At 40.2% G+C, this 67,467-nt stretch overlaps 3 protein-coding genes across 7 annotated transcripts; 2 read left to right on the top strand and 1 right to left on the bottom strand.

Annotated features, from left to right (window-relative positions):
* Nucleotides 1-29,892: 29,892 nt before the first annotated feature.
* On the bottom strand, nt 29,893-45,720 carry LOC144521099 (transcription initiation factor TFIID subunit 4-like). The gene is made up of 16 exons (XM_078255399.1): nt 45,429-45,720; nt 44,486-45,265; nt 42,229-42,383; nt 41,046-41,165; nt 38,901-39,032; nt 38,608-38,730; nt 38,201-38,290; nt 35,920-36,135; nt 35,648-35,780; nt 34,788-34,896; nt 33,481-33,650; nt 33,193-33,323; nt 32,953-33,078; nt 32,683-32,739; nt 32,458-32,577; nt 29,893-32,351 (listed from the first exon to the last, which is right to left on the bottom strand). The coding sequence occupies exons 1-16, from the start codon at nt 45,703-45,705 to the stop codon at nt 32,184-32,186; spliced, it is 2,907 nt and encodes a 968-aa protein (XP_078111525.1). The 5' UTR covers nt 45,706-45,720; the 3' UTR covers nt 29,893-32,183.
* A 54-nt stretch (nt 45,721-45,774) lies between these two features.
* lsm14b (LSM family member 14B) lies at nt 45,775-63,530 on the top strand. Of its 5 annotated transcripts, none has more exons than XM_078255404.1 (11): nt 49,084-49,175; nt 49,275-49,427; nt 55,326-55,402; nt 55,502-55,586; nt 55,942-56,074; nt 56,521-56,775; nt 57,854-58,018; nt 60,031-60,123; nt 60,267-60,392; nt 60,490-60,617; nt 61,437-63,530. In XM_078255404.1, the coding sequence occupies exons 2-11, from the start codon at nt 49,281-49,283 to the stop codon at nt 61,461-61,463; spliced, it is 1,236 nt and encodes a 411-aa protein (XP_078111530.1). In that variant the 5' UTR covers nt 49,084-49,175; nt 49,275-49,280; the 3' UTR covers nt 61,464-63,530. The 5 variants fall into 5 exon arrangements, with proteins under 5 accessions (XP_078111527.1, XP_078111528.1, XP_078111526.1 ...); XM_078255403.1 differs by lacking the exons at nt 49,084-49,175; nt 49,275-49,427 and adding exons at nt 54,460-54,566; nt 59,405-59,506; XM_078255401.1 differs by lacking the exons at nt 55,502-55,586; nt 55,942-56,074; nt 56,521-56,775; ... (3 more) ...; nt 60,490-60,617; nt 61,437-63,530 and adding exons at nt 45,775-46,669; nt 46,786-46,949; nt 47,056-47,185; ... (1 more) ...; nt 47,712-47,795; nt 47,909-48,064 and having other exon boundaries at nt 49,055-49,175; nt 55,326-55,405.
* A 388-nt stretch (nt 63,531-63,918) lies between these two features.
* mtg2 (mitochondrial ribosome-associated GTPase 2) lies at nt 63,919-67,258 on the top strand. Its single transcript, XM_078255398.1, has 6 exons — nt 63,919-64,460; nt 65,054-65,201; nt 65,899-66,014; nt 66,139-66,357; nt 66,453-66,591; nt 66,750-67,258. The coding sequence occupies exons 1-6, from the start codon at nt 64,218-64,220 to the stop codon at nt 67,142-67,144; spliced, it is 1,260 nt and encodes a 419-aa protein (XP_078111524.1). The 5' UTR covers nt 63,919-64,217; the 3' UTR covers nt 67,145-67,258.
* Nucleotides 67,259-67,467: the final 209 nt, after the last annotated feature.

Here is a 67,467-nt window from a genome sequence, read left to right as displayed (position 1 = left end):
ATGTCATACTACCCAATCACTTACACATGACTCTCGAGACTGGCCATGATAGCTTAGCTTAATTCTTCATCATCAGAAGACAAATCTGAGATAGAACCCATGGTCGAAAGGTAGGTTGTATAGTCATCGTTGCTGGCTGATTGAATCTGGTTAACTGTGGCAACATTTTCCACGTGCTGGTCTGGTCATGGTGTCACCGGACCCTTGCTGTGATGCAGAGGGCTGGTTTGGTCTGGTCATGTTGCCACTGGACCCTTGCTGTGATGCAGAGGGCTGGTTCGGTCTGGTCATGGTGTCACTGGACCCTTGCTGTGATGCAGAGGACTGGTTTGCTCTGGCTCTCCTTGTGAAAGATACCTAGAAACCTGCTGTGTTGATGCAAGTTGGGCTCCCCTAGCCCTCGTAGTCATAAAGTTGTTGGTCTGATTGGCAGTGGTAGCTGTGTGGTCATTCGCTGATGACGTGTCAACTTCTACACAATTGTCCTCTGAATCTGAACTGTTAAACTAAAACAAAACAAACTAAAAAGGGAAAAGTAAATGACAAAAATGTTATCAAAAAATAAAGGGGCTAAACAAATTGACCAAACCATGAAAACTGTGTTCTCCAAACCAAGCAAAAAGCTCTGCTTTACAATTATTATTTGTTTAAAGCTTACAGGAACTGGAAGGATGGTCGATGGTCTAATGTACACAGCCTTTGATCTTAATACTTTGTGAATCATAAAGCCATTCAGTTCCTGTCCTTCGCGCAACTTCGGTGAAACCAATTTGTTTCCACATCAAAAGTTCAATACTGGGAAGAAAAAAAATGGAAAAACAAGAAAAAATTAAATTTCAAAACAATTATGTGTCAATTAACCCATGTATATTCAGAATATTTCAACAATACCTGACATCCTCAGGAATTCCGTCCTTGAATGCGTCCCTAACTAACTAACTAACTGGTGAGGGTGCTGATTTGCAACCAACTGGTAGGCTACCCACATAGGGTGGCAGGTAACAAGGTGGTTTAAAGAGGTGGGAAAAAGCGATCACGGACACAGATTTAAACTGCTGGACTGTTTCACTTTGAAACGCTCTTTTATACAGATGCAGTTCATTTCTGATCATAAATCTCTAGAGCCTTTTCCAGTGTTCTGCCCTGTAATCACAGACTATCCACTTGCCTCTGCAGACACTGATATCGCGCCACATCCAGCGTCTTCCTCCCAAAGGCGAGAGAAGTGAGCAGAGGAGACAGTCCCTAACATGGCATGCATTTATAGATCCACAGCAGGAAATGCAATTCCTGTCAGTGAGCTACTGTTGGGCAATTAGACCAAGTTAATGTCACTTTACTAGCTAAAGTATTAATAGCATGGCATATTATACAGGATTTTTTATATTTTGAGTCCACCACGATAGTTTTAGAATGTGTGAGTCCAGCGTGGTCCAAAGAGAATGCAAAAACAACGTTAACTAAGCAACTCGTGGTTTGATAAAACAATACTAAGATTAATGTCACTAGACTTTGCACTTGAGCAACCTTACATTGAGGTAAGTGCGGTAAATAACATACATATAACGTTAACTAAAATAATACCAGTAAGCTGCTTTACAGCTGTTACGGGTGTATCCCTTGGCAATGTCACGTTGTTAGCTAGCTAACTGACGTTAGCTCTTAACGTTACATGAGTTGAGTTATCAGATATTCCAAATGGGGGCACACGTCAATGTAGCTAGCTACGGTAGCTAGCTAAATGTTGAAACGAAATTAACGTTAAGGCAATAGCCATGAGAATGTTTACTTTTTGACACGTGCATTGCCTTATTAACGTTACTTACAGCTTACTTGGCTTTGAAGCAGGAAAAATCGGTGGCTTCAATAAAACAATATCCCCGGCTACAGAAATAGACAGAAATAATTTTACCTTAATGGGTAAAGTTAAGCTCACCTCTTCCTTGACTTTGAAGTCCATTCACCGAAATACTGCTGAGTTTGATATCGGGGTTGCATAACTTGGCTAGCATTAAGACTAGCGCCTGGCAGAGTGCTGCTGCCGCTTGTTGATGCACCTGATCCAGGTCTGAAGAGCCGGCGCATTTCATCGTCAACATTAGCATTAGAAATAGCCCCTGTGGATGGCTGTCGTCATTGATTCAACATTTCTGACAATGACGTCACAGCATTTGGAGTATTCAAAAATGTATTAATGAGTCCAATGGCTTCATTAAGCCGTCCACTGTCTGCCATCTTGTCATATCACGGCTCGTCTTGAAAGGGAAGGTGGGCCGTCAGCTACATTCTTCTTCATGTATAAGCCAATCAGGAACTGAGAATTTAGAACTATTTCCTTTTCAATCAAACTGCCTTCCGTTTCAATCAAACTCTCACATGCACACTACTATACTCTCTCACATACACTACTATACTCTCTCACATACACTACTATACTCTCTCACACACACACACACAACTATATTCTCTCGCATACAATGCTATACTCTCACACACACTACTATACTTTCTCACATACACGACTATACCCTCTCATACATACATGTTAAAGGATTATAATAGTGTGTGTGTATGAGTATTTTGGTGTATAAGCAAGCTTATGAGTGTGTGTAAGACGAAAGTATGAATTACTTCCTATACGGCCTCTCATAGACGAGTGCATTAACAAGTATGGCTGTGCTGTTAGGTGTGAGAGACGGACAGAAACAGTTAATGTTGCGTAGGTGGAAGTATGCAGACCGAGTACTATTATTGATGTGAGATTTGAACAATAGAGTGCTGTCAAGGATGACACCTAGACTATTAACATGTATTTATGACATATAATACAATGACATGTTTTATTACACTTTTATGACATACTATACTATGACATGTTTTATGAGTTTTTATGAAATACTATACTATGACATGTTTTATGACATTTTTATGACAAGTTCTAGTATTCTATGACTTTTTTCATGACATTTTTATGGCATACTATTGACCTTAGTGTGGGCCAGAAAGGCAGCTTCACCTAATAGGTCTGTTTTCTGTAAAAGGCCCACTAAGACCTTGTCATAAGCATACAATCTAAAATGACCTACTATACTACGTCATTTTCTATGACATATTATTGCAAATTTATAAAGATATTTTTACAGAAGCTATAGCTGTCTAAGATCATATTGTACGCAAATATAAAATGAGGATTTTATCCAGTTCATGTTGCAAATATATTTCTTTTTCTAGTTTGGTCTCTGAACCTTGTCTATTGCTGCACCAGAAAAATAACTTGTTTGAACTTGGTCAAGTATATGTAATGTTTTAATAGTTTTTATTTTTATTTGTGTTGCTAGGTAACATCTAGAAAGCTTATGTCTGAAACTGTGAAATTGGCACACATACTACAGACAATAAGAAAGGATTCAAATACAGTGGGTACGGAAAGTATTCAGACCCCTTTAAATTTTTCACTCTTTGTTTCATTGCAGCCATTTGCTAAAATCAAAAAAGTTCATTTTATTTCTCATTAATGTACACTCAGCACCCCATCTTGACAGAAAAAAACAGAAATGTAGAAATGTTTGCAAATTTATTAAAAAAGAAAAACTGAAATATCACATGGTCATAAGTATTCAGACCCTTTGCTCGGTATTGAGTAGAAGCACCCTTTTGAGCTAGTACAGCCATGAGTCTTCATGGGAATGATGCAACAAGTTTTTCACACCTGGATTTGGGGATCCTCTGCCATTCTTCCTTGCAGATCTTCTCCAGTTCTGTCAGGTTGGATGGTGAATGTTGGTGGACAGCCATTTTCAGGTCTCTCCATAGATGCTCAATTGGGTTTAGGTCAGGGCTCTGGCTGGGCCAGTCATGAATGGTCACAGAGTTGTTCCGAAGCCACCTCTTTTGTTATTTTAGTTGTGTGCTTAGGGTCATTGTCTTGTTGGAAGGTGAACCTTCAGCCCAGTCTGAGGTCCTGAGCTCTCTGGATGAGGTTTTCTTCCAGGATATCTCTGTACTTGGCCGCATTCATCTTTCCTTCAATTGCAACCAGTCGTCCTGTCCCTGCAGCTGAAAAACACCCCCATAGCATGATGCTGCCACCACCATGTTTCACTGTTGGGATTGTATTGGGCAGGTGATGAGCAGTGCCTGGTTTTCTCCACACATACCGCTTAGAATTAACGCCAAAAAGTTCAATCTTGGTCTCATCACACCAGAGAATCTTATTTCTCATAGTCTGGGAGTCCTTCATGTGTTTTTTGGCAAACTCTATGCGGGCTTTCATATGTCTTGCACTGAGGAGAGGCTTCCGTCGGGCCACTCTGCCATGAAGCCCCGACTGGTGGAGGGCTGCAGTGATAGTTGACTTTGTGGAACTTTCTCCCATCTCCCTACTGCATCTCTGGAGCTCAGTCACAGTGATCTTTGGGTTCTTCTTTACCTCTCTCACCAAGGCTCTTCTCCCACGATTGCTCAGTTTGGCTGGACGGCCAGGTCTAGGAAGAGTTCTGGCCGTCCCAAACAAAGGTGTGTGCCTTTCCTAATCAAGTCCAATCAGTTTAATTAAACACAGCAGAACTCCAATGAAGGAGTAGAACCATCTCAAGGAGGATCAGAAGAAATGGACAGCATGTGAGCTAAATATGAGTGTCACAGCAAAAGGTTTACATTTCTACATTTCTGTTTTTTTCTGTCAAGATGGGGTGCTGAGTTAATGAGAAATAAAATGAACTTTTTTGATAACTTTTTTTTTTAGCAAATGGCTGCAATGAAACAAAGAGTGAAAATTTTAAAGGGGTCTGAATACTTTCCGTACCCACTGTAATTAAGTTATTTTCGTCTTAAAATCCATGCTTTTTAGAGAACTTTGGTAAAATTATTACAATTCATTTAAACAGCAATTTCATTGGTGAAGGGCTACCTAACTCTCAAAAATCTCAAATGTCAGAAAATTGTTTTTTAAATATTCCCTATAGATGATGGTAATGTACTATTTGCAACAAGATAAAATAAATAACATAACAACAACAAATTGTTTGTCACATATGTGATTTGTATTATATGGGCAACACCAACACACAAACACAAACACATCCTGCACCTTGTGAATCACCACATACTGTTTCTTTATTGACATTTCAGCACTGTTTAAAATCTTAATTTAGGAGTAGCCTCTGTAAAAATGGAAGAAACCCAAAGGTAGAAGATAAGCTCAGTTAGCAATCAGCGCAGGCAGTCAAGGCAGCATGAGGAGCAGGACGAGATGACCCTTACTTGTTCTCTTTTAGCACAGCAGGTCAATGAACCAACAGCAGACTGCATATCTTTTTCATTGATTGACCTGTCAGAGCACGTCAATGCACACATGAACAGAATAAGCCCTGCTGTTACACACCGCTCACACATGAACTCACAAATCTCTCTCCTCAAACTACAAAGAAACTGAGGGTGAAGGGAAACCTGCTCCTGCCCTCCCACCAGCCAGACTCCAGGGTTGACAGAAGAAGTCAAGATGGATTAATTCAGGTAACACTCACACAAATATTAGAATTGTCCCATGCTGAATTTTGATCCTGTGTTTAATACATGTGGGTGGGTTTACAACTGATAGCGATCCCCTTTCCCTGCATGCTATCTGGAAAATAGCAGACCTGCCAACATGTACGCATTTTTCGTACTCGGCACGCATTTTGACCCTTAAGTACGCTTGTACGATTCGTTGCTCTCTAGGTACGCATTTTGTTGCATCTTTCATCTTTCATCTATGACGTTGATTCTGCCGCTGAGCCACAGCGTGTAAGTGGAGTGAAAAGCTTTCGGCCAATCAGAGCGCTGTATTTTAACCCTCCTATTTTTTAGCCTAATTGAATTTATGAACATAAATAATGACCTTGACATCATAACAGGGAGTCCAGCTGGGACGAGCTCAGTTAATGATACATATCATACAATAGGGCTATTTGCTATATTTTACTGACATAATGCAATTGTCACCCATGTCAACCTTTTAAAAGCCTATCTGAAAATATCTGACCCATGTTATTTATTAGCCTATAATCATGTCTCTGCCAGGCTTCAATCTTGTGCTTTTTTAGTAGTTGCTTTAGGCCTATTTAATTTATGAGTTGCTTTATGAGTAAATCATTACCTAGACTACTTAATTTCCCTTCAGTAATCAGAAGAAGGGTATGTGTTAACCTGGTCTGACTCTCATCTTTAACACAGAAGTACGTAGGCCTATTTATTAGCTCACTCCACCTCCCATTGGCTAGACTAACAAAAATATATGGCCACAAAATATTGGATAGAATATAAGAAAACATTTGTGTAGTTTCAGTACACCTACAGCTATTCATCTACTCCATTCCTCTACACAGTAATAATAATTTATTGTAATCTAGGAGGTAGTGATGAGCCCAACAATGTATTTGAATATAAATTACATGTATCTAGATTTCCTTTGTGTGTGTGTGTGTGTGTGTGTGTGTGTGTGTGTGTGTGTGTGTGTGTGTGTGTGTGTAACGTAATTCATAATATTTGTAACAATATGCAGGAATATGAACTAGCCTATCATAATCTCCCCCCTCTCCACCTACATTTTCAGATTGCACACTCCATGTGTATATTATAGTGTTAGGTATCTCATAGGTTTCTCACTGGTGGGTGGGCAACGGTGGAGCGTACATTGGCGTACATTGTACTCATAACATTTCTTCAAGGTTGGCAGGTCTGAAATATGTTGATCTGTCTTTTAATATCAGACACGACTGAAAGAGATCTTCTCTTATTTTAAAGTAATAGTCAGACATTTGAGGAGATATTCTTATTTGCTTTCCTGCTAAGTTAGATGAGAAGAGAAGTACTACTTTGGTGTTTGTACAATAAATGAAGCTAAAGTATAATAGCCAGCAGCCAGTTAGCTTATAGCATAAAGACTGGGAATAGCTTGCCTGGCTCTGTTGAAAGATAACAAGAAATCTAAAGCTCACTATTAAACATGTCTCGTTTTTTTAGTCCACACAAAAATCTAAGTAAAAAGCAACGTGTTCTTCTCACCCGTTTCCTTTGTTTATGCTAAGCTAAGCTAACTGGCAGCTGACTTTTAGTACTTAGCCTATTTAAAAATGTGTTGTGTTGTGTGTTTTTTTGTACATATTGAAGATATCATGAGCTTTGAAATGTGCTGGTAGGCAGATTGTGTTATCTTTGGATAGAGCCAAGTTAGGTGTTTCCCTATGTCTTTATGCTAAGCTAGGCTAGCCATCTCCTGACTTTAGCTTCATATTTATAGGCGAGATATGGTATCAGTCTTCTCATCTAATTTGGCAAGAAAGGTAATAAGCATGTTTCCCAAAAGTCAAACTATTCCTTTAACTGAAAAAAACTAAAATGACAGAAGAAAAGCTTCTCTCTCCGTCTGGTTGGGTTTTATTTTGGCTACAGTGCTTAAGCTGGGATAAGGCCGACCTAGACAAAACTAACATACACAAATGGCACTGTGACTGTTGCCAGGAGAGGTGATATTGTCATATACTGTAATGTGAGTGTGGGGCGAGATTAAGGGCTGTATTTTCTCCCTTTGTGCATTTGACCAGAGCATCCCATGATGTTAATGTCACGGGCATCACCAATTTTGTAAAAGCTTATTATAAGTCTGCTGAATGAAATGGTCAGCATTATGCAAACTCTAGACTCCATAAATACACCAATTAATCTTTCCATTTTAGTAGAAAGACTGTATTTTTGAAAAACTATGTAGATCTAAGTAATCAGAATTCATCCATCTGTGTTCTTGTTTAGCAAATAGGCCCAAAAATATTGGAAAAACTAATTCACTCCTGAGAAGTGAATGTGTATTACTTTGCATACTTCAAAATGTTTTTGAATTGATGAATACAATAAAGTGTATATTAGGGGTGGTACAGTTCACAAAACCCACGGTTCGGTTCGTATCACGGTTTTAGGGTCATGGTTTTCGTACGGTTCTTGTTATTTTTTCTTTTAATCTTTAACACTCCAGAAAAATACTTCAGCATATGATAGGCCTATATAGCTTAATTATCCACAATGTAGGATACAGTATTAAATAATTATATAGTTATATCATGTAATCATGCACAAACTGAATTTGACTTGACTTTAAGCACACTATTGGGACCATCTCTGAGGAAAGCTAGGTGAGATGTTGATACAGCAAGAGGGAAGACATTGATGATTTCAACATGCTTTTCATTTATTTGGCAAAAAAAGGAGAATGTGTATTGCCATCTACAGGAATGTGCCTTTTTAGCACATGAAGATTGAAATATTACAGAATATCAATTGAAATAACTTGCATTTATCAAACTGTCAACTTCAGTGTAGCTCTTACAAAAATGTATCCTTTAAAAGAAAAAGAGAGGAACTCTTAAAGCTCCGTCTTTTGAATAAGTCAGAATACGTTAAACATAAAAACAGTTTACATTGTTAGTTAATTTCCTATCCTGGCCTGGACTGGGACACACAGTCATACGGTTTGATAAAGTACTTACTGGACTTATCATTGCACTTACAATAACGAGCGTAGCTGTCCGGTCCTCCTGTACACGTCTCATCTCCGTTTTTTCCTGCATCCACCGTGTGTGTTTGTGTGTGTGTTTGTGTGTGTGCACGCATCAGTTGCGGGGAGAACTGAGCAGCCCTGCCCGCTGCAGAGACCCGACAGGATCTAAACTGCAGCCGCTTCAGCGACTTTTGAGTGAAAAAACGTTACAGTACATTGATGTTAAAATGAATACAGGTTGGCAGGACGGTCTGAAATGTTTTGCAAGGTCTTTAGCTGTACATTTTGTTGGTAACTTGTCCACACCTCTTCTTTCGCGCGAAAGGGAAACGCACTGTCTGAGGTCACATACGGGCACCTGATGGGCACGAGGCTACATTGCGCATGCGTCGAACTGTGCGGCACACACACGCTCCGGACCGAGCGTGCGTGTCCCCCCTCAAAATGATCTCATCTCACTACAATATTTTTTTTCATATAGACAAGAGCAAGATGTTCTGAAATCGAATGTTGTTGTAATATTGGCAATGGTGAAAGAAGTAGATCCCTTCCTTGAGTGAAAGTAGCAATACTACAATGTATAAATTGGCAAAGTATCCCTTTATGTTGAAGTTAAGAGGAAAAATGTACATAAAGTAAAAGTAACGAGTACTCATTCTCTCATTCATGTGAGTGTTGCATGTATTTAAAATCTTGATCTGCAAAGTAACTTTAAATAAATGCAAACTGCAAAGTCATTGTAGCTTTTAAATACATGTAGTAGAATAGAAATATACAGTCACATAAAATTGAAATACTCAGGTATAGTAAAAGTACCCCAGATTCACATTTTTTGTCAAGTCCATCTTCTACATTGAAAGTGTTTTTGGTTGCTGTAATTGTTCTTTCTGTCCGTACTGGCCCTGAAGAGATCCCTTAAGGTGTGGACACACAGAGCCGATAATCGGCCGTTGGACAGTCTGGCGAGGTCAGTGATGCCGTCGTCCGTCCGAGGGGCCGTTGTTCTTCATTTTGGCCGATTTGTATGTATGTATAACGGCGGGGCGGGCACTGCCGGCAGTCGGACTGAAATGACCCATCTGACCCGTTTCCGGGTTAGCACTCTACCGCAAGATTGGGAATGATTGAGATTTCTCTTGGCACAGCTACCAGAAGACTTACAACTTTCAGACAGGTTGCTCACGTCACATTTACATCGTCTCTCTCAGTTGGAGGCTGCGCAGTAATGCTCAGCGCTCACCGGAAAAGTGCTTCTAACATCCTTCACTGGTCTCCGTCCAGAGCAACGGGATCTGTTGGTCCATTATATGGATCATATTCTGAACAAGCCCCCATGACAGTCTGTCTTTGAATTTCCGGAGAAGTCAGACCCATGTGACGCGTTCGTCCAATCAGCTGCCGGTTTTCATTTTTGGGTGACAATACAGATTAGTGCCGCCTGCTGTTATGGAAACGTATTACGTCTCGTCACTTTGGTGTGTTCCGAGGCACTTTTTTGACCAATTTGGGGAGACTGATCAGCCCAACTGCCTTTTCTGTCGACGTTTGGCAGTCGGCTCTGTTTGTCCACACCTAAAAGGATGAGTGACGGTGGACAAGATCCACAGTCCTCATGTACTCATGCATGTAAGTATTGTTTTAATACAGTATAGAGTTTAGAGTTTTTGTGTAGAGTATTTGAGATAAAGTAATTACATTCCAATGATGCATAGTTCTTGAATTGTTGTGCACAAAAACACACACACATGACATAAAACATGTCCTCAATATAATGTTCATGCTCATTACTTCAGTGCGTAGGCATCTGCCAGAGTCAATAGTTCCAAATTTATACCTTCTCATGATGATGAACCAGACAAGATGAGTGATAACAGAGATGCTGTTACACAAGAGAAATAATGGATTAAAAATCCTTGTTTACTTTATATCTCTTACTCAAGGCTTTGGTTAACTAATGTGTTAACTTCTGTGTCTGAGATAAACATAACAGTAGAGAATATTCCCATTCACTAAACAACAAAAGTCATAATCCAAATATTAAACTTCTGGAGAAGTCGGAAGAGGGGATTACGTCTGAAACCTCAGTATCAGATTTGACTATATATATCAGACTGATATTCCAGATGTTTCCATTTCTTAATAATATTAAATTATCTTTTTATCTTAGATTATAAACTGTACTTCAGAATGATGTGAATAACCTACCAAGAGCATCGGGGGGGGGGTACTTATTCTGATATTTTTGATATAAGGTAAGCATATAGCTAGGTATAGACATATCTTCCCTGAGGGAGCTCTGTAGACACAGTCAGACCAGTCATCCATCTACCCAAACAATTTCCACATATTCTCCATCAGTGACTTTCATTTCCTCTATGATGGCCGGAAGGAATGGCCTTAGTCTGTTTGGATATTTATCTAATGGCTGCTTAAGTGGACTGCCGGACCGCCTCTGGACCCAGACCCAGACAAATAGAGATGGCAGTGGCAGTCTGTGTTCCGAGTCCTCTCAAAGTAATGCATTTATACTCTGAATGATCCAAAGTGCGCCACTCTGTGTAATAAGAATAAACAAATAGCCGTACCGCATTGGCTTTATTGTCTTACATCAACGTTGATTTATTCACAGCCGTGTGGGCTATTGTATGCAGATTGCCTGATGTCCCCGCGGTGAACTCCTCACCTAATCCTTTCAGAGAGTAACTGCACTGCAGGGGGGAGTGGGGTCTCACATGAAATGAGAGAGGGTTCAAACAGTCAAGAAAACCACAAAAACGTGCAGGGAAACACTCCTGAAAGTTTACACTGGCCTTTCCACCGGTCAAATTAACAAACGATATTTGATTCATGCAGAGCTTCTAGGGAGCCACAGTTTGGATGGCAGCGGCAGGTAGGATGAGTGCTATGATATAATGAGAGTCATTTTAAAAAGGCATAAAGGCGTCTAAAAGCTGAGATTGGAAGTGATCATGTTTCCTCCTGGGTCAGTAAGACCACACCCCGGAGAGAACAGCTGCAGCTGACCACATTATGGATGGCGAGGGACAGAGATAAAGGAGTGAAGCTCTGGGCCCATAGTACTGCCTGAAATCAGATTTAGATTCCATTCTTACGTCCAAATCATATTATGCTCCACAGCTATTCACAGAGTAGCTATCTATCACTCACATACACACACACTGTCAACATGATCCGACCATCTGTCAGTACACAGAGCTTTAAGATACGGCCCTGATGGAGCTACTGCTTATTGCTTTAACATCCTCTCTGCTGCTTGCGTGGATGCTTTGATGTAGAAAACAGATACAGAACTCTAAATTGTTGCATCAACACATTCAACTATATTAACAAGCAAGAACAGCATTTTTTGCATTAAATCGATTAAATCTTTTCATCAGAAATAAGCAAAAATTCAGACAATTTATTTCCCATTGAACGCTTGCCAAAAAGTGGACGGACATGTTTTATTTATGAGATCTTAGCGCCACAGTAAACGCTTTGCTTTCATGACTAAAATCTAAAATATGAATCTTAAGATAGTATTGTAGTATTGGGAATAGTACAATAGGCAGGCTGAGGAAACCCCTGACAGAAAAAAAAATAGTTCTTACTGTTTTACTGGGTGTGAAATTTCTCACAATTAAATCCCCTTTATACTCTCTTGCTCAGTTTCCATTTTCTTCATTTCCACACAAGATAGGGTTTCAAGAGTGTACAGTCTCCTGTATGGGGGACTTAACTAATTGAGTCTATCTTCCTTTGGCATGTTTTATGTTACTACTGAGCTTTTTTAAACTAAATCTCATGATAGTTTGTGTAATCACTGCAGCCTCTAGGACTGGAAGTTTCCAAGTTGGGAGTTTTAACAGTGTTTTGTCCAAAAGATATCTATTCCAAATCTCTATTTTGCACAAACGAGACAAGCTGTAGATAACCAATCCTCTCTACGCTCTTTTTCTCTCTTACTGCTGAAGATGTACAGATCGAACCCTAGTTCCCCACATGCTGCTTTTATGACTGTAAAAGGTCAGCTGTTGATGATCGCACTGCCACATGACCACATCATTGAGGAGAAGGATGATTTGAGGTGCCTCTAAAATTAGACTTAATTTGGCCCACTGAATAATGCGCGTATTTCAACACGTGAAGCTAACTGCGGTGAATAACATTTGTTTTAAATAAAATGTTCCACATTTAAGATAAGAATAGCCTTTATTTATTTTTAGTTGAAATGTGCCATGGGCATTCAAGAAACACAGGTGTCATAGCAGCACACAGCCTCTCCATATGCACACTATACTTTCATATACATGTACGATCAAACTACAGTAACAAAATATTTCCCCAGCTCCAGAGGAAACAGTAACGATACAAGCATTAGTTCAAGTCATAAGTGAAAATACAAAAACATAGACATTCAGCTGTAATAAAGTTTTAAAGTACAAATCAATTACTGCCTGTTGTTACTCTGCTCCTGGCAGAAACTGACTATTAATGTCACATTTTATTTTTACAACCATAAAAAGACACAAGCCGATTAAGGTGGGAGTAACAAGGATTTGTCTACATCTTCTTCAGGCAATTAGTAAACTATGATGGAAGTTGCAGCATTAAACAGATTTAATGAAAAATAGATGGATGATGGACATTTGCTCTGCATTTACCAGTAAAAAAGAGAGAGAGAGATCCTCCATAAGGAAAACAAATTGGACACCTGCTCTTTAATTTTATTATTATTTCTCCTCAGGTAATCCTTTAATGGTGTAAAAATGTGTTTTCTCAATTGGTAGCTGGCAGCTTTCTGTCATTGGTGTGTTAGTGCATGAGTGAAGAAGCAAATTTTAACACGCTTTGAATAAAAGTTCTACATAAATGTCTTTTTACCATTTCATCATAATTATTAAATTTAGGCAGCTGCTCTGGTTTATTGGCATTTCTTTAAACCAATCACAATTTTCTTGGGCGGTGCTAAGCCTCAGACAGAGCAACAGTGCCTCTGCAAAATAGCCTCGGGAAGGAACTTGTTTGGGTGGAACATGTGTACGTTCAAAGGTTGTTTTAGTCTAGCTAGCTGTGTGGATTTACCCTGCAGAGATCTGAGGAGCAGTTAATCATTGTACTCATAAATCGACCGGAGTTTAAAATGCCAACACAAAGAAAGCGTAAGGTGGGAAATGAGGGACATCCGGCGCGATTTCCCGCGGCACCTGAACAATACTGGAAATTAAACGTCGTTGATATAGATTAGTGGACACCTGACAAACATTCACTCTCCTTTTAACTCTACTTTGTTCCCCACTAACTCCACTATGTTCTCCAGCTAGTTGCTAACTGTGTCTGACTGCGGTTTAGAGCTGGGCAGGTGAGCTATAGCTATCACTCCGTAGAGCAGAGGGGCAGAGTCGATTAGAAATTCTCAGTGGGTTTGTGACAACTGGCAACTCCTTTCACATTACACACCGATCCACTGATAACATACAAGTATTAATTGTTGCAGCTTAAAGTTTGGTGATTTTCTTTTCTTTAGGGCTGCAACTAACAATTATTGTCACTGTCGATTAATCTGTTGATTCTTTTCTCGTTTAATCGATTAGTTGTTTGGTCTATAAAATGTCAGAAAATGGTGAAAAATGTCGATCAGTGTTTCCCAAAGTCCAAGATGACGTGCTCACATCTCTTGTTCTGTCCACAACTCAAATATATTCAGTTTACTGTTATAGAGGAGTGGAGAAACTACAAAATATTCACATTTAGGAAGCTGGAATCAGAGCAGTTTCACTTTTTTCTTTCTCAAAAAATGACTCAAACCGATTTATCGATTATCAAAATAATTGGTGATTAATTTAATAGTTGACAACTAATCAATTAATCTTTGCAGCTCTACTTTTCTCCAAGACGACACACTGTATAATGCTTTAAAATGTAACTCTTTATGTCATCAGAACTAAGGTGGTCGAGGGCCTTGGCAAGAGACTTGAAAGTTGTTTTTTATTTCTTTTTCTTATTATTTTAGATAATGGATAGAAATTTCAACCCTCACGCACTTATGTTTAAAACCCTCACCAGGTCAGTTCTGTAGATTCACTTTAAGGCAATTAACCTGTACAGCTATTCTTTTACAGCCACTTAACTTCTACCGTATGAATGCTAAAACTTTATAAATGGCCTTCATTCTTGAACTCACTCTGCTTGAAAGACGATTCCACAGCCTGTGTTCTCTCTCCACTTCACGGGGTTGAGCCAACAATGACACATTGCAGGGAGACTGCGAGGTCAAGCCATGAGGTTCAATTACTTCTCGAATGATAACGCTCTCTAATCTTCATTTTTATAAAGTGAAAACGCATTAGGCTTTTACTTACAGTAACTTTAAAGACCTTCTTTCTCTTAAAGGAAGTCCATGCAGCCAAGTGGACCGGCTACCAGCAGACTGTGGCTGTAATTGATGGACACTTGGCATGCTCTGTGCGCCTGGCGATTTGTAGAATCCATAAAAAGAGATGTTGAGGTAATTATGTTTGTCATGATATATTGAAAGCAGGAATCGGCGAGCTAATCAGAATGCCTGACAGCTGTAGCATGCAGATGCTATCAGACCTCTTGTCCATGGTTATAAAATGAAAGCGGGTCATTTTAACAGGTAACAGCTGTTCATAGCTAATTTGTTCAATTATGCGCAGAGGATGCAGGCGAAGGTTGTTTCTCAGCCCTAAGGGACCTCCTCTCTCCTGTCCCTTCGCTTTGAGAATGAGCTGAGTAATGGAAATCCATATCCAACGTATAAAGCATGGTGAAAATACAGAAAACAGTAGCAGGAACACTAGGGTCTGTCTTTATGTCGGCAGTATTCCTAATAAATGATCAACTGTGACCAGAACTGTGAGAAAGCTGCATCACATGACATGTTCAAGAAACCACTGGATGACCATGCCTGCCTTGCTGAGTGGAGTAATGTCATCCAATACACAGGAAAAAATGCATTATGGGGTGATGGTGATCATTCAGAATTGTAATGTTATTGTTAGCGATGAGAAGTTGTCTAGCCCCGGATTGATTTAATGCCATGACGTTTCCTCTACAGCATGGGCTTACCCTGACCTTTTAAAGAAAAATGTGATTTGGGAACCTGCACAAGTCACTGCACAATTGTCTGTCCTGCAATTACTAGCCTGTAAACCACTCCATCTAGTCAATCATCTGTAACAAATAACCAGTTGTTTCCATCCTAGCATTCCCTAAAAAACTATTTTTTTGTTGAAAGAAAATCATAACACTGTGCTTTAATTTGTGCATATTTAGAGCTTTAAAACAACAACAAAAATGTAGATGTGATAAGTGTTGTTCATCTCACTTTCCTACCTTTCTCTGTTTTCCAAGAACACTTTGAGGAAAACTACCTACAAGCACATTGTGTTCTAAAAAGTCTCCTTCTCACACACACACACACACACACACACACACACACACACACACACACACACACACACACACACACACACACACACACTGCTGGGTGGAAAGTAGCAAACTGTTCAAGTATTTAAACGCTTGAATGTTTCTCATTATAATCCTAAACCAGACCTTTCAGATCTGACAGCTACGGAATGTTTTCTACTGATTTATTAACTTGGAAATCAGACTGGCATTTCTGATTCAATGAGATAATGTATAATCTTGACATCTATCTGCATCTACATCTACATTTTCAACGCTTCAACGTCCAAATTCAATTTGAGATATTGTCAGTTTTTTTAGTATGCATATGCAGTAACATTTTACTGTTGTACTTAGCAGTTGCTGGTCTGTCTTTATTATATTCTTCCCAATTTAATATCATATCAATGGCCAAAACTAATTTATTAGTAATAAACTACACTTCCTTTTTATTACAATTTTAATTCTATATTCAAGCATCTTTTTAAGATGATTTACAAGTTAAGTCCCACAGTGAGGATGGAGAGAACATCCTGTCTAGAGTCAATTCATTATTCTGGTATTTACAACTGAAAGAAACATAAAGAGCAGTATTAGGGAAAAAGGGATAGATTTGCCGTTAAAATCCTTGCATTTCATCAAAAATACACCAATGTGTTTACATTTTATTTATCTGCCTTCGACTCTGATGAGCTGGGTTCAGTTCACTTCTCATTTAAAATTAACAATTTCAACTTAAACTTCAGTAAGCTCTGTATCTCTAAAAGTCCTTCCAGCTCACAGTGCTCAGTTTCAAAAGTTCAAAGGTGCATCTGAGAAAACATTTTGCAATTAGGGACGCTGTTGGATGCTGCTGTAACAAAAACAATGTCAATTTACAGTATTATAACTAAGGCTATGTTTAGACGGAAACGATCTGAAGAAAAAACGCAAAAGTGGCATTGCGTTCTCACTTTTTATTCCGCGTTTAGACAAGAGTTTTGGGGTGGGAATCTGCGTGCATATGGTGACGCATAAGTGTGTGAAATTCGATGTAGTATGCACACCAGGCGGCTAGGTGGTAGTGTGAAGCACAGCCACACAACACCACCAAGTCTGCGCACCTGCGTAGAACCTTCCTTCTTCTAGTGATGGCAGTCTGACACTGAAGCTTCGATACGTGCTTCAAACCATTAACTACAATTCCATTTGAACCACTGCTCCGAAGGTTGCTTTGGTACGGAAAAAAAATCACGTGACATATGACGTCCGAAGCAGCAACTGCCTCACACCGCCACACGCAAACCAGTCAGCTGCTGCACTGCAACTGGCACCGCCTCGTTCCGAGTCTGAATTGTAGCGCGCTCAAAGCATAATAACTTTAATGCACAACATTGCGTTTGGTTCGTAGTAGCCTCTACAGTGACAATCATTAGTTTGTTTGTATCGATTTATTTTCATTAACCTACTATGGAAGCATCTATAGGAAGAGAGGTCTTTCTGACGTGGGAAAACCTTATTTTGATCGCTCCTGATAAGGTATATGTAATGCTTTGGATAAAATCGTCAGCCGGCGTCATCCGTTCTCTCTGAACGAATTTTCTCTAAATATGGAGAGGTTGTGAGCAGAAAAAGAAACAGGCTCAGTCCAAAAAGTGTGGAAAAAATAATGTTCCTTAATAAAAATCTTTGAGTGTTCCCTATCCCACATACCCCCTGGCCATAGTTACACAAACACACCCAACTTGTGCCATATTTTCCCAGCAAATCCTTTGTTTCCCAAGCACTTTCCCCCCAATACCCAATAACACAGTACACAAATTCATTAATCTTTATTTGTCAAAAGAATGATATCCCATTCTTAGTATGTATGTGCACTGTGTGTGTGTGTGTGTGTGTGTGTGTGTGTGTGTGTGTGTGTGTGTGTGTGTGTGTGTGTGTGTGTGTGTGTGTGTGTGTGTGTGTCACTAGTCTAAAAGCCTCCTGTCCTCTATCTTGCCGGGATAATTTAGATGCAGCCTTGGCACTTCACCAGGCGAGGTCGCTGTTACTGAAGCGTCGAGTAATGAACCCATTTTCAAAACAATTCTTCTAAGTGGTTCAGTGCGTCACCAAAGCTTCATTTGCCCATCACCAGCAGACCCTCCTCTGCCCGCTGCCTCTCGCTCTCTCTCTCTCTTTCTCTTCATCCGCAACGTTGTAGCCTACTCTGGCTCAAATGAATAGCCTACATATGGTCATCGAATTATAACAACCTTATCCACATTGTCGAAATAATTTAAATATTGAGCCATTACATTGAAAATCTTAACAGGAGCCTATAATTTCTGTAGCCTACTCCATAACAACAGACTACCTGAACGCCTTTTTCTCGTCTCTTTCCACACCCGTCTTCAGACTTTTGCGTTTTTACCCTTTAGACGGGAACGTGTTTTTAAGATTTCCACTCTGGAGGGTGGTTTCATGTTTTTTCACTTTTTTGCGTTTTTAAGCCCCAAAAACACCGTCGCAGTATAAACGAAAGGCTTGTCGTTTTCACCCGCGAGCATCATCGTGTAAATTGGGCCTTAGAAGACTGCCATCTTCTCACCTGTTCTTCCCACCTCCTCTCCTACAGCTGGAATTCATACACACCTTTTAGCAACATCTCCCTGAGTGATGGGAGCAGAGTATACAGATCAGCTGACAGATGTAATGCCAAAACCTCCAGTACGCCTCCTGAAATCCTCCGACAGAGTAATGTCAGAAAGAAAAAGAAACACTGGCATTTGACCTGAACGGATTTTAACGGTGGCAAACCACTTCTAATAGAGGACTTGGGTTTGGTGTATTATTTTGGATTATGTTCTGTAAAAACACTGCTGAGCAAAATACAGCGAGGGAAAGTGAATTGTAATTATTTTTCCTGAATTGTTAAATAGGCACTGGGTTGCTACATGAACAACACTGGTTATTTCACATGAGAGATCTTTTAGCCATTTTTCAATTGAATTTCAATTTAATTTTATTTATAGTGTGAAATCATAACAGGAATTATCTCAGGACACGACAGTGCGACAGTGGCAAGGAAAAACTTCCTTTTAGGAAGAAACCTCGGACAGACCCAGGCTCTTGGTAGGCGGTGTCTGACGGTGCCGGTTGGGGGTATGATGAACAATGGCAATAATAGTCACAATAAAGATATTGTAATAGCTATAATAGTTCATGGTGTCGTAGAGCACAGCAGGGCGTAACAGGGCGTGGCAGGACGTTGGCCGGACATAGCAAGTCGAAGCCGGGCACTGCAAGCTCAGTGTGTCCAAGGAGGTACCCCGGTAGTCTAGAACTATAACCGCATAACTAAGAGCTGCAGAGAAGGGGAGATAGGGAGGCTGTGTTCCGTGATTGTGGCTACACACCTTCCCCTGCCGGTCTAGGCTAACGCTGCGACTCCTCATACCCTAAATATAGTAAGCTTTCTATGAAGAGAAGCCGAGATAGGGAGGCGGTGCATCATGCCTGTGGATACACACCTTCCCCCGCCGGTCTAGGCGAACGCTTCAACTCCTCACTCCCTAACTATAAGCTTTACCTTAGAGGAGAGTTTTAAGTTGACTCTTAAAGGTGGTGACGGTGTCTGCCTCCCGAACCCAGACTGGGAGCTGATTCCACAGGAGAGGAGCCTGATAGCTAAATGCTCTGGCTCCCATTCTACTTTTAGAGACTCTAGGAACCACAAGTAACTCTGCATTCTGGGAGCGCAGTGCTCTAGTGGGACAATAAGGTACTATGAGCTCTTCTAGATATGATGGTGCTTGACCATTTAGAGCTTTGTAGGTCAGGAGAAGGATTTTAAATTCAATCCTGGATTTTACAGGAAGCCAATGCAGAGAAGCCAACACAGGAGAAATATGATCTCCCCTCTTAGTTCTTGTCAGAACATGCGCTGCAGCATTCTGGATCAGCTGGAGAGTCCTAAGAGTTTTATTTGGGCATCCTGATAATAGGGAATTACAATAGTCCAGCCTGGAAGTAACAAATGCATGGACTAGTTTTTCAGCATCATTTTGAGACAGTATGTTCCTAATTTTGGCAATGTTACAAAGGTGAAAAAAGGCTGTTCTAGGGGTTTGTTTTAAGTGGGCGTTAAAGGCTATATCCTGATCAAAAATAACTCCTAGATTTCTGACAGTAGTGCTGGAGGCCATGGCAATGCCATCCAGAGTAATTATATCTTGGGATAAAGATGTTCGGAGGTGTTTAGGGCCCAGCACAATAACTTCAGTTTTGTTTGAGTTTAACATCAGGAAATTGTAGGTCATCCATGATTTGATATCTGTAATGCATACTTGAAGTTTGGCTAACTGACTGGTTTCGTCTGGCTTGATTGATAAGTATAATTGGATGTCATCCACATAACAGTGAAAGTTAATTGAGTGTTTCCTAATAATATTGCCTAGAGGAAGCATATACAAGGAGAAAAGAATTGGTCTAAGCACTGAGCCTTGAGGAACGCCATGGTTAACTTTACCGTACTTGGAGGATTTATCGTTGATATTGACAAATTGAGATTGATCAGAGAAACAGGACTTAAACCAGCTTAGTGCGATTCCTTTAATGCCAACTAAATGTTCCAGTCTCTGTAAAAGGACGGTATGGTCAATAGTGTCGAATGCAGCACTAAGATCTAATAAGACAAGTATGGAGACAAGTCCTTTGTCAGCAGCAATTAGAAGGTTGTTAGTAATTTTCACCAGTGCCGTCTCTGTGCTATGATGCTTTCTAAATCCTGACTGAAAGTCCTCAAATAGACTATTCTAAACTAAAGTACTAAGCTAAACTGATTAGCGACTACTTTCTCAAGGATCTTGGAGAGAAAGGGAAGGTTAGATATAGGTCTATAGTTGGCTAAGACCTCAGGATCGAGGGTGGGTTTTTTTCAGAAGAGGTTTGGAATTGAATTGAATTTGGAGGAACGCCATTTACTTTCAAGTTTTCGTGAGATTTGTTTTAATTTGCGAGTTTGGGAGTTATACCAAGGTGGTAGTTTCCTTTGCTTCATCATCTTCTTTTTGAGGGGAGCAACAGAGTCTAAAGTCGTCCGTAGGCAGGCCGTAGCACCGTCTACAAAATTATCAATTTGGGAGGGACTAAACTTAACATAAAGCTCCTCTGTTATATTAAAGCACGACATTGAGTTAAATGCTGTTGGAATATTTTCCTTAAATTTAGCTATAGCACTGTCAGATAGGCATCTAGTGTAGAAGGTTTTGTTTAATTTCGTATTGTCGGGTAGTAAGAATTCAGAAGTTATTAAAAAATGGTCTGATAATAAAGGATTCTGTGGAAATACTATCAAATCTTCAATTTTGATGCCATATGACAGCACAAGGTCGAGTGTGAGGTTAAAACAGTGCGTGGCCTTATGCACACTCTGACTGAAACCAATTGAATCTAGTAGTGAGTTGAAGGCAGTACTAAGGCTATTGCTGTCAACGTCCACATGAATATTAAAATCACCTACAATAATTATTTTATCTGATTTTAGGACTACACATGACAAAAACTCTGAGAATTCAGATAAAAATTCAGAATACGGGCCTGGCGCTCGGTAAACAACAACAAATATAATTGGCTGTAATGTTTTCCATATCGGATGTTGAAGATTAAGAACAAGACTTTCAAACGAGTTATAATTAAGTTTAGGTTTAGGATTCCCCCTCCTCGGCCTGAGCCTCAAGGAATTTGAGTATTAATATGACTAGGAGGAGTGGCTTCATTTAGACTAACATATTCTTCATGTCCCAGCCATGTTTCAGTAAAACAGAATAGATCAATTTGAATATCTGATATCAAATCATTTACCAGTATTGCTTTAGAAGACAGAGATCTAATATTTAATAGTCCACATTTGATTCTCCTATTCTGTTCTATCGTTGCAGTGGTTGTTTTAATTCCAATTAGGTTGTTAAGTATAGCACTTCGTTGGTTTACGTTTGATTTTACCGATCTCAGTCGGGGGACAGACACGATAGTTATGGGATTATGAATGAGTGGCTGCTCCAAAGGAAGCACAGAGGAGCGTGTAGCGCTGTACCTGTGATTACTGATATTACTGATTCTTACTGGAATGATATAGCTGGTCTGTGGGTTAGGTTATTTGTAAAGGAGTGAGAGCTTATGGGAGAGTGAGACTGGGAAGTGCGCTTGTGCGTGTGTTTACGGGGTGCAGACAGTCAATCTAAGGTCTGGGTCTGCACTCAGGTCTTGGTCTGCACGGCGTGCTGCAGATTCTCACATAGCATCTGGCTGCCGCGTCTATTGGGATGAATCCCGTCCCTGCTGAACAGGGAGCCACGTTCCCAAAACAGATTAAAATTGTCAATAAAACCTTCTGGTTTTCTTGTGGATGTTGCATGTATGCTGGAGCCAGGTGTTGAGGGTGAGTAGTCTGCTAAAAAGGCATACTCTGCGACCTCGAGATGGAAGTGGGCCCGAAATAAAAATCTTCTTCCCAGTGCTTTTTAAAGCTTCAATGAGAGTACCAAAGTCTTTCTTTGTGCGCTCACTCGGCTGATAGGACATGTCGTTATGTCCACAATGCACCACGATGCATTTAATAGAGGTCGGGAGTGAGGGTATCAGGTCCACAGCTTTAGCCAGGATGTCTGCAACTTTGGCTCCAGGAAAGCAGTGTGTGACAGCATTAAAAAAACGTATATCCCGGGTGATGGAGTCACCTATAATTATTGTGGTTGGGGGGAAGAGCGGACGAGGAGTGCGGGGGCGTGAATGGCCGGTAGCAGGAACAAAACAGGCCGTATCGGTTTCAGATGGACAAGGAAAAGAAGAGGAATATTGCTTACCATTCGGTGGGGGAGATTGTTTTTGAGGAACGGTTCAGGCAAGGGATGCCATCGGACCGTCTGACTACCGCATCCCTCAGAAGTTTTCGCCGTGAGGCAGCGGTCCTCTCCCGTGACGACAGCTGGTCGGCTTTGAAGTGGGGCGAGCCTGGGTAACCACATCGGCTGTTACCGGGGGAACATTCGGCTTTGACAGGGCATCGAAGCGACTGGAGAGGATGAGGGCAGGAGGCGATGGAGCCCTACCCGAGGCTCTCTTTCGGCCGCAAACCACTTTAGTCCAGGATGGCCTGATGGTCGGTGTTGAGCAAGAGGATGGATGTGGGCAGGCGGATGGGTCCCAAAGCACAGTATCCTGGAAAGCCGCCGAGAGAGTTGTGATTTGGAGCAATTGATTTTGAGCAACGTCCAGGTAGGCTGTTAACAAGGCATCTTTGGTTTTTAAGTCCTCTGAGAGCCAACGATCTTCTTCCCTAAGGTCAGAAATGTCTTTGTTTGCATTTTCAAGCAACGAGGAAATCCTGTGGGGAAATGGGGACTCGCCAGGTGTGGAGGTAGCCATGGAGCTGGCGTTAGCCTGAAGCTAATGTTTACTACTCGTAAAAAATGTGCGGTCCTCCGCGCACAGGTACGTAGATTTGCGTAGATGCTGGCTCTTTCTAGAGACTAAAGGCTACCAGGGGGCTAATAAAAAACAAAAAACTAAGCAACTAGTACAACATTTTTCTCGAAATAATACTGTTTTCCTCCGTCTGTCTTCTCTCCCTCTACACTCTCACACTGCGTTACCTTCCGGTTCCGGTTGCTGATGCGTTCAGGACGATCCTGAGTGCAGATTCTGTAATTAAACAAAGAGAGAGAGAATGTGTGGAAAATAATTGATGTGCCATGGCAGCAGTGTGCCGCTAAGGGAGGCAATATTGGTCTGATATTTAGTTTGTCTGTCTATCCACCACTTTGGTCCCCACTAAAATAACTTTCTATCTTTTGAAATAGATTTTTTTACTGACATTCATGGTCCCCAGAGGATGTTTGACTTTGGTGGTCCCCTGAATTTTCCTCTTGCTCCTGCAGCAGGTTCATGGTTTTAAATCATATATCTCAACAATTAAATGCAGTACCATGAAACTTGTACATATATTTATGCCCCCCTCAGAAGGATAAAGTGTAATCACTTGGGTGATCCCCTGATTTCTAATGTAGCGCCATTATCAGATCAAAATTTTGAAACCAAGTAAGTTCCATTAAATCTATAATAATCAATGACTCGAGAGTTTCACTGTCAGCTGTGTTGCACTCTTTTCTGTAGGTCCTGACATAAATATATGGTGTTGGACTATTAGCGAACATTTTTACGTGATAAACAGGTCTAATTTGTCTTGTTGGCTCATTATCTTTTAATAGCAGGGAAGTAATGTTCACTTTATTTCTGGTCACGAACAACAACCTATGTTTTAAAGTGCATACTTCCCAAACATTTATGAAAATCATTTATAATCACCAGAGGGCTATATTAAAACCATATGAAAGACTATGCAAGTGGTTCCGGGGCTCAATTAAGTGTCATCTGCCACATTTTGGTGAGTGTAACTGCACTTCTAGAATACATCAAAATGTGTGAAATGTATTCACGTATCTTCATAGCTGTCACTCAAAGACATTATCCTGTGAGCAGCAAGCAGCCTCTCATTATGCAAAATCAAACAAGACAGTGGAATTGAGTTTGGTATCCCAGAGTAACATAAGCAAATATAGCCTGACAACTCATATTGGAGAAGACTTAGAAGCCTGCCTATGCCTGGAATTTAAGACAATGAAGACAACGGTTTGGGCAACTACAGGCATGAGATATCTTGTCTGCAGTCAGAGCAGAACAAACTTTCTAAGCCTCCAAATCCACCAAATCTGGAGGGATATGAGAAAGTGCTTTGGTGTGTCCCTTAACGGCGATGTCCATCTGTGTGTGTGTGTGTGTGTGTGTGTGTGTGTGTGTGTGTGTGTGTGTGTGTGTGTGTGTGTGTGTGTGTGTGTGTGTGTGTGTGTGTGTGTGTGTGCGTGTGTGCGTGTGTGTGTGTGTGTGTGTGTGTGTGTTTTGTGTTAAAGATCCTTAGAAACATCATAAAGCAAATGCAAATCATAAAATCATATAGCAGCTGGTCTTCTTAGAAACAATAGTACCATATTAATGTGCAAGTCAAAAGAACTTACTGTTTAAATTAATAGGACTCCAAGTTATTTTCCAAGTTCTAGCATACAGTGATAAAAGATATACAACGTATATATGCGCCCAGGTCATTCAAACTATAATGACAGAGGTGAATGTTCAGTCAGACGTAAATGTGTTTGGTTCTAAGATGGTGCGACAGTGCCCTCCTGTGGAGCCGTTCTGCTTTGCTCCCCAGGCGCAAACACACTAGCGCTGCTTTCTCCACTGACAAGAGACCTGCCAAGTGTAATGATGAATCACAGGCAATTCTTTTAAACTGTGACCATTCCCACCACAAAGAGATTTTGACATCTGCTTGAAAGGCCACTAATAAAAACAATTTGCACAGCAGTGCAGTGGTGGAAGTAGACAGTAAAAGTAGCAATACCACAGTGTAGACATACTCTGCTACAGGTGATAGTCCTGCATTCAAAATATATTTATCAATAATACAACATTGTGATTTATTCATTGATTCAATATATTATTAATTTGGATTTGCAGTAACTAAAATGTATCACATAACTGTAGGGGAGGGGAAAGTACACTATTTCCCTCTGAATTGTAGAGGAGTAGAAGTTTAAAGTAGCATAAAATGGAAGTAATGCAAAATTGTACCTATGTACAGTTGGGTGAATGTTATTTACTTTCCACCACTGCAGCTGTCATATAGAAGGAAAAGAGAAGGGATGGAAAAAGTACTAGAATATCTTACTTAAGTACAAGTTCTGTTACTTAAAAAACATTTCACACATGTACAAGTAAAATGACTTGTGTAAAAATGTACTGAGATATGACATAGATGAGTTAAAATGTACTCTGGGTAAACGTCACTGCATTACATTTGGAGAAGGGAAAGGGGAGGTGGAGGGTGGGTAAAGAAAAAATAATTCATATAATAAAGTGCATCTTAACGTATACAGATGACACCACAGAGCCCTAACGCCATTTTCATAGACAGCACTTTGCAGCCTGTGCACACAACTGATTATCAATTATAAATATACAACTGCCTTCTTCAGTGTAGCCCTACTAGAAGAAACCAGTAAAGAGACAAAACTCAGACAATTAAACACAAATAACCAACAATAAATAAAAAGAGCTGTGGACACCACCAAGCATTATTGAGCCATATATGAGCCAAATTTAACCTGACACTTCTTATAGTATCAACAGCAGAATGAAACATCACCAAAACAGACGAGACTAAATAATAAACTCCACAACGGCTGCAGCCACAAACACACATATCAAAGCAAAAAAAGAGCTGCACAGTTTTTGCACATGTAGTGCACAAACAAGCACTCAACTACCTTGACTGGCAATGATAACCTTCTCCTCTGTACGGTCAGTTACAACCATCACAGTAAGTGTGTTGTTGTACTCACCTGTCTGAAGGGCATTCTGTGAGTCTTGCACTGCAAAGTCCTCTTCAATCTGCTCCAGGTTCAAAGTCTTTGCTCAAAGCACAACACAACCAGTCCACTTATCCTCTCTGAAAACTTTGAGGAGCGCAGTGGAACCAAACATGTTGGGCTAAATGAGGCTCTGCAGTCAGGGGTTATTGTCAAAAACAGCAGAAAGGCCTCACTGAAGATAGAAGCTCCTAAGTGAACACAGAAATGACCGCTGGAGGATCCACCATGAGCATCTTATCATTTAGCATGTTGGCATATGCACCTGTTGGTTACTCAACGTCTTGTGTGTATTTGATGTGGGTCCCTTACTGTAGCTCGCTGGCAGGGTGGAGCGTTAAACCAGTGATATACAATATAATTAAGGTAGATGCTACCTCTTTCTTTTGCTGGACCACAGCAAAGCAGGGCCCTATAAACGTGAAAGTCTGTCCCTGACTTACTGCGCTAATGAATGGTAGAATGTTGGAGTTTCTCCATTGACTGTTGCTCGTACAAAATTAATAGGCACAGTCCTTTATTACATCCTTTCGGTTGTTCCATTCTCACAAAGTTTGTCAAGACTTTTTGGGACCTGAAATGTAGCCATGTACAATACTTGAGATATAAATTCTTAGTAAAAGTAAAATTAATGATTAAAAGTACACAAAAAAGACTGAGCAAATGTAATTAGTGACTTCTTACTTCCACCCCTGGTAAACCTGTCCACATTGTTTTATAAGGAACTTAATTTTAAGCCAGTCTGCTGCACTGCATCTTTGCATCAATATAACACTATTGCCAAGGAGCTCAAAAGGCCGTCGTACTGTGCAGTAGATCACTTTAAAATATTCCATATCCATAAAATGTCACAGCAGCAAGTGAATAATGACAGTGGAATTCGGTAACTATTGTACCATGAACAGCTTCATCCACTCAATCCCAGAACTCATAAATATTATTTTTATTGCCTAGAATAGGCTGAGCCATTTTTGTGAACATGATAAGACAAAGGACCTAATGATTTAGGCCCATTTTGTCATCGAGGTATAAAGTCAAGAGGCATATAATTTATAATGATGAAAGAGCACTTAAAGCAACAAAAAAAATGAGACATTTTTTGGCTCATACTGTGAAATGTAATTTAAATGAAAAACAACGGCCGCTGTAAGTCCACAATATTTTGTTCTTATTCACTGTTTTTTTTTTTTGATTTTACCCCTCAATCACATAACAGGTTGGCATATTTGTTTTGGGGTTTGTGGTTACGAGGAGTTTTGCCTTTAAACCTCAAAAATAGTCAATATATACCGCAATAAACTTAACCTTACAGTAATGTGGTACACTTTCTGTAAAATCTGATATTTCATCATTAATCAGTTTCTGTCACAGTATCTTCTGTAACTGTATGAAATAAAATAAATGTATTGTTTATTATGTTATTAATTATGCTGTATTCCACCATGCTCACTTAGACTGTCTCCTGTGTGTCACTTTAAGTAAGCAGAAAAATAGACACACATTGACCTGTTCAGGGCACAGAGTACAGTAAATGGAAACAGAAAACAGAAGTATCCAATGAGATGTAGACAGCAAAGCAGATTGTGTTGTTCACAAAATAAGATGTTCAAATAACTTATGTTAACCTAATTGTAACCAATAAGGTAGTTTCCACGTGGCAGTTCACTGTCTGTTTGAAATGTATTAAGACAAAATAATGAGCTTGTGGCTCTTTTCTGAGACAGACCTAAAACCTAAAAAGACATTGCAGTCAATGTGAATTTCAGATTTCTTACATAAAGGTTACATCATCACAATGAGTGGTGGAATAGGGCTGGGTATCGTTTAAAAAATTACGTACCGGGGCGCCCGGAGAGCTCAGTTGGTAGAGCGGACGCCCAGAAAAAAGAAAAAAAATTACGCACCTGCATCTAAAAATAACAATTGAAAAAAAAAATACAGTTCTTGCATCACCTCCAAGTTTGCATGACATAACGTCACTTTCCCCTTCAGTGCTCTGTTGTGGTTAAAGAAAAGAGTTCAGCTAAACTCTGGAAAGCTTTGACTGAACACGTATATGACAGAATAAAAGATTACACTTGTACACCACTCACCTTTTTAATTCTCCATTCTTCAATCAATCTCCTCTGCCTCTCACTATATAGCCTACTGGTATTTAAGAACATATTGGATTGCAAAGTCATCTGAATGAACCACTAAACTAAGTTAAATCATACTGATCTGTCAATTTTGTTCTCTAATGTCACAAACCTTCAACTTAATCAGACAATGATTGCCATTACAATCCTGCTACGCTGTATAAAGAGATAGTCATATTCAATGATTAAAATCATTTTTTTTATTATGGACAAAACATCGTTTGATCATGTTTCAAGGTTAGATGGACATTCATTTTTGGTTTACTGTCTTATCCAGCTCATGAGCTCATCATTCTCCCCCTGCAGTAGTACTAAATGCTTTAAGTACAGATACAAACAAAAGTGTTTTTTAGAGGAGTACGTGTGTGTATGAAGGGTTGCATTTTGACAATTTGTACAGCCACTGAAGACTTGATAGTCTTTTATAACACAACATTTCTGTTTTTCTGGAAGGACATTTTGGTTTATGAAATAATTCTTATGTGATAAGGACATTATGCACAAAATCATTTTAGGAACAGAAAATATAATTTTAAGTGGAGCACTCAATATAGTGAAGAATGGAACCCTATGAAGTTCCATACGATGTTTCTTTCTAAAACCAAAATTGTATTCAGTCCATGCACATATTGGTAATCTTTCAGTGTTTGCAAGGGCCTTTGTGCTTTCTAAGTCCTCTCCTTCTAACAGAACAATTCAGGAGGAAATGTCAACGCATCCATTTTGGATTTTCAGCCTATTTATGACACAATCACAAATATCTGTTTCAGTAAGGAAGGGGAAAAAAGTAATATTTAAAATCTTGAAAATTGCTAAATAGATTTTTATCATACACATAATGTGAACATAACTGGTAGTGAGATTATCAGCAGCATCAGTTAACAGATCCTATTGATAAAATATTTCAGAATTTGAAAGCAGCAGATGGGACACAGCACATCAAAATAGTCAGGATTTTTGAGAAATGTGGAAAAAACACACACTTTTTTACCCTGAATGTGTGTGCATTTCTTCATATTCAACTTGTTATGAGTCCATAGATACCAATGACTTGGTCCTTGTAGTTTCTGAAAGCCATTTTCTTATAATACTATATTTAGTTTTTGGGCACATGGGAGTACTGTTTTGTCCCTAAAATATAATACAAATATATAGAAAAACAAGCTTGTCTTCGACTGAGCTTGTGTCTATGTTTCAACATCACTAGCAGTGAGTAACTGCCTTACGTCAAAATAGTTTTTCAAATAACAAGAAAATAAATGTTTCAGTAACGTTTGCAGTAAATGTAATTCTAAACATTGTCTTTACAAATACCAAAATGTATTTAATATCCTTTTTAATGTGCTTTATGACTGAGTTGGTTGTACTACTTACATACCGTTTCCCATACTTTTTTTGACTCTTCTTTCTTTAAAAGGTCAAAGAAAATACTGGACAATGCATTCGTATTTTAGACTCCACAATGTGAACTACTGTGTGAAGACCTGAAAGACCGGACCTGCCACAAAAATATCGACAATCAAGATATTTGTGTTTTTGTTTTAATAGAGATCATTCTCTTTTAATCCATTATAAAATAGCAATTAAAAACTTTTTTTAAATTCAGATATTTACATATAAACAGGTGGCTGTGCAAAATTTACAAGATATTGGCAAGAAAGTGTCATATATTTGTCTTATTTGTCATATCTACTGTATATGAAAGATAAAATAAATCTGCCGAGTTGGAAATTGTCAACTGATAAACTTACAAAGAGCAAACTTAAATACAGTAATAAAAAAGTTGCCAATACAGATTCTTTCAGAAAATGACAAAGGTATAAAGACCAAAATTAGTATGTGCACTAAAAATATAAAAGTTAGAAAGTGGGTATGTTCATCTGATCAACTAGTTTTAGAAAAGTGATCTGTCAAAGTGCAGTCCTCGTTCTGCATTTCATGCCCGTGTTTACCAATATGATCATCCTCCATCATTCATAAATATAAAAATGTGGAAAAACAACTTACTGGAAAATGTGTGATTCACATAAATGACTGTAATCAATAACATTATTGGTATTCATTTCTCCAAACTCCTTTTTTAAAAATCACATTATAGCCCAAGAGCTACACAGCCTGGATACTTTACATTACTAACAGCCACTTCATTTCCCAATTATACCATACTAGTTTCAATGTTTTTATCCATTTAGCCAACCATTCCCATTATCTTTTTTATGGTACAAAAAGCAAAGACTAAAATGTGCTAGAGATGGGCAATCCATCCTGCACAAAGATATATTAGTCAAAGCTTACTTAAACATTACACACTTTCATTTGAAAAGTCTGCAGCTCTTTGGTGGACATTTAGGAAACGCAGGGAAATGACGTAAAAGCCTCTTGGTAACATTATTCAAGAAACACAGAGCCAAATCCACATTATTATTTTCATAATCATTATGTAATTCTTTCATTATTCTTGGATCTTCTAAATCAGAGGACAACAAGCACATTTAACACACCAAAAAATCTGCAGACTTTTGAAATCTATTTGGCAATGATAAAGTGGTGAACAACAACTACATTGGAAAGGATGTTCACTGTGACAGAAGGTACAGTTCTTTAAGTTAAATTGTACATTGTCACTAAATAAATTAATGAAAACGGCTGACTGCAGGGGAGGTGGCTTTAGAAATGATTGATAGGAATGTAAAGGGCATGTAGTCTTTGTAGTAAATGTGCTAGAATCTGAATAAAAAGTGGAATTTCGGTTTCAACCACTGTGTCGGGAACTCTCACAATAAATAATATAGTTGCGAGAGTTCAAATACAACACCACATGACATAAACAATCAAAGAAAGAAAGAAAAACAAAAAGAAAGAAAGAAAGAAAACGCACAACAAAACGATGTAGCACACATCCTACAAATCTGGAGAAAACTGTTGGATAGATGATGTTACTGAAGCAGATCAACACATTCTAATCCATATGGCTTAAATTTGTTAAGAAGGCAACTCAGCAGATGACAAGGCTAGTCAAGATTACTCTCTGTAAAACAATCCACAGGCATTAAAACTGTGCTAAAATATAGTATAAATGTGTGATAAATTAAAATCTCTGTTAAGAACTTAAATAAACAGAGTTTTTACGTTAACATGGTCAAGAAAATAAGCACATTACTGCAGTTTTGTAAAATCAGGCTGTTGCACCTGAGTGTCGCACATTAATCTAAAATGAAACCACTTCAAAGAGATTTGCTGCTACAACACGCATGTCAGTGCAAGTGACACTGACAAGGTCTTCGGGTCTATAGCGCTCAGTTGGGTTAAAGACATTTTCCTTGTGTGCAGCATGAGGCAGTGCATGACTGAAGCGTGGTTGGGTAAAAATTGGTCTCTAAAGAGCAAAACTGAGCTGAGAGGCACACTGAAATCAGGGCCCAGTTCAAATATGTGCTCCTCTGAAAAATACAAAAGACCTGTGCTTAAAAAGGCTTTGAAAAGAAGACGTCTCTTCAGTGTCCCAGATCATTTGCTTCCCACAGACAGACGTCTCGTCACTCAGCAGTGGGTGATCAAAGAAAGTACCGGCAGAGATGATCTGAGCTGACAGTCAACTCTGCTTCCTGAACGCCACTAGTCATTTTAATGCGGGCGCTATTTGAGGAAGCCTTTATAGAGCAGGTGTGAGTGACTGGTCCCTCTTTCATTCTCCAAGCAGAAGAGCAGGTCCCTGAGGTTGACTCTGGTGATGCGCTGTCGCATAAACTGTCTGGAGCCTGCTCCACCGGAGCCTCCAGGCTGAGAGGGGCCTGACCCTGAGCCCTGCGGTGTAAACACAAGAAAGACATTTAGTCTTTTATTGACCTTATTTGAAATAATTACAAATTAAGCACAACCATTCTATGCCAAATGGTTCCATATTCCTCACCTCTGCACTGGCACCCCTAACAGGAGAGTCCATTTTCCGTTTTTTCCTCGGACCGATTGCTGCCAGCGCCGTTAGGTTGGCTTCTCTCTGTCTGATCTGAGCCAGCTCCTGCTGCTGCATCTGGAATACAAGCAATAACACGTAGATTAGCCTCACAGACAAACTTGTCACACTGCTTTACAAAGACAGCAAATCCTATAGTCACTTGTCGTAGCATATACTTACCTCTTTGGCCTTCTGTTTTAGTCTAAGCTGCTCAGGGTCCTCTTGCCGTGACCGAGACTGCAGTAAGGCAGAGGACATTGGAATATTTTAAGATGGATATGTACACTTTATTCAGACAATTGTTTTATTCATCCACTTGCTCCTTGTTAGCAGATCTGTCCTCTAGTGAGTGTTAGCAGCAGAGGAAATGTATACTAATGACACTGACCCCATAGTGTGTAGGATTCTTCCTGTCAATGGAACTGTTTGACCGTGTTTCTATATTGTTACCTTGGCAGCCTTCAGGAGAATCTCTCTCTCCTGCTCTTCCTTCCTTTGCCTCTCCACCTGATCCAGCTGCTCAAAGAATTTAAGCTGGGTTCGCACATCGCTTACCGGCTCATACCGCTCATCCTCCTAAAGGATGGATGAAGTAAGATGTTGCCAGGAAGGTAGAGGAAGGTACAACAGGTAAAAACAGAGTACATGGCAATGCTCTCCGGCTCGCAAATTACTGGAATTAATAATCACCTTGAAAGTTGTGTTTTTCTGCTGTGCCACTTGTGACACCTTTTCCAGCAGGTTTTGTAGTCGCTGCTGTGTAGCGTGGGAAATGTAGTTGATCACATCTGCGCCCAACTCGCCGACACCGAACTTCTTACCTGTCACAACAAGAGTGTTGATAAAGATTTAGACATTGTCAGCCTTTAAAAGCAAGAATGTGCTGTAAAATTCAATAACAATAAATAATGTACTGATATTTTTTATAAGACACTTTAGAGTTAAAAAAAAAAAAAATTTTAAGTTTATGTGTCTCACCAATCTCCAGAGCTCTCCGCGTGAGTAAAGAGGTGGAGAGGAAGGTCTCATCCTTACAAGAACGAGTCACCGTGCCAACAAGTTCAGAGTTGGTTGCTAAGATACGGGCACTCTCCTCTGACAAGTTGACCCCTGCCATGGAGGCCACATCATTGATATCATCATCATCTCTGGATGAAATAAAAAGTGACGAGTCAGACATAAACCGCAACATGATTTACACCTTATTGTGTGTAAAAACTGAGATCACTTTTTTTTGTCAGTGCACATGTATCTAAAATAATCTCAATTGTTTTATTTAGCTGCAGTAGTCTTCTATAGCTGAAAAAAAACAAAAACAGCTAGAAACATTTAAATACTAAGATAATTGATCATGCACACTAACCGCCCCCAAAGGATGCTCCCCAGGGACATTTAGATGAATGTGATGAAAGCAACAAAGACTGCACCAATTTAACTTAAAGACTTAACTTTTTCTTTAAAAAAAAAAGAAAAGAAAAAAGTACGCCATCGGAATTACTTAGGATACATCTATTAGACAGACAATGTGTGGTTACTCTGCTCTGTCTCAGCAGTTTAAACCTCTGTCCTGACACTTCCCACTTTTGTTTTATTCCAATATATCCAAATACACAAAACAGGTGTTTTCATTTAAATATGTTTTTTTCTTTCAGTGAGACAACTACGAAACAACAACTTTATCATCACACATGCTACCTGTGTGAACATAACTTCATGGGCTCTTAAATCAAATCACTATTATATGCCCTTCATATTCACAGCATTAACCGTCCATTAGCTATAGACCTGTACAGTTGCTGTAATAAATCCTATCTATATATCGATGATTTGTTCCTTTTAACCCTTTATTCCTGTTTAGATATTGTGTTTGCAAAAATGAATCCACACACACAAACAGATGAGAGCCATAATGCACTGTATATAGTGTAAATGAAAACAATATCTGGCCTGGGTCTGTTATTGATATAGGTAGGCTACTATAGCTACCATAAAACTTTAATTGTTCAAGTCAGTACCTCAGTAAGGAGGAACACCTTCATCTCAACCTCCATCACATAAGATAAAGAAATAAACGCAAAGAACATGCATGTTGTTAAATGTATAAAACTAAGGTTGCATGTCTCTGCTCACTGCTGACACAGTTCCAACATCAAATATAACAATACAAAAGATCCTGTAAATTCTCAAAGGCTTTTGAAAATGTAGGAACCTCTAAAACTCCTGGAAAGCTGACTATTTGGAGACCAGTATTTATAAGACACTAATGATATTAATGGGTCACAAACCTGAAGGTTCCCCCTCCTGCTTCCCTCAGCTTGTTCTTCTGAGCAGCTGTGAGAGGGGCCTGACTGACTAATTGCACTCCTTTGGCCCCCGGAGCCAATGTCTGCTTCACTGCAGGAATTAATAGACACACACGATGATTATTGCTGCAAACTGAGAAGAATAAATTGTAGTTAAAGGTGCAGTTAAAATTGTAAGTGAGCAGTTTAAAACATGCACTGTGAGCTGAATCGAATTTAGAATTTTTTTTAGAATCAAATTTGGCACATTTGTACGAGTTTAGTATCCTAAAATTACAGATAGTATCCACAAGGTGGCGGCACTTCCATACTGTACAGAGTAAATGGGTGAAGGATCAAATAAAGACAGACTTAGAGGGAACCAACTGCATATGAGCGTCCTGCTGCGTCCTACCGCGTCCACCCATGCTGTGCTGTGCCACATTACACCCCGTAACGCCCTGCTGTGCCCTACTATGACATGAACTACTACGACTACCATTGTAGTCACTGTTCCATTATCTTTATTGTGACTATTACTGCCACTGTTCATCACACCCCCAACCGGCACCGTCAGACAACGCCTACCAAGAGTCTGGGTCTGTCCGAGGTTTCTTCCCGAAAGGGAGTTTTTCCTCGCCACTGTCGCAATAGCTACCGCTAATGCTTGCTCTTGAGGGAATTATTGTAATTGTTGGGGCTTTGTAAATTATAGAGTGTGGTCTAGTCCAACTCTATCTGTAAAGTGTCTCGAGATAACTCTTGTTGTGATTTGATACTATAAATAAAACTGAATTGAATTGAATATGAGGTTTACTGGATAGAAGAAATAAAAGAAGTGCAAGTGACTGTTGAACACACACCTGTCTGTAGCTGTTTGACCACCTGCGGCTGGCCCACAATGATGCGGCTATGAGATTGTCCTCTGAGTGTTACCATGGGAGACTGAGCCAGCGTCACTTGTGGCCTCACCATCGTCCCCTGTTGGGGCACCATCTGCGCACATTCAGAGACATAGAATGAGAAACACTGAATAAAAGCACAGACAAGAATGGAGGTGCAAACTCTTATGCAAGGTTTCTACTTCTATGTGCATGCCAATGACTGAATTTGGACACAAGTAATGATTAATTACCAGTCCAGGTTTACTGTGAGGTGTCTGAGGAAGGCTGATAACTGTGGTTTTTGTCGCGGCAGTGCTGGTGGCCGTGGAGAGAGGAGGTCGCAGCATCACAGCGGTGAGGGCCGTGGAGACTGCTGCAGCAGGCTGAGTGCTGGGCAGAGGCAGCAGGCTCTGCTGGATGAAGGCCTCTGGGTCTGGGGTCATCTGACGCAGTGCTGGGAGACTTCTCTGCAGGCAGACAGATGACAGAAAGAGTGAACATGTGTTCAGTTTGATAAAGTCACTGCCTTCTTTCCATACAGAATAGATTTGTTTTCACGGCACACCTCTCCAGGAAAAAGGGAAGCAACATAAAACTAGATTGATTTGGTAAAATAAAGTTATTTATTCTTATTTATTCCAAGGAATTCAGATTTTGACAAAAACAAACAAAAAGGAAAACTACAAAGGAAAAGGGCCTGCGCCCAGTCCCCAGCTAGCTAAGCGAGTGCCTTAGTTTAACACATAATGGTCTGAACAGGTAACATCTGTCAAACACTATCACATTGAGAAAAGCTAGTCCAGGAAATATAGCTTGTTCCTTGAATTGCATCTCTCCAATTGGAGGGATGGGCCGGGTGCCACTCCAATCAGGATCCTCTGGATGCCAGCCAGTAAGTGGGATGAACTTCTTGGACCAATCTCACTCTAACCTAATAAATGACATAAAATGTCAAAGCTACACTCTAGACAGGGCATCTGCCAACACATGTTCTGATCCCTTTTTGTGATGAATTTCTAAGAGGTACCCGTTTTCCTGAAGCTGTCCTGCTGTGTAAAATAACTGCCAGCTCAGTTGTAGATAGGGCTGGGTATCTTATCACCAATGATTTCGTGAATAGATTCCGATTCACAAGGTCCCAATTCGATACATTTCCAATTCAATATCAATTAGGTTAGGGAAATTTCAGTTACAATACCAATTTTGCGTGGATATAAAAGAGATTGTCAGATTGTCTTTCTTGTAAATTGTACAAGCAAGAAGCAACCCTGAAATATATTTTTTATAATGCACCAAGTAAGTAATGGGGGTCAATTCACCACATCCATGGTGAAAAGGCATATATTAAAAGATCAATTTCGGGATTTTATTAATCAATATCAGATTACTCAAACATTTTTTTTAATTGAGGTAACTGTTTTTTAAAACTCACACAGTCAGCACAACAGAAGTCAATGTGGACTATACTGTGGATCACTTTTCATTGCTTTGACACAAAATTCAATGACCGCATCTTCCAAAATTCATGAACTGTTTAATCATTCACAGAGTGGTTTTCAACCCATCCCAGAATAGTTTCACTTTCTCTTTCTACTCTCCATTCCTCAAAACCGTGGAGGAATTATTTTCCTCTTGGAGGTGGGAAGTTTATGACTAGCAGCCATATGATCTGATGTCCCTCTTGGGCAAAAGTAATGCTGGATGTCTGGACATAGCTGCATAGTGATGGTTTAGGCATGCAAAAAGATACTTTCCAAGGTGTATTACAAGAGAGAAGGTGTGATGTGGATGAAACCCGTGTTGCCAAATACAGATGACAGGGTTGAATTGCACTGTTTTGTATTTCTGTATCTGTAGCTATCCTACCCAGTATGTTTAGTGAATTAGTATAGTTTTGTATCGCATTACTGGAATTACTTTAGTTTCATTTTGTGAACTTGGGATTACTTCATGCAAAAAGGCAAATAAAGTTTATATTTTATTTCATGCAATAAAGAAGTGCCCTTCTTTTTGCTGTAATGGAATCTTGCAGTGTTTTCCCTACCATTGCCTTGGCCCGCCCCCACAGAAAGAAACTAAATATTTGATTCATGTTATTTACCTAATTTATGCGCACTCATTTCATTTCAGCTCAGTGGGAGAGTCTTTCAGGACACTGATTTACCGAATCCCTCAGCCTAAACTCTACAAAGATGTTCATGGACTGTATCTCTAATATTAAAGAGTAGATTATGTAGTTTTAGACAGCTAAGAGTCTGCAATGCCTGCAACAGGATTATAGTAAAACTATATCAATTTAATAGTAACCATACAGTAGGCTATAGTTATTATAAAAAAAACCTGTATCAATGGTGAGCAGTGTAAACCCTGGTTAGGAGTAGAGTTGCGAGGCCACGTCACCACGTTGGTCTAAAAGGGGTACAAGTTCGCATTTGGCACTGACGCTCCACTTGGTGGAGAGGGTACATGTCAAACAAGGTCTGAGTTTACACAGCCTGTAGCATGCAGCATTATATCCATCACTGATCTCACCTTCAGGAAAGGCACCAGGTAGGGCTGTGGTGAGGAGTTGAGCTCCCGGTATAACCTACTGGTGAAATCTTCAGGCTCTATCTTCGCTTCCTGTTGTACAATAAACAAAGAGGATGGATCAGAACAAACAATAAAACATAATCAGAATCAAAATACATTATTGATCCTCTCAGGGAAATGGTTTAGTTGCAGTTGCTCACAGTCAAATTCAAGGTTAAAAAAAAAAAGAGTAAGAAAAGAGGGGCCAATAACTGTATAAAGTCACAAAGTAAAGTTAGGAAAACAGACTGAAGGAAGGACAGGAAAGGTATGAAGATGAAGACATAGAGATATTGAGTTTTAACAGAGATGGTGAGAGAAATGATGATGATGATGATGATGATGATGATGGAAAAAAAGAAGTGTACCAGCAGGTTCTTGACCAGCTCCTTGACGTTGGCCGTAGTCTCAGAGGACTGTTTCCCACTGGATGCCAGCTTGATCAACGTGGACAGAAAGTTTCTACACTTTTTTACATTCTCTAGTGTCTCCTGCAAGCACATACACACAAATGCAATTTTTCCTTAAATATACACATCGGACATACAGTAGAAATGTGGAGGAGAACACAAAAATACCCCAAAATGAATGAGTATCTATATATTTAGTTTTGAAAGATTACAAAAGACAAAAGCATTCAAGGTTAGTACTTCTCTCTTACAGCTGTGACAGCTGTTGGAGTGACAGGGGTCCTCTGTGTAACTGCTGTGGCTACAGAACCAGGCTGCACTGTGGTGGGCGTTCCGAGCGGCTGTCCCGGTGTGGGGGCAGTTCCTCCCAGCATGATGGTGTTCTATAATCATTTTATAATTTATACTTTATTATTCCCGCAAGGGAAATTACAATGTTTTCACTCTGTTGCTATTATACACATTACACACATGTCTGAATTACACACACATACTCAGTACTTATACATGCACTAATGGAGAGATGTCAGAGTGAGGGGGCTGTCCATGGAAGGGTGCCCAGTTGGGGGTGTGGTGCCTTGCTCAAGAGCACCTTGGCAGTACCCAAGAGGTGAACTGGCACCTCTCCAGCTACCAGTCCACCCACATACTTTAGTCCGTATGGGGACTTGAACCAGCAACCTCCGGTTCCCAACCCCGCTCCCTACTGACTGAGCTACTGCCACCCCTAAGTCAGTGTATATTACGGGTGCACGATTCAGAAAATGTCACGATTCGATATCGATTTTCAGGCTCAAGAATCGATTAAAAAAAGATTCTCGATTAAAAAAAAAAAAGATTCACAGTATGTAAATGTAGTTACTTTTCCCATGTGATTGTAGTAGACATACATTTGTTTTTATAAAAAAAATATGAATCGATTTTTGGAATTCTATGAATCGATTTAAAATCGGTAGAGCTTGAATCGCGATTCGAATGTGAATCGATTTTGTTGAACACCCCTAGTGTATATGCAGTCATGAGATGAGACTCAGGAAAGTGACAAGGTCAGAATAAGAGTTTTGAAATGTCTGGTCCCGGGGCACCGTACTTCATCTTTACTAGGACATCTTTTTTTTCCCCCAAGCTTTATTTTTTCAGAAAGGAGTTGTGCTATATATTGTATGTTTGCTATAACAGAACACTCATTATACTATACTATACTATACTATATACTATGAGTACAACATTAACTTTTAGGAGCTTAACTATTCTCTTCTTCCACACCTAAATAAAAATAGAAAAACATGGTGTGCAAAACAGACAATGAAAACCCGTTAATGAGATTAAGTAAAATGTATTAACCTTTAAGGGAAATTCTGTGGCAACCTGAACAATCATAAATCCCAACAAAGATTAACACAACCAGCAAGGTTTTTTCTAAAAGTAAGCAAACAACATGCCACCCAAAAAAAGATATGAAGAAAACAATTGTGCTGACCTTAATGTAAAAGCCCATTATTTCATTAGGGAAAACTAAATGACCATTCAACCTATGAAACAGGTTCTGGGTCTGTTTTTATTAAGCATTTCAGAGTAGGAAATCAGTCTTAACTGGTCCAAGAGAATTGCATTTAGCCGTACTTTAGGAACACGAGAAAAGCCTTATATTAACTTTCTCATTCTAGGAAATTACTACTACTATCTTCTCCAGGATTTAGGAGAGCTGCAGAGCTGTTCACAACTTGAGCTTCTTCAAAACACATTGACTGGATTCAAACTTCTTCTGATTGATTGTGTTTGTGTTTTGGATAATCCAATATTTTAAGTTGCCAATCTTAACCAAAGCAAATGTCTTTTGACCAATGCCAGACCACAATGAGTGAAGCAACGTTTGTGTGCACAGGGAACAAAAAAAAAAAAAAAAAGAAAGGTCCTTTAGTGTAAAATGTACAAAAGGTACAGAGGAATATCTTAGTTGGGTTTGGATGAGGTCATGAAGACAGCACTTTATGTCTAGAGTGATCTGGGCAGGAGAGAGCAAGTAGGCAATTATGATGTTGATGCTATTGATGCCATCGGTCTCTCTGAGTCACAGCAGGTGCAGAGGTAGCTGTGCACTGGTTTCAGATGTGGCAAGTAAAAATTCTGAATGGCAGGTAGAAATTGGATCTACATGCCATAGCGGTTGGTAGGAAAACATTTCAAACCCTGTGAAACATATTTTATGTTTGTGGCTAAATTAAATGTTATTATTGTTATTATCAATGTTATTATTCTCAAAGTGTAACATGCGGCCAATCATCATGCAGAGCAAATGGTTTGATTTAACTTGATTGTCGGATAGTTCCAGACAGCACGAACCAGGTCTGGTGTATTGGACCTGAGGAACAATTTAGGATGTGTGTTGTAGTTACCTGCTGTACAGGCGGCCTCTGCAGTGTGGTAGAGGTTGTCACAGTGGTCTGGACTGTGGAACCTTGTTTAATAATGGCAGTGGGGGTAACCGGACAAGCCAGTAGTGACGCGCCTGGAGCCTGCAGAACAGCAGGGGATATGAAAGGTGTTAAACATATGACACTTTGTAAATAGAACAATAATGGAACAAGTAATGATGTGCTACATATTTTTTTCTCTAATTAATATTGTTAATATATTTCTTTAAGTTACATAGTTCTAATATATATATATATATATATATATATATATAAATCAAAAGAGAAACTATTTTCTTCATTCTTTTTTCGGAAAAAAGAATGAAGAAAAATAGTTTCTCTTTTTTCTTCACTAACAATTTTCCACTTTTGTGGTTTCTTTAATTTTCTTTAGTCATTTTAAAGTTAGATGCAAATAAATAAAGTCAGTCCACTGAGAATCATTTTTAATTGGTCATTTACCATGCAGGAAGAGTGTGCACGTGAAACCAGCAACCAAAATGTAATTTAATGAAACTGCATTATAAAATGTATCAAATCAACTAGGGTTTCTTTTTACAATTTGTCAAAAAAAATTGTTTTCATTTCCCATCAGACAGTAACATAGCATATATTATATACCACAGTGGGCCTAACTTTACTTACGACACTGGAAGCTTTGCAAAATGTGTTAATTACTGTGACTGTGTACACTGTCATTGTGATGGGGTGATTAAACGATGCTCTGCCCTAGTATTAGGGATGCACCGATCCCACTTCCCGATACCAATCCCGATACCAACCCACTCAGGGTATCGGCCGATATGAAGTACTGATCCAATTCGAGTGCTCTCTCTTCTTTTTAGTTGTAAATACATGTATACCCAGAGTGTGGAAATGACTGGCATCATCATTCTGTGTGCAATGTAATACGAGGATGTAACTACACCTAACTTCTTAACTAAAAGTGAAGATGTTTACACCAGCATTCTTGTAAAGCTTGTGTTGATTGTAGAGTATACATATAACAGTGACAAAGAAATCAGTCTGATATCCGATCTGTTAAATAAGGTCCATATTTACGTGAATACTGATCCAGTATATCAGGTCCATGCGTCACTACCTAACATGAATGAGTCACATTTTCTGTGTGTGACTGTGCCCCTGTGTCCAGCAGTCCTGGTACCTGTAGAGAAGTGATCTGGACAGGTGGAGTGCTGGTGGGGGCTGCAGGTCGTGGTGTCATGGCGCTTTGGGACTGTGACTGAGCCTGCATCTGAGCCAAGGTCTGCTGGTGAATCACCAGCAGCTGCCCACTCTCACTGCGAACCAAGACCATGCCTGCAACAGGCAAATGACGTCAAAAGTCAGGGCGTTTTTGTCCTGAATAGTCTCACTAATGTACTGTATGTATGCATGGCAGTGTTTCCCACAGATTAGAAAGCAATTTGTGGCACGCGGGTGTACTTATTTTCATAACAATCAGTTATCAAAAACTGAGGAGGACACGCTGTTGGATGCTGTCCTCCTCTCCTACTCTTTCTTCAATGTCTAATGAATCTATCTCTTTCTCTCCCTGACCCTGTCTTTCTGCTTGAGCAGCACTGGTTGAAGCCTGAAAATATTGTACACAAATTAATAACGTAACTAATTACACTGGTCGGACTGTTCAGCTCTGTTTCAGACTGATACCTCCGGTTCAGGCTGGTCCTCATCCTCAACACGTTCTTTTTCAGTCGCGGGAAATACTTTTCAATACTCATCTGGATTGAAGCAGCAAACATTCAGTGTAAGAGTAAAAAAATGACATTACATTATTTATAATAACTTTATTTGATTCACAGCTGCTGCATATAGTGTTTTGACCTTGACAACCCAACTGCATTTTTTCGCAAACTTGCGACTAGTTAACTTTCTAAAGCAGGCGCAATCGCATGTTTGCTAAGTGTCTGGTCGGGCACTTTTTAATGTGCGATTGTGTAAAGGTGTTCACGAGATACCAACCTTTCGTGAACTTGTGAATTTCGCCAGCCGTCTTCTCTCGTTTGATGGAGACAGACGCTGTGTGTGTGTGTGTGTGTGTGTGTGTGTGTGTGTGTGTGTGTGTGTGTGTGTGTGTGTGAGAGAGACGGAGGAGAGCAGGGAAAGGAAATGCAGCTGAATGAATACGCTGTATGTTTTAAATAGCGTTAAAAAATAATAATAACGAAACGCAATATGTGGCGGCCGGTGTTGATTGTATGGCGCACCGCCACAAATTAGTCTATGTGTGGGAAACACTGCATGGAGTTTCTGAGATGAGGGGGTATGAATTACTCATCTGTAGGCTATTGATGCATGGATATTGCCTCAGCTGGGATGTCTATGTTCAGAGACTTCTAGCCTGTCAGCGACCGGTCAGACAGAAAATGAGCCACAAACACGGTGCCATGAATCAAAAACATTTCAAGCCGCAACACATTGTGTAATTAGATGTTGTGAGGATCCACAACATAGTAGAACAACAAAATAAAACCTTTTCTTGCTGCTGCTGATACTTTACTGTAGGCCAGTGTATTACTTTGCACTGGAGCCTGTAGCCTGTTATAGCGTCTCAATCAAACAGGTGACTGGCTGTGTGATAAGTGACTGGGCTCCAGTACACAGTAATACACTGGCCTTCAACAAAGTAATACCAAGTTACAGAGAGGCTGGACAGGAGACTTAAGCAGCAAGCAAAAACATTTTTGTGCTGAGTGGTAGGTACATGTTATTAAATGGTGTGAATAAAAAGCTGATGTTTAAGTACCCTATTTGTAGCTTATTTAGGTCTGACCATTCGCTATCTTGCTGGCATAGCTCTAAACACTGGAGTCCAAAGCAGAGGTAATTTCCACGCATTGATATTACTATATTTTAACAATTCATACGTCCTTATGCCAAAGAAAATCTGAAATGATCCCATTAATTTGCCGCTGACAGCGCAAAACCTTGGAGTAATATCTGAGGTCAGAGACAAACAGTCTAACAATTAGCCTCTGCAAACTCTTCTTAGAGATACACAGTAAACAGCTGTTGATATGAGAACAGTTTGCTATTGTCCCTGACAAGACAAAGTAATAAGAATCAATAGATTGCAACATGACGCTAGTTTAATGTACTGTACAAATAGTTTGGCTGACTGCCCTCAAGGCTTTTTATCTGGTCTGCAGTTTGGAACCTTGTCCACCTCTAATCTGTTGTTTGTGGCCTTAAAAGACAATGTTTCATACAGTCTATGGTCTCAAACCATTTCTTGCATAATCACATAAGAACAGCTAAGAAACGTTGACAAATAAAACAAAGTTGCGTTTGTGTCAGCAACAAGTTTCTGAAGAAGTTATTGCAGCTTGACACAGCCTAAATTGGCAACACTGTTACAACACTTTGCTGTTTACTGTTAACTGTTTACTTTACTAAGTTACCTGGAGGGAGCTGGATGTTTTGGATATTTGGGGCGTTTTGTTGAGGCTGAGTGAGTCGAGGGGCCAACACCTGTGGAGCAATAGCTCGTATTCCACCAGGAGGAGTAGCAGCGATTGTGGACGGTACTGAAGTCCTCAAGTTTTGCAAAACAGTCGGGCTCCTCATGGTCGCTATTGTTCCTGTCGCAACAGCTGAAGCCACGACGTGCGCACCAGTCTGCATTATAGCTTTTGTGGAGTCGAATTTGTTGACGAGCGAGCCGGCCGTGCTGGTAACACTAACAGCGGGTGACGTTAAAACTGTGGTTTGGTTGCCTCCGCTTTGTGAGGTGTTAGTTTGCATAGGTGGCCTCACAAGCGTGACAGTGGGTACACTTTTCACAGAGGACTGAGACGAAATCACAGCATTCTGCGCACTCGTCGAAGAATTTCGAATAATAGTACTTGGTGTTGCAGACAAAACGGTTGCGCTTCCTTTGCTCACTGAAACAGGTCCGTTGTTGACAAGCGTGACAGCGGGCTGGGAGTTGTTGCCGCTGGTGCCTCCGGTGACAGGACAGTTTATCACAACGCTACTTCCATTCAAAGTTTGAACACCAGTGGTTCCAGGTTTCCCAACACCAGATGCTGCATCTGATATGACCGTAACGACTCCGCTAGCTGTCACGGGCTTGGACTGACTCTGCGCGGCTGTCATGCTCGATGTGGTCCCGGCTGCTCCATCCATGCTTGAACCGTGGGACCCCGAACTGTTAATGACACCTCCTTGCACTCCTGTCCCTACAGCAGCGGAAACACATGAAAGCAAGGGGGATATCTAACAACTCTCTGATTCGCATTAGTTTTAGGAAACACACAAGTGAAGCAAAGTAAGCTAAAATCAGTAGAACAACGTGACCAGAATTAGCTAATGTTAGCTAACCGGAATGGGCAGCTATCTTACCTGCTTTAGCAAGCTCTTGTTGTGAAAGTCCCATTTTGCTGCCTCCAAGAACATTGGAATTACTAACGTTACCTACAGCTGAGTTGCCAGCGTGATTTGCTGCAGACTGGACCCTGGTCGTTGTGTTAACGCGCTCTGCTCCCGTTAGTTCAGACTCCAGAGATCCGACTAGATCACTAACTACTTTTTCGTCCACATCTGTGTTGAAGAAAACATCATCCAGCAAATCGGAGCCCGCCGCCATCTTTGCCAAGCTACGCTCGCTCGTGAGACGCATGCGCCGATTGGATGCACCCTCAGTGACGCGACCTCGCCGGGCGCTGTGATTGGTTCTTCGAAGAAAATAAAGCTTGGAACAAATGGTTGCGAGCTGCAGTGTGGAGGTTCCAGCTCAGTGTGACAGCTTCACGGGAAAACAACGATACCACAAAGGGATGCCCCTGGTGGGACTTTATCACATCGAGGGGACTCTCTGAGAGAGTTTCTGTGATGTACAGCATGTCTTTGCAGATTCATGCACAGTGCCGAAGCATTTTATATCAATTTGACGTTATCGTAGAGGACTCAAAATGGCTGCGTTGTTGCTATTTTTTCCAGGACAGCCGCAGCAGCTGGCTGGGCGCTCACAGACAGAGAGCAGCGATGTTAGCCTATCTGGATGTGAAACTCGACTCAACAGCGCAGATCAAGAATTACCAGTTTACATAGTTGCTTTCCAGCATTATGTTTTGGCTTCTTGACGCTACAGGAGTTGCCTACGTTATATGCTGCAACTTCTTACACATTTGAGAAATGTTATAAAAAATAATTAATTAAATTAATAATTAATTGTCAGAACAAAATAGTACACACACACACACACACACACTCAAAGAGAACACACAAATAAATGTTACAAATAATCATAAATGGCAATAATGCTAAGTATCAGACGAGTCATAAACGAAAAGTTAAGCACAGGACCGGCAGTGAATTAATAGTCTCACTGCCAGGTGCGTTAAACCTCAATCAATGGGCGTGGTTTCAAGTGGACGCCTATAAATTGTTTCCGGTCGCTCCATGGCTTGAATGCTGCCACTTGAGTTCTTGTATAAGGTATTGTCCTGAATATTCTCCTGCTATGAGTGCACCAAAGCCCTACATTGGCTGTAAAATAGGGTTACTTTCAAAAGCCCAAAATCGTTATGAGGGGATTTTGTATACAATTGATAAAGTGAACTCCACAGTAGTGTTGGCAAAAGGTGAGTGGCGTGGGCCTATGCTTGACAGCCTGTCAGCATGTTCAAGAACGACATGCATTTTGCTGAGTTTTTTTTAAACATGAATGTCGTCACTTTCAACATTTTCTCTCAACTAGTCAAGTGTTTTGGAACGGAGGGACGACCCACTGACAGACCAGCACCACCGAAAGATGACACCTATGAGTACATCACTTTCCGGGGAAGTGATATTAAGGACATTACATTGTGTGAACCTCCAAGATCTTATCACGGCCTACCCCCGGATCCTGCAATAGTACAGGTTTTACAAGAACTGCATGGCTCACACCCCACATAACCTAAAAGTTGACAAATTATATAAAGACTCCGATAATGTGTGTTAAATTGTTTTTACTTCTTTTTTTCAGTCATCCAGTTCAGGCTCTCCAGGCATCTACTCAGCTCTCGGACCATATAGCCCCTTAAGGATGCCCGCCTACAACCAGCTTGCTGCCAGCTCTCTACTTAATCAACAGTATGCTGCAGCTTTTGGCTTTGGTAAGTCAGTGAAGGCACTAGCAAATGTATTGCTAGTAAACTAACCATAAACCCACATCCTTAGTGAAGATAAATACTTTTAAGTAGGTTGTATGCATACTACAGTACTGGATTTGTTTTCTTATGCAGGGCCTGTTCTTCCAGGCTTACATGTTGTAAGGGGACCCATGGTGGAAAAGGCTGTTCAAACCCTCCACGTGGACAGATCTAGGCAGAGGGGAGGCTTGACTCCATCCCGGGAGCAGGAGCGGCAATGGGAGAGAAGGAGGCCTCAGAGGCCCAGAGGAGAGAGTTCCCAGACCAGAAGGGGCACTGGAGCCATCAGTAAGCATACATAATTGCAGTGATGAAAGGCAAAATAAAATACTGTCTTCACTAATTGAACTAAAGTGAATAGCTTGGATTGCTTAATAGTCCTGAAATGTTTTAGAACTCTGTTTAGGGTGTTCAGGAAATGTCCATCGGTGCAATTGCAGTCTTAAGAGTGAGTGTAAATGTTTTCTTTTGGGTTTTTTTTACATTTAAGTGAAGTCAGGCCCAGGTGTGCCCACTGCTCAGCGGGAAACTCGGCAGCAGAACTATGAAAACAGGTCACCACCAAGAAGACAAGGTAATTGTGGAACATAGTTTTGTAAGTGAACTTTTTCTGGATACAAATGACAATGTCCTATTAACATTCAATGCTTTTTTTTTTTTTTTTTTTAATATAAAAATAAATCTTAGGAGCTCGGAGGCGCAGGAACCGTAGTAGAGGCCAGCTGATGGTGGCTAATGTTCCATCTGCCATCCTTAAGTTTGACACAGACTTTGATTTTGATTCCTCAAATGCACAGTTTATTAAGGAGGAGCTGGAGAGGGAGGTGCAGGACAGGATGAAAGGTTGGTACATCTGCTCAAGTGATCACAAATGCACCACTGCATTTTATGATTGGGCTGATTAGGGCTGCAACGACATTTGATTTTCATTGTTGATTAATCCGTCCAATTATTTTTCTGGATTAATCGATTAGTAGTTTGGTCTGTAAAATGTCAAATGGTGGAAAATGTCGATCGGTGTTTCCCATAGCCCAAGATAATGATCTCAAATGTTGTCCACAACTCAAAGATTTTTAGTTTATTGTCATCAAGAAGCGAAGAAACAAGAAAATATTCACCTAAGAAGCTGGAATCACTGATTTGTTATAATTGACTCAAACCGATCAACAAAATAGTTGGTGATTAATGTAAAAGTTGAAAACAAATCAATTAATTGATATTTGCAGCTTTGGACACAATTCTCTTTTCCACACATGTTAAAAGATTTTTCCATTTTGGCACAGGTCCTTGCAATTTAAATGGAAACAACCTAAAACCAGCAATAACCGGAACTTCAAAAGCCGGAAGTATGTCATTTTAAAGGGACAGTTCGCCTCCAAATCTTTTTTCGATTATGCTCCTACTCATGGACGAGAGGCTTGTCCTCCCTGCCTGAGCTGTAACTGTAGCTAACTGATACTGCTGGGCTGGCTCACCTGAGCTAGCAGGACGCCATTAATGTTTACATCTTGCACAGTCACAAGCCTCTCGCCCATGAGTATGCTTCCTTTTTATGCGGTGATACGGTTCCATAGTTCCAAAGACAGACATCTCTACGGACAATAGCTCCAACACTGGGAAACTCGCACCAAAACGATCTAGATTGCTCAATGGCACTGTAGGTATGAGGAAAATATGTATTTTTGATTCTGGGTGAACAGTCACTTACTGTGTGTGGTTTGTGAATAGATGGGCATGAGTTGAAAACTAGTGAATCTGTTTTCAACACTTTCAGCTTGGTCTTTTATAGCGCTTCCTTCCAGGTTATGTGCAGTGCATATTTCTGTTTTACAGATGGAAACCATAAGGTAGAGAAAGAAATGCACTCAACTGCAGATGATCATTTTGGACCAAAATGCTACTACGACAAAGCAAAGTCTTTCTTTGACAACATCTCATCTGAGAATAAGTTCAGGTAAACAAGTGGCCTTTTTATCCTCAATATTCAAACCCTAGTTTCTCCTGCTTGCAGAGCTACAGGCTAGTGCCTCTGTTTGTCAACCAATGGTTTCAGACTAACATGGGCGGAGGAGCGGAAGCGCAATCTGGAGACTTTTGGGGTCCCTGGACGGTTCCTGAGGGGCCAAGGCTTCAGAGGTGGCTACACTGGACAAAGAGGATGGGGCACTCTATCTTCTTACAGAACTCGGAGTGGACGGCTGTAAAGGTCAGAGTTTGATAACAAGGTGCTAAAGCAACCCCATCCTCCAATGATGGCTTCCTTGGGTGTAACAAATGGGACTTTTACCCATTATATCAGGAAAAAGCAGCTTTGTCACTGTATGAAGGACTTTTTCTTTTTTTTTTTTTTTTTTCCTTTTTCTCCCTGAGGATGTTATCCTGTCCCCATATTGCCAGGATTGTATTTTTCTGTATAGCCTTTTTGTCATTTGTCCCCATTTTGAATATGGATGCATGGTTCAGTAAATTGTCTACTGTGTGACATAGTCATTTTCCCCTCAGATTGTTTACCCAAGAGTGTTTTGTTTTTTGTTTTTCTTTCCCAATTAAATGGGGAGTGTTAAGTTTGTTTTTTTGCTACTTGGAAGAATTTCACTCCCAAACGTGTATTGGTTTCATGTTATAAAGTATCTTGCTTTGCCTCTTGGGAGTACATTTATTTCATCAACAAATGTAAACTATGAATATTGACACAAAATGAACTAAACTTAATTGTATTTAAAGGCTAAATCTCATTGCTTTGTTCTGTCATATTGAAGCAACAAGTGAGACTAATGCAAATAAACTGGAAATAGCTGGTGCACTTCTCTTATGCTCTCTGATAATACATCCCATTATATTGTCATGTTAAGTCACGTGCACAAGTGAGCTTTAAATATGTACACCTTGGGTTGGACCATCCTAATATACAGTGGTGTTCTTGGCAATAAATCTTACACCGTTGGAAAGCCTGTTTAGTTCCCTTTCAAATAGTGCCCCTTTTTTTAAAAGGAACATGCATTTGTGGGATGAGCAGCAGCGTGAGTATGTGGGTTGCGCCCATGAAAAATTTGCCAAATCTTCTCTGCCAAAGCCGAACAGCTTATTCTGCCATTGACGAGTTTAGTGGATTGGATGATTGAAGTTTGAAGCAACAAGACATCTTGGCAATTTAACAATGTATTCATTTCACAAACAGGAGCCTCAGTAGCATGTGGAAGAACATACACAGCCATAACAGTCTGGCACCTCCTTGTGCAGGTCACGAGCCTGGTCACACACTGCTGTGGGATGGCATCCCATTCTTCAACCAGCATTTGTCGCAAGTCAGTCAACGTGGTTGTGTTGGTCACTCTGGCATGAACAGGACGCCCAAGCAGATCCTACAAGTGTTCAATGGAGTTGAGGTCAGGACTGCTGGCAGGCCATTCCATCCTCTCCACTTTGACATTCTGGAGGTAGTCTCTGATAAACCCCGCCCTGTGGGGTTCGAGCATTGTCATCTTGGAGGATAGAGTTTGGTCCCAGACTGTGGAGATATGGGATTGCCAGTGGCGCAAAAGTGGGTATGTGGCGCATAGGGGCGCAGTACCATGTGGGGCGTCAAAGCGATGGTATTTCCTATATGTGGCTGCTGTTGTGCGTTTCTAAATCATTTCTGCATTTCCTTAATGTTATATAACATTTTAGAGAACTGAGTAGGTGCCCTGTCTCATAAGATTCCATCATAGAATGTTGACCTAGGAGGGGGGGCGTGAGCAGGTACGAGTAGTGAAGTAGAGTAGTATGGAAAAAGAACAAAGCAAAACAGCTGTTGGGGCGAAAAAGAGAGGGGGAAAGGAGATGACATGTTAAGGGATGTGACAGTTAAGTGGATGGTGAAAGGCAACCGGTAGGATTTTAAAGTGACGTCTGTGCTTGGAGGCTTGCAAATATTCATGTTAACAGACTAGCTAGCGTTTGCTAACACTGGGAATGTAGCAGCCAAATGGGGGGGTTTAGCTTAGAATATGCAAAACCGAGGTTGCTGAGCCGAAAACTGTTAAATATAAGGTAGCATGTACAATAAATGATAAAAATCTGGAAAACGACTAATGCAATAACTGGAGACTTGCAAATATTCATGTTAACAGACTGGCTCGTGTTTGCTAACTTAATGCAAACCAATGTTGCTGATAGTTAGTTAGATTTTGATTAAACCCTATGGTACCAATCCCATGCATGACATCTCAATTTTATTAAGGTAAAAATAGCAACTGGTAAGTATAAGATAGCATGCACAATAAATGACAAGAAGGGGGGGGGGGAATATATATATATATATATATATATATATATATATATATATATATATATATATATATATAAAATCCAAAATGTGAACGTAATTTCAACAGCAGCACAACCTTACTGCATAATAGTTGTCCTATCTGATGCCATCACTAGGCTGATTTAAGAATTGAATTTAGGCTGCTATATTTAACAGTGAGTTCATTTCATTCAGGTGTGAGGATGGTGGATCAGGAAAGACAGGGGAAGGCAACAGGTAGGTCTAACATTAGGTGGAAGTGTAGGGGGAGCCACTTGATACCAACAGATTCATTTCTTCATATTATTGATATGGAAAAACTAATGAAAAATCTATTACATAATGTTTGTTTGACAATATGTCTTAGTGGAGAAGAACAAAGGCAAGGAGTGAATGAGACAGACATGAGGTCAGCGATGGCATCACGTAGAGATGAGACCAGTGATGACATCAGGTAGGAGTTCTATTCGTTAGACCACACAAAACTAAATGTCCAGTATGGTTTAAAGTTCTGTTGACCAACCTATTCACTGTGTCCTTTTTGGGGGTAGAAATACTGCAGACAGAGATAGAAAGCCACTCACCACTCAAATCACATCAACCAGGGGTGATGATTAGGTTGCCAATTGTCACAATGTGGTTGCCAAGGGCAACCAGGCGACCGTTAACGTCACTGATATAGTTTGAAAGATAAACCTTTATTAGTTAAAGCCCATACATGATGATGTCTGGCACACGGGGGGGGGGGGCGCCAAAATTGTTGCTGCATACCCCTCTGACACTGGGTAGTTGCGCCCCTGGGGATTGCCACTGGTTGCAGAATCTCATCTCTATATCGCTCTGCATTGAGATTGCCTCCAATGATGACAAGCCTAGTTTTTCCAGTGAGGGAGATGCCGCCCCACACCATCACACTGCCTCCACCAAAAGGTGTTACTCTATCGGTGCAGCAATCAACATAGAATTGTCCGCGTCTTCTCCACACTTTGACCCTACGATCCAACTGCCGTAGGCAGAATCTGGACTCATCACTGAACATAACATTCCTCCACATGTTCAGGTTCCAGTGCATGTGTTGCCGACACCAGCGCAAACGGGCCTGACGGTGAAGGGCAGTCATGGCAGGACTCCTGCTGTTCGTGCCAGAGTGACCAACACAACCACGTTGGCTGACTAGCGACAAATGTTGATTGAAGAATGGGATGCCATCCCACAGCAGTGTGTGACCAGACACAGAAATTCCAGTGTTGCAGCAGCAAAATATCAGACACACAGCACACATACAGAATATACGTGAAATAATAGGATACAATATACATGAAATAATAATAGGATAGAATATAAGAACAAATAATTTAAAATATATACAAGTTGGGAATAAAAATTTACAATATTTAACTAGTATTCATAAAGCTGTAGATAAACATATTGTGCAAGGTGCACTTAGTGCAGTTGTGATGTCTATGAGTCTTATCTAACACTCAGTGATGAAGTGTTAAAAAGTTGAATTACCTGTGGTAGGAATGATTTCTTGTAGCGGTCCGTGCGACATCGAAGCTGTCGGAGTCTCTTAGAGAAGGTGCTCCTCTGTTGGACCAGTGTGGGGTGGAGAGGGTGGTCGGGGTTATCCATGATAGATAACAGTTTGTTCAGTGACCTCTTCTCCACCACAGCTTCAAAAGTGTCCTGTTTGCAGCCAATAACAGAGAAGGAGGTGCCAGGCTGTTGTGGCTGTGTATGGTTCTTCCACACGCTACTGAGGTTCCTGTTTGTGAAATGAATAAATTGTTAAATTGCCAATATGTCTTGTTTCTTCAAACTTCAATCATCCAATCCACCAAACACCAAACGAGTCAATGGCAGAATAAGCTGTTTGGCATTGGCAGAGAAGATTTGGCAAATTTTTCATGGGCGCAACCCACATACTCAGCGCTGCTGCTAATCCCACAAATGCATGTTCCTTAAAAATGGGGCACCATTTGAAAGGGAACTAAACAGGCGTTCCAACGGTATAAGAGTTATTGCCAAAAAGTATTGTTACCACAGAGAAATAATCTACCAAATACAAATTTCCTTACTTTTTGTGCTAAGTTTATTAAAAACTGGATCTGCTGGGAAATGCATTATCACAAAGCTGAAAACAGGGTAGTTTTTCTGAGCCCATGGATATTTAGCCTGCTTGGTTTTGAATGCATAACTTTTTTGTAGTAGGCTATTTTTAATTTGATTTGGTAATAGTAGGCCCAGTTAGCCTAAGTAAATTATCTTAATACTTCTTCCACCACTGATAATAGATGATCCTTATTCTGGGACAGTAGCTAAGGCCTATTGGTGTCTAATTGGTTCCCTTGTCTTTAAATAAGGAACAGGTGTTTTTGTCCAACATATTAAAAACGTCCAGTTGTAGCCTACAGTCGGCCTATCGCTTGATCTGAGAACTGCAGACGTCCCTGATTGACAGTAACCTGGGGAGGGAAAAGCTCGTCAGATGTCAGGTGCATGGCGATATTTTAACAAGCACGAGACTGTGGTATCATGATGTATTCACATTTTTCTGAAGGTGTTAAAAAACAACTTTGGCAACCACTTTTCTCAATTGCTCGGCGGAGCTTTTGCGCACAATGTGGACTGATTGGCTTTCATGAATCAGACAGAGATACTCCGTCTAGTGAGGGAAAGTGGTAGGCTACTCACAGTCCGGGTTATACCAAAAACTGAGGGAGAGGGATTTCCCCCTATCACGTAACAGTTTATTATCTGTGTCATTTTTTGCATGCACACCATAAATAACGTTCATCAAAATTGTATGTTAAATTACATTGAGAGAAATCCAGTGTTTGCTTTTTTTCCTTCGTTGATGACAGATATACGTCACTGTCAATACCCCCATTCCCTGGTAATGGACAAACTATGTAACCAAATAGAGGGCTGCGCTCCAGATAATAAATGTTAGAATAAAATAAGCGCTTTTATTTCCCATATGACAAAATGTCGGTGGCATTTTCATCGGTGCGTCCAAGGAGTAAAGGAGAGTTAACACAGCAAACGATTCAAAAGGTAAAAATCCTGAGATGGGTCGCGGCGCTTGTGATTATTCTAGTCAGGATGGGAGTGTGCGGTCCGCCGCCAGTGCAGAGAAAGTAGCCTGTGGTGGATATCGGAAGAAATGGCAACTGGTATTGTAACGTTACAGTCAATTGAAGATGCGAACCAAACAAAGCCAATGACGGTGATGTAGGCAACCGCTTTATAGGCTCATCACTGTATGGAGCTGTTTCCGTGTGATGCTGTTAACCTCGCTGCTTTTTTTTCCTGACGAATGAGGAATATTTTTTATTATATGTTAAATATATATCAGCGTTAGATTGTGTGATTTGTTACCAAGAATTTCAAAAGCGCAACACCTGAACTGGGCTTTTGTTAGTTAGGCTATAGGTGCCAGTTTATTGTCAGACAGCATCCCGACAGGTTCAAGTGGTTATGGACATCCGTTTTGTTGCAAAAATATATATGCATCCACTGAGAAAGGCAGGAGGATGGTGGGAAACTGAACCCTGAGCCATATACTCCTCAGACTGCTGCTGTTTTTATCCTTAACTGAACGGTTTCTGGTAAAAATAAATAAATTAATTAAAAAAATAAAAACTGAAAAGCTGCTGCTTCATTTGGCTCCTGACCCAGAAATGTTCATTGATCATTGTTGATTGGTTGAAGTTCTGATAATCCAGGACATTACTATGCCTTAATAGGGCATATTTTAGTGTATCATTTGACTTGAGATACTGTGAACTGAAGTTGTTTTGCTGTCTCCCAAAGATGCTGGATGAAAATCATCATTTAATACAATGTATAATGGACTACCAAAGTAAAGGCAAGACAGCTGAATGCACACAGTAAGTGTTATACTCCTAACTGGTGCTTTGTGAGTGTGATATTAGGGTAAAAGTGAGTAAATTAAGCTATGTTTCATTTTTTTTTTTTTTTTTTTACAGGTATCAGCAGATCCTGCACAGAAATCTTGTTTACTTGGCCACGATAGCAGATTCAAATCAGAACATGCAGTCACTACTACCTGCAGTGAGTCACTCATGAGGTTTCAGGAAGTAATCTTGCATTGCCAGACCTATCTCCACAGTGCTGACAGTAGATTCCCCATCTTCATCAGATTAATTTTGCTGCTGCCATCCTCACCTTTTCTCATTTAGTAAATACTCATAACAAATCCAGAACAAAGTCTTTGAGTAGACAAAACATCCACTTTTCACATAATTTGTCCACTGGTAAATCTATAATGCAAACAAAAATATTACCATTTAGCAGACAATATAGGAGTCAATATAAAATCCGGACATCAGGAAATGGAGGACAGCAATCAGGATGCATATTCTCTAAACTGCTGTTTTAATTGATCAACTATGTTTTTCACTTCCAGCCTCCCACTTCCAACATGTCCATGGCTCCTGGAGGAATGAGTCAAAGTGGGGGACACACTCCAAGCAACCTCAATGACAACATGGCACAAGGACTGCCCCCCGCATCATTGATGCAGAGCCAAATGAGCAATGGTGAGATCACAAATGTGCATTTTACAGACTAATTCTAGCCAACGTGGAATTTATTTTCCACACAAACCCAGACGTGCATGGTGTGCACACATACAGCTCCATCTTGTTGTCCGTCCCCTGTCTCGAGTCCCCCTCTGGTCCTAACTTTGCTGCATGTTTGTCTGCAGATCCAATACCATGTCTTGTTTGTCCGATTGTCTCTCATCTTTATTGCCTGCAAGTATCTGATGATCTTATGTTCAGCTAATAGTCAGATTTATCTGTGGCAATAGCGATTTTTTTTCTTCTTTATGTTTCTAATTCATTTCACACATATCATTAACACTCCTTGTACAACCATGTAAGCTTCCAGTAAAGATGAACTGAATGTGGACCCATGATTAACATGACATGGCACCACATGGGAACGTGTGCTGGCTGCTCTGACTGTGCGTGTGTGTCGTCAGGCCCCAGCCATGTCCCCATGCAGCAGCAGTCTGGTCAGGTGCAGTCGGCGATTCCCTCCGCATCCCTCAGCCTGCCAGCCAGCGGCTACGGTAGCTCGGCCCCAGCCTCCGGCTACAGCCACGCTGCGTCCGCCTCCCAGGGCAGCATGATCCAGGGCCCTGGGCCTGGCTATGGCTCTTCCTCCTCATCTTCCTCCACATCCTCATCTTCCTCTTCCTCCTCCCGCAGCAACCTCAACATGCAATCCAACCAAGGTGAGCCAGGTATAGAGGAGCCTAATCATCAGGATATTTGGTCTATTTTTATGGAAAGGAATACTTTCAGGCTCATGGATTCGGGACTTCATTATCATAAACTATACTCTCAAGATGCAAGATGCCTCATTTGTTTTTATTTAGTTGTTTAGGTATGATTCAAGATTTGGCACTTAGAGGAAGGGATTGATGAAATAGAAACCATATGGTAAAACAGTGGGATGATTTTATGATGAACTTTTTTTTTTAATAATGAACGTCTGTAACATTCAAGCCATTGCCAAATGAGTTGCTACAAAGCTAATTGAGACTATCAGCTCCACAAAACTCTCTCTGTATTTCTCAGTATGGCTATGTTCAGAAGATTGTGTCGTCTGGCGACTTTCGCACACAGAAACTCAAGTGAAGATAATTACCTCTTCTGAAGAGTCCAGCATGTTTTTTTAATCCTCCGTGTCTTCCTTGGCTACTAGCAACTGCGTGGAGGAGGGGTGGGGGTGGTGCGCGGAAGGCTTGTATCATGTGGACGCGCCAACAGTTTTGTTGTCATTACTTAGAATTCCTCATGGGGGTGACAAAAACTACGCACTATAGCTTTAAAGAATTTGCTTAAATGCATATATGCACTCATCAATCTGTAAATTATCATCCTATGTAACGTAACCATCAAAATAACCAAACACATTCAGTTCATCAAAGAGGTTTCCTGCGTCCTCCCTTCTTTCTTCTGCTCCAGGCTTTACCTCTCCTAATCTCTGACTCCTGACCTGAGATGCTGCCCTCCTCTCCTTGGATGTCTGTGTGGATATCTCTGTTTATGCACTGAATTCACTGGCTTTGTTTGCATTTATACTTCAGAGCAACATCTTGAAAGCATCTCTTAAAAGATTTTTTCTTTAAGAGACCCCTGACTGCTATGGACCCCTTTTGGCTTATCCCTGTGCCCTGATTGCCAGTTTCACTTCTCAGTATGCTTTGTATGCCATTGAATGCTAATGCTGGTATGTGCAAAGAGTGTGTCTGTGTATATTAATGTATAAGATCTCCCCCCTCCCCCATAATCACACCTCCTTTTCAGTCTCCATGATGCACCAACAGTCAGCCACTCCACACTACTCCTCAGCCCAGGCTGGGGGCCAACACTATCAGGGACAGCAGGCCATGGGCATGATGGGTCAGGGCAGTCAAGGAAACAGTCTGATGTCTCAGAGACCCATGGGATCCTACCGCTCCTCACAGCAAGGTAGGTGGTGAGACTTCTTCATGCCAGGTTGGTGTGGCAATGGGTTTGTTGGTGTTTGAGTACATAAATGGATGTGTGACTACAGTTTGGATTGAAATTGTCAATAGGTTTTCATTAAGTGTGGCTTTGGATGCAAGTCTCACAGTTTCCAGATTGATGGAAATGCTAAGTCTGTTGAGGAAGTATTAGTGCGTGCATGGTATTCGTTTTCGAATTCAAAGATGTGATATTGAAGGTCTGCAAATTTGCCTATCCCAGTTGCCTTCCTGTAACTTTAAGGAACAGTCTAGAGATGTATCACTTGTGTCACATTAGGTTCCTGTCTCTGTAAATCACTTAACTTGTGCTGTGTCAGCATGTGCCTAATAATAGCTCGATCCTGTCCTGTTATGTTTTTGGAAGTGTTTAGACTAGGCACGTAGTAACAGATATATAAAAAGGATGGGATACTGTTTCCTGGGAAACAGGCCATGATTGTATGTCCTCATTCACCCTGGTACACTATTATCCTTGCATGACTGGGTGAAGTATTTCCAGATAGAACTTTGTTATGGAATTGCTGTGTCCATAGTTAAGCTGCTCGCTCACCAGCTACTCGCTGATTGGTCCAGTGGTGTTGCTAGGGCTCTTCTGTCAACCGTGGTCATATTGGGAATTATCAGATATGTTGCTATGAAATTGTTTTGCTATTTCTGCAGAAGTTCAAATGATTTTTTATGCTACAGCTCATCTCTGTATTTGGAAAGTTTTGGGCCAATTGTGGTGTGTAAAGGAGATTAGAATGTGACTGGCTTTTCAATGCATTTTTTTTCTGTTGGTTTTCTGAGTTTGTTAAATAAAGTTGAAAGGGAAAGGGAAGAAGTGGAATCTGGAGTTTCTGCACACCACTACCAAGCAGAGATCAGATTCTTCCTGATAACTGGCTCTCTGTAATCCTTTTTCTCCTCTAAAATTATATCTCCTCTAATTCGTCATGGAATTATTCATTATAATTGCTCCACTTTAATTAGTGTCTCCAAAATTTGGGTTGGCCCAAAATAGCATCCTTCATATTATTATTTCAACCCACAGAAAATCAGCACCAGTGAAATACAGAACATAAGTTATAAAGAAAATTATAATTGGCATATTCGTTCTCTCTACTCATTACTATTCATAACATCCTCATAACTAAATGACGACTTCCAAAAAAGCTGTCTATAATAATCGTCTTTTATAATCTTTAATTTTTGTCTTTCATTGTTCTTAATTCACACATATGCACACACACACCTTCAGGCTGCCTAAATTGCCCAAGTGTCTTGGCACAGCCCCTTTAGTCTCCAACTCAGCGACCAATTGTTCCAAGCAACTGTTTAACAAATCGTGGTGTCGCCTGTCTTGCAGGATCTGCACAGCAGTACATGGGACAAGACGAGTTCTACGGAGAGCAGTATGGACACACTCAGAGCTCCAGCGAGCCCATAAACCGGCAATATTACCCTGATGGTAATCGTGCACATCCATAAACTTCATACACACAGCTCTCAAACACACAATGCCACATTATAGGTCATGCAATTTCTTTTTAGCACTATCCCACTGGCCTGAGCCAGATTAACTGCAGTGCTGAAGTTTCTGCTTGTCCTCCCAGTCATTGTCTTTTTCCCTTACTGTGGGAGAGGAAGAGTATTGGAGAAAAAAATGGCAAAAGACTGACATTGGTCTCAATTCTGTTTTCGACCCTTTGTGTCTGTGTCCATACTGTCCCCTTTGGTGTGCCGAAATTTCAGATTTCAGAGAGTGCCATAGCAGTGTGTTGAGGAGAGAGCGCAGACTTCTTCCAGCGTGTTTCTTTGTGCATAAAATTGAAGCGAGAAGCTTTGAAAATGTTGTCTGTGCTTGTAATTTAGTCGTTGCACATGTATTATTAATATTTTGGCTTCAAACTGTGAATAATAATTTCTCTTCTGTATGTAAGTGGGTATTGCTTTTGCAGAGGAGTTGCACATGTTGAACAGTGTTCTCTACAGGTCACGGAGAGTACACGTATCAACAGTCTTCATATGGTGAGCAAGGCTACGACAGATCCTTTGATGAGTCTTCACAGCATTACTATGAAGGAGGTAACCGTTATACATTTTGTCATTTCCAACCATGTGTTTTAGATATATTGTCCTGCACCGTTTGTCTAAATGTGTCCAACCAAAACTATAGTAGTACTACCTCATATGATTAATAGCTGATATGTACCTGTGTGTTTATATAGCTTCAGGTAACTCTCAGTACAGTCAACAGCAGGTGCAGTATCAGCAGGGCTCTGGCCAGCAGCAGCCCTTCAGCCAGCAACAGTACTCCTCTCAACAAGGCTACAGCGGACAGCCACAGGGATACGGTTAGAACAACCAACCAAACAACCTGTTGTCACACAAGCATAAACACACACCCAAAAGTAATTAATACATGTATTGAATGTAACCCCTTTGCTACAGGTCCTGGCCAGGGTGGATCCTCCCAGTATTCTCAGTACCAGCAGGGTCAAAGCCAACAGTATGGCTCCTACCGCTCCTCCCAGGGAGGCCCTGGAGCGCAGACGCAGAGGCCCTATGCCTACGAACAGGTACATCAAATTAGATCAGATTTCTCAGAATCTCTGAAACTGGCTTTGCAACACTGACTAATACCCATTTACCTGTAGGAAATATGTATATTATCCCTATTAAATGCTTATTTTGGATGGAATTTGCCGGTCAATTTATAAATAAGTATTAAAATAGAAAACAATAACAAATAATCTGCCTTTAATCTATTCCTTACAATGCATCCAAATACCGTTGAAGGCAGGTGCTGCACCAGTAGAAGACAATAAAAACCTAAAGGTCTGCACGCTGTAGCTCCCTTAAGTGCAATTTATTGGCACATCTGCAATTGAAGTTCCGAAGAAGAGCATTAGCTCAAAAGGTCACTTGTAGATGTTCCAATAGATTGCTTTTAAGGGAGCTACAGTGTGCAGACCTTTGTCTAATTTTTTTTTTTTCATCCTTTGTTTGCCACAACCGATGCTTCATACCATGCTTGATATTTTTCTAATGCTGCTAATCTCTGATTTGTCAAATTAAGATGTATGATGATGTAGTACGATGTATAGAGCACCAACCCAAGCAGACTTAGAGTCACCTAGCCCTCAAACCCGTTATTTGTAATAAATCATATTATTATATTTCTATTATATTAACCTTTGTTTCTTTTTCATTTTCAAATTTAACTATTACAGGATTAACTAAAAAACATCAGGAAAGCTGATGCCTGTAGGAATAATGGGGTAGCTTTAAAATATTCTTTTTTGTCTGTCTGGGTAACAAAAAAGCAAAGAAAAAGTGAACAACACAATGTATGAAATGCAATCTAATCTCTTAGTGTAAATCATTTTACATTACAGGGCCAGTATGGAAATTATCAGCAATAAGGGACAACATTGTTGTACTGTTGGAAGAAAATAAAAAAAGAAACGGTTCAGCAGTGACGCGCTGGCTCAGCTGTGGATTAGAAGACCTGGCTGCCTCAGATTTATTATCCTCTCATTAATCATCATTCTAGCTAAGAATACATAATGTATTAAAGTGTGGTGCTTCCCTTGTCTGTTTTGCTCGCTGCAGGGTTGTAGCTTGTAGCTGAAGGTGTGGAGTGCTACTGGCCACCCAACGGAAACACAGGGTGTTTGTAGAAATGAGGCAGTTAATGTAAACCTTCCATATGGATTAAATAGGGTACTAAAAAGGAGCAGTAGTCATTTGATGAGCCTCAGCAAGTTGCCTATTTCCTCCTCTTTCTTCTCCGTCTATGCCTTTCACTTGTCTGTATCCCATCCCCTGCTTTAAATGTTTATTTTATTTTACAAGCCTCTGTTTTTATTCTTTTTTTGTGGTGCACAGAGTGGGCCCGTGGATTGAGAGACTGAGACTTTAAAAAGCAAATTAGCCCTGAAGGAAATGTTCCTTGATATTTATCTAACAGACTAGGTCCAGCTCTTGCTCTAATTCCTAGTTGAGATGCTGTTCAAAATAAGGTAAATTAATTTCATGAAGGTGAAAAAGTTGATCCTTAAACCTGACTTGATCAGGAGGTTGTATGTGTTAGTCAAACTGTGATGTGTTGCTGTGTGGTCTAACATGATGTGTTTCACTCTTTGCGTATGTCTTTCTGAGGTAATAGACACAATAGTTAGCTGACTTATCCAGACTTAACAGCGTGTATCACTGTCCATGATAATCATACATCGTGGTAGTATTTTTGGCATATATTTTCGGTGGCATTGCTCTACACAGACATATGTTATTGTGAAGAGTTAGGAGGGGTCACACTACTCTGATGCCAATCAGTAATGATTTTATATACTGTAAAATCAAATTGCCACTTTGTCTGCACTTTATTTTGCAGTGACAGTGTATGTATTGTCTGATATTTTGGATTGTAGTGCAATCCAGGCTGTTTTTAACGAATGATCCTCAAAAAGCCAAAGTAACACATGAATAGAACGGTAGTGTGTCCTGCACCTCTACTTCAATAAGTGCAATACACTCAGTCAGTCATGTTAAGGGTTGGTTCATATGGTGAGCTTACACTATATCATTATTTAGTATAGTAGTTGGTTGACATACAATGATGGCAAAGACTAGGGCTGGTTTGTCTAATGTTATTCAATGTAATATTGCAGGTTTTAACTGACATGTCATATTTAGGACAATTATTTTCTGTATTTGTGTGACTTATAGACACATTACGTAAAGCATTTCATTATAAACATAAAGCTTACTACTTCAAAAACATTTTTTCAGTGAAAATGTTTATCATCATTCATTGTATTAGATATACAAAATAATGTTAAAAATAAGACAAAGGGTATAGAAGGTTCATTTTTATCTACCCTTGTGTGATTACAAAATGGGCATTCAGTAGGCCTATATTAAGTTGTTTATTGATTTGTTTATTTAAAAGAAGGCAGACAACACCTCTGGTCATTTCACTGATCACTGTTTCTTACAGTTTGAGCAGTAATGTGGATTATTAGTGTGAGGGTGAGGGTCCAGCTTTGCAGTATATTCACTCAACTTATCTCAGAGGGGTAAAATAACACAAAAGTTGCAGGGTTAATCAAAAATGGGAGAATACTGGCTGTCAAACAGCTAAATAACTATGTGCCACTCAACAGTGACAATCACAGGCTTCTCTATACTACATTGAATTTGTATCAGTGTTTCATTTTACTGTGAGCTGAACATGTATGGCAAGTATTTTCTAGTTGTGTGAGTGTGTGTGTGTGTGTGTGTGTGTGTGTGTGTGTGTGTGTGTGTGTGTGTGTGTGTGTGTGTGTGTGTGTGTGAGAGAGAGAGAAAAAATGAGTGAGAGAAAAATGAGTGAGAGAGAGTTAAGTTTGGTCTGCATAATCCAAATATGAATGTTATCTACTAAGTCTGCATTACCTGATCTTTTCTGCTGTCTTTTGTTACTGTTTGTTATATAAAAAATAAACTAACATTCACCTTTTGTATGTCTGCATTTTGTGGATTTATTAAGGAAATGTCAGAAGTCACACATCATGATACAAAACAAAGTTTTTTATTAACTTTTTCTGCCCAGCTGAGACAATTATATTATATAGTATTTTATAGTATAAGTATTACAGACATGGGTCAATGAATTACAATATTTTTTGAGACTGCATTAAAAAGGTTGGCAGGTCTTATCTCAGCTCAGAACGTTAAATTATGGAGCTTTTCATGGCATCTCATTCACAACTTCTTTTTTTTCTGCTGCCCCTAAATGTACCGTAACACTCCAGCACGTTTGATGGCGGTAGAGGCCCAAATCGCAGTGATACCGTAATTAAAAATCGCATATACAAACTGTCCCTTCATGGGTTCCGTAGTTCACAGGGCTGCATTATCCATGGCTGCATGTATGCAGGCAGTAGTAGTTGTCAGAGTCTTTCTCTATCACTGGTAGTTGTGTTACTGGACATGCCTTAACATTATAAAACAAATGATGTCCATCGGAACTAACAGAACTGTAGCAGCTGTCAGTTATTTGCCCGAGAGAATATTTGCTTGTTACTAGTAATTGTTACGGTCGGTGACTTTGTCAAACCGTCGTTGACTAACATTAACGTTAACGCTAACGTTACTTCAGAATAAATAACGTTAACTGTCTGTTGAACGTCACAATGTTGGCGACATTGTCGAGATTTAAAAGGCCTCGGTGGCTTTCTCCGGACATAATTTTAGGATACATATTAGGACAAGAGGTCAGAAGAAACGAGGTGAGCTTGTTCAGTCACAGTTCTCCAGTATCAGCAGCGTGGAGACCGAAAGTCACCGGTGGTATCCGAGATATCAGCACCTCCTGTACGCTGTGCGCCAAAGTCCGAGGAAACCCGAAGAAGAGAGAGCTGTCTGAAAAGAAGCTGGTAAAGTGCAACCTTACAGTTATAACCATAGACATATCTATATTATGTCTATGGTTATAACACTTTCCCAACCTAGTGTTTTTTCACTGATCTATAGGCTACAAGTCGTATGAATAGAGATAATTAAAAAGTAACGTTACATAAAGAGAGTCAGTCCAGTAAAAGCCCAAGTTGCCTTCAAAACAAAGACAAATATATTCCTATATTTGGATCATAGTCTGTCTCCTTGTAAAACGCCTAACGTGCATACATAATATTTAAACAGATAATAGTTTCTTTTTTAAATCTACAAAAATCACATCACACGTCAATTCTTCATCAAGGGATGCCCAAAAACGTCTCCCTAGGGGTATTTCTGACATTGTTATATTAGGCTATATATTAATTTCTCATAAGATTGTTCCACTGTAAAATTAATTTTATTAATTAATTTTTATTTTTTTTAAATTAAACACAGCTTTTAGCAGTAGCCTACAGCCCTTGTTATTTTATTATGTATTTGTTTTTGTGTAATCCATCCTAGTATTGTGTTGTTGATGACTCACAGTGTGGATTAGACAACTGTTTTATGTGTTTCTTTATTTGGCCCATAGACCCGTCACTTTGTGGACCATCGCCGTGTGAAGTTGGTGGCTGGGTCAGGCGGTAAAGGAGCCAGCAGCTTTCACAGTGAGCCGCGAAAAGAGTGGGGTGGACCAGATGGAGGGAATGGAGGTGATGGAGGAAGCATCATTATCAAGGGTAAGTTGGGTGTCCGTCTGGTTTAAGGAATGTGTACTTACACGAGACTGTTTGCCATGTATATTCTACAATTGTCCTCTCTTGCCTTTAGACTAGGGATCGACCAATACTGTTTTTTCAAGACCGATACCTATTTTTAATAGTTAATGAAACCAATAACCGATATTTGGAACCAATATGCATTTACAGTGAAAATTTTAATCTTTAAATCAAAATTAAGATTTTGGAATGTTACAAACTCCAACAGAAAACTTTGTTTAAATGCTTTAAGCAATTATTAAATAAATTAGACACTTTCAGCAATATAAACACATAGTCAGATAGTGTTGTGGGCGGGACATTAAGTCAGACTCAGTGGTGAGTGAAACCGAAGTGGAGGGACAGACACAGAGCTGTAGCGGAGCCAAAGTAGCACACTTTTTAATTATATAACTTTATCGGTTATCAGGCAAATAAAATGCTGATACAGCAAACTGCCAAAAAAGGGACCAATAATCGGCCAAGGCCGATAATCGGTCCATCCCTACTTTAGACACCATATATTAACTATGTTATAATTTCAGACTGCCCCCTTTCAGGCAGGAATGTGATTAGATTAGTCGAGAATCAAAAACAATTAGGCGCTTCCTTTGCCATGTTATTCAGTATCATGCTAAAATGTGCTTCCATTATTAATTCCTTATTTGTGTGCTTTCAGCGGACAAGTTTGTCAAATCATTGGCGCAAGTAGTTCCGGTTTACAAGGGAGAGGACGGGCAATCAGGGGGCAGCAAGAACTGTTATGGCAGGAATGGCAGCCCAAGCTATATCTCTGTGAGTCCGTGCATTTGATCATAAATTACATGCAATCTAGCAAAATATAATCTATGATATATTTTTTTTTTTGTCACGTTTGTACCATAAACCCTTACCTTGCTTTTTTTTCTATTCATAAAAGGTACCATTAGGCACTGTGGTGAAGGAACAGGGGCAGACAGTAGTGGACCTTTCTGAGCACGGCCAGGAGTATCTGGCTGTATTTGGAGGGGCTGGTGGCAAGGGGAATCGCTTCTTTCTGTCCAATGAGAACCGTGCCCCAATGACTGCAACCCCAGGAATGACGGGCCAGGAAAGGGTCCTTCAGCTAGAGCTCCGTACCATGGCCCATGCTGGACTGGTGAGAAAATGCCGCCTATGTTTGAAATAACATTAGCAAATTGCTTTTCAACACCACAAATGTAATCAACTGATTTGTTTTTACTATCCCATTAGGTGGGCTTTCCTAATGCTGGGAAATCATCATTGTTGAGAGCCATCTCCAATGCCAGGCCTGCTGTGGCTGCTTACCCCTTTACAACACTCAACCCACATGTAGGAATTGTCAATTACAGGGATCATGAGCAAGTTGCAGGTAGTTGATTTTAAGCAAATAATTAATATATTATAGAGTTATTATTATTCATTATTTGACCATGGTATAATCAAGTTTTTATATGACCTCGCTCTGTATAATTTGCAGCTTTTTTCGGTATAATATATATGTTCCACTTTTACCCTTGCTCTGTGTAGTTGCTGACATCCCAGGCATCATTCGAGGAGCCCATCTCAATCGAGGCCTTGGCATCTCTTTTCTGCGACACATAGAGCGCTGCCGTTTCCTCCTCTATGTTCTGGATCTGTCAACTCCGGAGCCCTGGACCCAGCTCAAGCACTTGCGTTATGAACTGGACCAGTATGAGCCTGGTCTATCCCGGCGGCCTCAGGCCATCATAGCCAACAAAATGGATCTACCTGAGGCCCGGGAGAAGCTAGAGACTCTACAGAGCCACGTCACCCAACGTGTCATCCCCGTGTCGGCTCTCACGGGACAGAACACAGAGGAGCTCATCCTCCACCTCAGAGAGCTTTATGACGGATACCTCAAAGGAGAAGGGAGTGGGGAAGGCAAACCAACTAGGTGGTAGTGGAAACAATTTCCTCTTGCTCTACTGATATTTTTTAAGATATACTGTATATATTTATATTGGAAGATATAGAATGTATTTAAATTGCTTAATAAATATATAAACAAAACAAAATTCAATGTGTGTTATTTTATTAATGACTTGCAGCATATTGCTCAATACACTGAAAATATTTGAGATTTCTTGAAACCTTTAATACAGCTTCATGCTACACAATAAAGGTAACATATTACATATACAGTATTTATGTTAAAAGACGGTACACTTTTAATGTTAGAATTAAATGCCTTTTTTAGGGTGAAGAATGTTAAGACAAATCATAA

This window comes from Sander vitreus, chromosome 7 (genome assembly GCF_031162955.1).
Source record: "Sander vitreus isolate 19-12246 chromosome 7, sanVit1, whole genome shotgun sequence".
Classification (NCBI taxonomy): domain Eukaryota; kingdom Metazoa; phylum Chordata; class Actinopteri; order Perciformes; family Percidae; genus Sander; species Sander vitreus.
This window is presented reverse-complemented; position numbering and strand designations above follow the sequence as displayed.

Bases quoted from the DNA above. Each gene is read 5' to 3' on its own strand.
- lsm14b (XM_078255401.1), top strand. From the start codon at position 46,318: ATGTTACAAATAATCATAAATGGCAATAATGCTAAGTATCAGACGAGT. The intron at 48,065-49,054 runs GTTGGTACATCT...TCTGTTTTACAG, and splicing joins GGTGCAGGACAGGATGAAAG to ATGGAAACCATAAGGTAGAG. The intron at 49,176-49,274 runs GTAAACAAGTGG...CAATGGTTTCAG, and splicing joins TCATCTGAGAATAAGTTCAG to ACTAACATGGGCGGAGGAGC.
- mtg2 (XM_078255398.1), top strand. From the start codon at position 64,218: ATGTTGGCGACATTGTCGAGATTTAAAAGGCCTCGGTGGCTTTCTCCG. The intron at 65,202-65,898 runs GTAAGTTGGGTG...GTGTGCTTTCAG, and splicing joins AGGAAGCATCATTATCAAGG to CGGACAAGTTTGTCAAATCA. The intron at 66,015-66,138 runs GTGAGTCCGTGC...TATTCATAAAAG, and splicing joins GCAGCCCAAGCTATATCTCT to GTACCATTAGGCACTGTGGT.
- LOC144521099 (XM_078255399.1), bottom strand. From the start codon at position 45,705: ATGCGTCTCACGAGCGAGCGTAGCTTGGCAAAGATGGCGGCGGGCTCC. The intron at 38,291-38,607 runs GTACACTTCTTT...ATTGTACAACAG, and splicing joins AGCTGGTCAAGAACCTGCTG to GAAGCGAAGATAGAGCCTGA. The intron at 33,079-33,192 runs GTGATTATTAAT...TCCATCCTTTAG, and splicing joins AGAAAAACACAACTTTCAAG to GAGGATGAGCGGTATGAGCC.